This window comes from Thermobia domestica, chromosome 9, assembly GCF_964235325.1.
Source record: "Thermobia domestica chromosome 9, izTheDome1.hap1.1, whole genome shotgun sequence".
Lineage (NCBI taxonomy): Eukaryota > Metazoa > Arthropoda > Insecta > Zygentoma > Lepismatidae > Thermobia > Thermobia domestica.
This window is the reverse complement of record NC_137462.1, coordinates 125,205,588-125,266,535: the sequence shown is the minus strand read 5'-3', so window position 1 is coordinate 125,266,535 and position 60,948 is coordinate 125,205,588. Positions and strand designations below refer to the sequence as shown.

The following is a 60,948-nucleotide window of genomic DNA, read 5'->3' as shown; positions in this document are numbered from 1 at the left end:
AACAAACCATTCGAAAACACTTCTTAAATATGACAACTCCTCGCTGATCTGGTATCTAACGCGGGTCTGTTAGGTACTGCGGGTTCTGGGTTTGTAAGTGTATTATTGTTCGTTGAAGTTTAACATTAGTTTGCAGTACCAAGGCTATACAGAATGTGGACCTACAGTTTAAGGTGGAGTTCCAACTTCCGTAATGCGTTCTAATCATACAGAGAATCGAACACAGGACCACGTGTAACAAAGGCGAGTGCAAGCCATTGGACCAGAAGCGACGGCCATCATAAGTTTGATATGTAGTTAAAAGCATAATGTGAGAAGCAATAGTAAGTTCCATTCAACAATTCTACTTTCCCCATCTATTTGGTATCGTAAATATGAACTGAAGGTGAACAAGTAGAGCCTACAGATAGGCAACTGAATGAAACAGGGCAAAGACCGTAAGACAAAAAGATCTTCGTCAGTGTCTGACCTACAACTTCCTAGAAAGTAATACCAAAGAATAACATAAAGCTAATAATGTGTGTTACTTTTAAAACTGGATAAAGTACAAGGACGAGTTTTGGATATAAAAACAGTTCGTTAAGCTTGAGCTGTATACATTGTTACTCTACTTGAGGAACAGACACAAACAACCAACTAATCAACATGAAATTTTTGGTAAGATATATTTTCAAATAATAAGGGTGATTTTCGAAATTCCTGTGTATGTTTATTAAACTTTCGTCACTACAAATCTGGTATACTGACTACAACCGTAAAATAGTCAACTCTTATATTCCTTCCCTAAAAGTACAGTTAATTTATTCATCATGCTCTCTTACAAAAAGTTGAAAATCTTAACACATAATATTTACTTTTCACTAGAAAATACTACAAGAATTTTGAATATTGCACACGTTAACATATAAATAGTTTATTATTCATCCTACAATACCTTTTTTCCTACTTGCGCGAATTGTAAAGAGGAAACTTTATGTTAACATATATTTTATTTCCAGGCTCTTGTACTTTTCGCCTTGATGGCTGTTGCCTTCGCCCAAGAGACTGCTAGAGACAAGAGAGGAGTCTTGGGAGCCTATGGTATTGGCTATGGATACCCAGCTGTTGGATACGGATACAGTGGACTTGGATATGGATATGGACTTGGATATGGTCTTGGCTACGGATATGGATATTATGGTTAAAAGGTATTAAACTTAATATATGCATGCAATTCCCGCTATGAATTCCTTAGTTGGTAAAACTTAAAAATAATATTAATTATTGTTGCATGAGAGTCGAGAGTGGAGACAACAAGTACTGTATTCAAATTTGAGTCTAGATAAGAAATTTCACGAGTTTCTTGGGCAACATTAATTCACCTAAGTTTTAGATCTCGAACATTATGTTAGTATTATATGATTCATAGTTTAAAAACTGTAACTTCATAAAGTGATTACACGAACTCAATGAGAAGTACTTATGGTATAAAGATACGCAAATTAATTCTCAATACACTCGAATAATAAATATGATTTAAATGTTATTACATTACACCTATTTTAGACCTTTCGTTAGTGGAAATATTCCGAAAACTTCTAGACGACCTTTTTTTTTTTTTAAAAAAAAAAGGGCATAAATATTGTACGTAATTCATAAAATGAATTGAGACGAGAGAGGAGACTAGAAAATATTATTCCTAGTCTCGTCTCGTGAGCAACTCTGATAATTATATATCTATATTATGGTTGTGTTTGTATAGGTCCTGTGTAACATAGTCGTAAACGCTTTCGCCTTTGGTGCGGGCGGTCAAGGGTGCGATTCTCGGCGGGGACACTCGGTCGAATAAGTATAAATGCTTTCTGAAGCCAGTCATCGTGAGTGAGGTCATTTTTTTTCAATCACACCATTCCCTTCTTTCTTTAAAATGATCTGATCGCCAAGGTTCGTCACTTTTTATATGTATTTGGCTAACGTGGTTATAGATGCCGAAAGCCCAAAAATCTAATTCCTAAACCTAATTATATTCTAAATCTCCACGGTATAAATATATATTCCCACTGATACATTTCGTGTAATCCAGAAAAAAGTAATTATAACAGAAGAAAATGTAAAAACTTATTATTTATGGTAAACAACTAGTTTTCAAACCTATTCAAAGGGGATTTTTCATAATATCTTAAAAATGAATAATCAGATGTAATTATAGCAGATTTAAGATAACTAACCACCTAATTATATTTGTTAGAGACAAGTAGATAAGTAGTAGTGTATGAGACAAGTATGTTTTTCTGTTACCAATTATAAAATTTGGCAGTATCCTATACATATTTTACGCAAGATGCTTGCAGTATTTTTAATGAATTTACAATACTTTTTAATATTTGAAATATCATGAAACTATATACCTATATACTGATAAATATCTTTTCTTTTGTAGATACTTTAAAAGAGGACAACAACTATATTTGACACCAGATTCTCATTTCATCAAAGAACACCAGATATATCGTGGAAATTTACAGCCAAATCTACTGAGAAACAAACAGAATATGATTCTCTGTACTCCGGATTGTTGTTTCTTCTAAATTATGAATATGTTTGAACTTAATAAATATTTATAAAACGTATTTTTGATTGCTGTTTCTTACTTTCCTCAATCAAACACATTCTGAATTTTAGAGACGATTTTAATGATTAAGTACAATAACACACATTTGAACATATCTGTTTGAACCTCTTAACTTGAATTGATCAGGCAATAATAATGATTCAGTGCATTCTGGTTTTGCCGAAATCAAACCGATTTCCTTCAGTGATTCGATCTTTCCATTTAGTGAAGAAATTACTATAGAACGAACAGTTTAGAAAACATCATCTCATTCATATTTTTAAACATTAAAAGGCATAATGGTCCATTTGTACGCTAGTGTAAACTGAAATAATATATTTCCCAAAGATGTTCTCCTTTCCGACGAATGTATCATGTGTATAGACTTAACATCTGAAGGATTATTCCTATACCGTAAATACGAAGTACGACAATATGAATAGTGCATTTGCTCTATAGAGACAAATGTCACCCTTCAACTCCTCTGTTTTCTTAAATTTAAAGACGCTAAATTCTGGTTTCCAACCATCCACTTACTTAACAAATATTTGTTTTAAATTCTTTAGTTCTCACTAGATGTATACTAGTATTGTAAATAATTATATCACGCAAAAAATAGCTTATACTGAATAATAGGTGATTCTGAATGATATTAGTGATAGACAATTTACAGATATTTTATAGATTTCAAAGTTGAGGGATTAGAAAGAGGATATTAATATGAAGAAACAGGAAAGATATTAGTAACAGAAGGAAGAAAGAATAATGTTTCGCTATATTCATTAATTTGTAGCGAAAGGAAATGAAATTTCTAGATTTACGCTGCATCCTTATATATCCTGTAGACTAAAAGTAACATATGATGAATGAAAGTAAATAAAAACGGAAGAATTGGCAAAATGAGAATATCGAAGCTACCAGGTTGAATCACAAGAAAACCTACAGAGAACACATTGTCCATTATAAATTCACAGAACTGGGATCGAACCAAGGACCTAATGTAACAGAAATAGGCTATTTATTAATTTTCTCATAAATGGTTAAATTACACTGTTCAACAAATTTTGATCGAAAGTATGTAAATTCTTTGAAATTGCGATTTTTACATTCATTTAAGCATAATATGAAAGGAAATGATAATAGAAGAATTTTCTTAGCTCAGGTTGTAAAAAAAAAAAACGCCCTTGTACGACAGTAGTTGTATATATACAAATGTATTAATATTTATAGAACATTTAAGCAAAATCCTTGTAAAAACCTAGAATTCACTTTTTTTTATCTGTTTCACTGTGATGAGATAAGCTGGGGAGTTAAAAAGTACCCTAACCTATAGCTTTCTATATCCTTGTACTTCCTTTTTCAAAATTGCGCAAATACCAGTTTCACAGCGATACAGAAAATAAATTAACCGTGGTCAAGTTAAACATTAACAATTCCGTAATAAAAATCAGTATTAACATCAAAACATGAAAAATATGTACAAATACCTTTTTGTGCAAGATCTACACTGCAATGTAGACCAAAGTTTCAAGTGATCCCTTGTACAGGATTATGTTTATTTTATTTTGAGCGTCTTCGCTTGGCTTTCCTTTTGTAGATTACATCTGGAGCATCCCTTGCAATAGTCCAACAGTAGTCGGCCAATATGTTAGAACTCCACTTTTCCTCATATCTCTTCTCCATGGCTGCAATATCTTGATGGAAACGCTCACCATGTTCGTCACTTACTGCTCCACAATCTTCGGGAAAGAAGTCTAGATGTGAATTAAGAAAGTGGAGTTTCAGAGACATATTGCAACCAAGATTTTCGTAGCACAATAACAACTTTGCTACTAGTTGTTTGTAATTTGTTGCTCGGTGTCTTCCCAAGAACTGTGAACAAACACTCTTCAAGCTTCTCCACGCAGCTTTCTCCTCACATTGGAGAATTTCGTCGAACTTGTGATCTTTGAATAGTTGCCTAATCTGTGGCCCTATGAAAACACCCTCTTTAACTTTGGCATCACTTAATCGAGGGAATTGTCCTCTTAGGTACTTATAGGCCTCATCCTCTTGGTTCATGCTCTTAACAAAACTTTTCATAAGACCTAATTTAATATGTAGAGGGGGAAGCAAAATTCGGTTACGATCTACCAGTGGTTCATGCTGCACATTTTTCACTCCCGGCTGAAGAGTTTCTCTGGTACTCCAATCACTTTTGCGGTAATGAGATCCACGATCTCTACTGTCCCATTCACATATAAAGCAACAATACTTTGTATACCCTAACTGCATACCTAGCAACAGCGCTATTACTTTAAGGTCACCACAAATGAGCCACTGAAAATCGTAATATTTACTGGCTTGAAGTAAACGTTTCAAGTTTTCATAAGATTCCTTCATATGAACTGCGTAACCTACAGGAATTGAAGGAAGTTCATTTCCAATATGTAAAAGCACTGCCTTTAAACTCACCTTGGACGAATCTATAAAGATCCTCCACTCCGTAGGTTCGTAATTAATTTTAAGTACCCTCATGGGACCATTTACATCTGTACATGCCACAAGTGTGTCTTCCATAGTAAAAAATGAAGTGAACATCATCTCCCTATTCCGATACACTGAATATTTACTTTTTCCTGCAATAAATTCCATTGCTTTTCGAGAGGTCCAAGTCTCTGATTAGATCACTTAGTTCCTCTTGAGTAAGTCTATGTGGTTCACATGGTGGTTCTTCTACAACAAACGTAGGGTCCTTCGAAGTACTTGATTCAGGAGCTTCAACTTCTTGATCAGTCAGTTTTTTTTAAATTGTTCCAAGAATCATTTCTACTTTATATATAAAAAAACATAAGACAAATTCTCATTACAGGAAAAAAATCAAAACATTTTATTTCCAAAACTATAGAAACAAAGATTTTGAATTTATTTTATGTGTGTTATTCATCTGTGCTGAAGCAAGGAAGTCTTCAGGGAAAACAAACCAGGGAACAGAAAGACTAGGATTGATCCTTTCCACAACATGGAGAAGATTTCATGAAATAGTGATTAATAAAATTTTTAACTTGTAATAAATTTAAGAGTCAGGCTAACACAGCGACAAAATACAAATTTTCAGAGTCGTTGGTGATAACATAATGAAATATATATATATTCAGCATGAATATTCTAAACTTTTATGGAATAACATTTTTAACATTATGAATCATGCTGCCAACTCATTTCCTGGTGAAAAAGCGAGAAAGGAAATGGGAGTGCACAATCCGGTAACGCTGTGCTTAATATCTCGTTATCGCTTATGTTGTTTCTCATCTCAAAAAAGCTGCAATTTACTTCAAGTAAGTCACTTTAAAATTTAAGTAGCGTTCAAGTGTAGTCGTACTCTCTATTTACTCTCTTCCTACCTCTTCCAGTGACAAAGGAAATGAAATACCTTACGAATGAGTGGCGTGCAAACCATGGTCATTTCATTAAATCTGCAGAAAAGAAAGATGCGGTAGATTGCACTCCTAGTTATTACTAGTTTTTAAAACAATATAAGATATTTAATATGCATCTAAAAAAATGTCCTGAGCAATATCCTTGTACTGTTTATTTTGCATTCAATATTGCTATATTTTACATATTTCAATCACGGAAGAGCATTAAACATTGATTTCTTACCGCCACAGGATCTAATAAATTATATATATACACGTGTTAATATCAACAAATGAAAATTAAACAGGAAAAAAAAATCACTACAAAAAGTTTTCCAACATTTACATCCTCCTTTAATATATCTGAAACAGTGTGTGTCTTTCCGCAACAAACCACATGATTAAATTAGATAAAATTACTCACTATCACATATAAGATCTATGCGTCATGGTGCCTGGAGAGAAAACATAGGGTATAAAACTTCAGGAGGTAAAAACAGGACAACTCCTAAGCGAAAGGAGATCTTACAATTATTTACTCTAATTCTATCATATTAAAAATTTCATAAACAAGCTACTATGATATGCACGGTTAATATAACTCGATAAAGACACATTTTTTGTTATTTATAGAAAAATATATCTAACAAATAGTCCAGGTCATTAGGTAGTCTTGAATGTCTCGGAATAGTAGAAGTATATGAATTCTTTAATACGATCAAAGTATCATGTGCTACGTTATTCGTATCTTAGATTATGTTAAAAAAATGTTTCCGAACCTGGCGCACTTAAACTTCATTTTCTCAACTTACTGATCTTTGAATGCATGAGTATCACCACTTTAACTATTTGCTTTTCTTAAAAAATCAGCATTTTGTAGATACCAAATGCCTTGAATGTGTTGCCAGATAGACCAACTATCCTTTATACAACTTCTGATTGATTCGTTTCGTTGATTTAACGTTCTCTGTCAGCACAAAAGGCCACATGAAATAAAAGGCACTCGTCGACAAGCTAGGAGAGGTGCAGGTATTAAAAGATGTTCCTCCCTACCTTTTCGTTTAATTCGTATTGTAACGTCGGCGTCCCTTTACTGACGTCCCTTTACTGTGTTATGTGGATTGTCAATCTCCTGCAAACCTTTTAAAAAAATTACCATGTGGAGACTGTCGCTAGGGCCCTTCGCCGTCATTGTAACTACTCACTACAATGTGAATCACGAAAATAAGATAATTTTGTACGAGTAATGTATAATTCATTATTTTGTATTAACCGATTAAACCATATATAAATCTGGCGTTGATGTAATATTATAATACGAATTAAAGTATGGTCTTCCTTGTAGTAATTATCAGGATCGGATTTGAAACTTCTGTCGCCAATCAAAATCAATGTTTCCTGACAAATTTCTGTAATTTCCAGAACTGGACCATGAACAAGAAGTAACCAAGCAAAATTTGTTGTCCTCCAAAAATTGTCGCCCTAGGCCATTGTCCATGTTGACCTATGCGTGAATACGGCTTCGATCATTAGTATGAACATACATAAATCCTGGATGAGTAACAGAAAAGGTAAATTGTAAAATAACAATTTTGGATATTTACTTTATCGACAGTTCAAAATACAAGCTTCACATGCTTACAATGGTGGTCCCCAATACTAATATAAGATCCCTTTTTAACATACACGAAACTTTAAGCATGAAATCTAGTTCTGTAACTATTAACCATGGTTGACATTTAGAAGGAAAGGAGTCAGCAAACGCTAAAACATTTGGGTTGTCTCCTCGACAAATTGAAGTTTGGTCTGCATTCGATTTTCTTGTTCATATTTGGAGAAAGATCAGATAAAGTAGTTAGAGGCTAGTCTCGGTAGAAAATGAAATCCCTTTTGTAGTGGATTCCCAAAGGTAGCTACAACGCCTTCTGGTAAGAACTTGTTGGGATTCGGGAGATCTTTCTGAATTATTGAGAAGTTACACTCATTTTTCTTTATAATAGTGGGTTCATCATCGATTGCTCAAGTGATAGTAACGCTCGTAAGTTTCTTATAGGAATCTTCATTAGATACATTACTGAGAATGGAAATGTATTATCATGTTAAATAATTATAGTAACTTGAGGAAATGTTTGGCGTTGCTCGGATAAAATATAAAAAGCTCGAGCTATTTCACACAATAGTTCATGTATCTAGTTAAATTCGTTGGAGCTGTACTCGAGAATTTCGCCAAGCAAAAAAGAATCGGAAGTACTAAGCCGATAGCTAAATAAGCTACGGTCTCTCCTCCAAATTGTAGAAGTGTCCCAAAAAAACAATTCCGAAACACTTCTTAAGTATGTCCACTTCCCATTGATCTGGTGTCTAACGCACATGTCCTAGGTACTATGGGTTCTGGGTTTGTAAGTATATTATTGTTCGTTGAAGTTTAACATTCGTTTGCAGCACCAAGGTAATACGGAATGTAGACCTACAGTTTAAGGTGGAATCCCAACCACCGTAATGCGCTCTAATCCCAGAGGATCGAACACAGGACCACGTGTAGCAAAGGCGAGTGCAAGCCATTGGACCAGAAGCGAGGGCCATAATAAGTTTGATATGTAGTTAAAAGCATAATATGAGAAGCAATAGTAAGTTCCAACCAGCAAATCTACTTTCCCTACCTATTTGTGATCGTAAATATGAACTGAAGGTCAACACGCTGAGCCTGTAGGTAGGCAACTGCATGGAAGACAGGCCAAAGACCGTAAGACAAAAAGATCTTTGTCAATGTCTAACCTACAACTTCCTAGAAAGGAATACCAAAGAACTACGCAAAGCTAATAATGTGCGTTACTTTTAAAACTGGATAAAGTACAAGGACGAGTTTTGGATATAAAAACAGTTCATTGGGCTTGAGTTGTATACATTGTTACTCTCGCTGAGGAACAGACACACATCCTACTAATCAACATGAAATTCTTGGTAAGATATATTTTCAAATAAGGGTGATTTTCCAAATTCCTGTGTATGTTTATTAAACTTTCCTCAATACAAATTTGGTATACTGACTACAATTGTACAAGTAGTCACCTCTTATATTCCTTCCCTAAATATAGAGTTAATTTCTTCATCATGGTCTCTTGGAAAAAGTAGAAAATCTTAACACGTAATATTTACTTTTCATTAGAAAATGCTAAAAACAATTTCGAATATTGCAGTTAAAGATATAGTTATTAATGATTCACGTTAGCATAAATAAGTAGTTTACTATCCATCCTACAATACTTGTTTTTTTCTTACTTGCGCAAATTGTAACGAGGATACTTATTCTTAACATATATTCTATTTCCAGGCTCTTATACTTTTCGCCTTGTTGGCTGTTGCCTTCGCCCAAGAGACTGCTAGAGACAAGAGAGGAGTCTTGGGAGCCTATGGTATTGGCTATGGATACCCAGCTGTTGGATACGGATACAGTGGACTTGGATACGGATATGGACTTGGATATGGACTTGGATACGGTCTTGGTTACGGATATGGATATTACGGTTAAAAGGTATTAAGTTTAATATATGCATACAATTTCCACTATGAATTCCTTAGTTGGCAAAACGTAAAAGTAATATTAATTAGTCTTGAATGAGAGTCGAGAGTGGAGAGAAGAAGTACTATATTCAAATTTAAGACTAGATAAAAAATTTCACGAGCTTCGTTGGCAAAATTAATTCACCCTAGTTTTAGATCTGGAACATTATGTTAGTATTATATGATTCATAGTTTACAAACTGTAATTTCATAAAGTGATTGCAAGAACTCGGTGAGGAGCAATTGTCGTTTAACGATACGCAAACTAATATACAATACAGTCCAATAATAAAACCTTTCTTAGACCTCTCGTTAGCCGAAAGACTTCGAAAACTTCCAGACGAAAATAAAAAATTAAGGTCATAAATTTTGTACGTATATTTACAAAACGAATTGAAATAAATTCAAGATGAGACGAGAAAATATTATTCCGCGACTCGTCTCGTCTCGTGGGTAACACTTATAACAATATATCTATATTATGGTTGTATTTGTATTGGTGATGTTTAACGTAGTCGCTAAGGCGAGCGGTTCGGTTCAATTCTCTAAACATATACTTCCACTGATGTATTTCGTGTAATCCAGAAAAAGTGATTATGACAGAAGAAAGTGTAAAGGCTTATTATTTATGATCAACAACTAGTTTATAAACCTATTCAAAGATGATTTTTTTCTAATACCTTTAGAAATCAATAAACAAATATGATTGCAGAGCATTTAAGGTAATTAACTACCTAATTATATTTGATAATTGTAATTAAATTTGTTCATTTCTACAAGAAAATTGGCTAAAGAATGTATGAGACAAGTATACAATTATGTTACCAATTATAAAATTTAGCTGCATCCTGTATATGTTGTACCAAAGATGCATGCAGTACGTTTAATGAATTTACAACACTTATTAATAATTGAAATATCAAGAAAACATATACCTATATACTGATAAATATCTTTTCTTTTGCAGATACTTTTAAAGAGGACAACACATATATTTGACACCAGATTATCATTGCATCGATGAACAATAGACATATCGTGGAAATTTACAGCCAAATCTACTGATAAACAAAGAGGAGATGATTCTTTGTACTCCGGATTGTTGTTTCTTCTAAATTATGTACTGTTTCAACCGAATAAATATTTATATAACGTATTTTTTTGTTGCTGTTTCTCACTTTCCTCAATCAAACACTTCCTGAATATCCATATTTAGAGACGATTTTAATTATTGTGTACAATTATACACATCTGAACATATCTGTTTGAACCTGTTAATTTGAATTGATCTGGCAATAATACTGATTCAGTGCATTCTGGTTTTGCCGAAATCAAACCGATTTCCTTCAGAGATTCGATCTTTCCATTTAGTGAAGAACTTACTTTCGAACAAACAGTTTCGAAAACATCATCCTAGTTCATGTTTTTAAATATTAAAAGCCAGAATGGTCCATTTGTACGCTAGTGCAAACTGAAATAATATGTTTCGCAAAGATTTTCTCTTTTCCGACGTGTCTATTATGTGTATAGACTTAACAACTGAAGGATCATTCCTATACCGTAAATACGACGTATGGCAATATGAATAGTACATTTGCTTTATAGACACAAATGTCACCCTTCAATTCCTCTGTTTTCTAAAATTTAAAGACGCTACACTCTTGTTTCCAACCATTCATTACATAACAAATATTGTTTTAAATTTTTCTCACTAGTTCTCACTAGATGTGTATTAGTATTGCAAATAATTATATCACGCAATATATAGCCTATAGTGGATAATATGTGATTCTGAATGATATTTGTGATAGTCGATTCACAGATAATTTTATAGATTTGAAAATTGAGGTATTAGCCACACGATATTTATAGGAAGGAACAGGAAAGATGTTATTCACAGAAAGAAGAAAGAATAATGTTTCGCTATATTAATTTGTAGTGAAAGGAAATGAAACTTCTAGATTTACGCTGCATCCTTGTATGTTCTCTAGACTAAAAGTAACAGATGATGAATGAAAGTAAATAATAATGGAAGAACTGGTAAAATGAAAATGTAGAAGCTACCAGGTTGAATCACAAGAAAACCTACAGACAACACATTGTCCATTATAAATTCACAAAACTGGGATCGAACCAAGGACCTAATGCAACAGAAGTAAGTTATTTATTAATTTTCTTATAAATGATTGACTTATTTGCTCGTAAGAAAGGAAACGTAAACTAATTTCGATTAGATAAAATTATTCCTCATCAATAGAAATTACTAGCCTACGTATAAAGTGATATACACTTTCTTTACATGGCGTGTTGAGTGCAGAAAGGAATCAAATCCACTTTTTTTATTCATTTAGGACACATTTCAACCTTAAAATATCTATCTAAAATTCCACTCCGAGTTTAAAAGATTCATGTCACGATATTGTAACTGCATAATGAAAAAAAGTGTAAGCTATTCAATGTAAATAAGAGAACATCCTAAATATTAAGTCTCTTTCTCTCTCAACTTTGGTAATGTGACTCAATTCCTTTGTGCTCTTCATGTTGCACGTTTTTAATAGTTTACATTTTTTTTAGTAACATAATGTGAACACACTTTTGTTTCGAATCTCCTTTTACCATTGATTCATTGTCCAATTAAAAGTTCATGTTCGTTCTCAACATTGAGAACCTATAGCTAACAGTGGGAAACGAACCACTGGTATTCGTCTTTCATCCGAAACGTTGTGCCTTCTCCGGTGAATGACATCGAACCACGCACACATGATAGCCACAAGGGTACACATTTCTAAAATATAATAAAAGGCATGATTAGAGTATTTGCTTATTTATTTAGTTTTCTAATTTAGAAGTCAATTTGAAAATTACCTATAAGAGTTATCCAGTTTCGGTCTAAAAAATGCCAATGAGATTCGTACTGACAATTGTTACTGTGGCCACAGATCATCCAACTTAATGACAGATATCTGATCAACTGTAACTCTTCTTAGGTTGTAGCGTCAATTACAGAAAATATATTTAAAAATTGTCAATTTTAGTCATAATTTTTTTAAGATAAGAAAGAAATTCTCATTAGATGAAGAAAAGCAAAACTTCAATTTCCAAAAGTATATAATCGGTGGCTTTAAAATAATTTTCATTTGTTCGACTCATCTGTGTTGAAGCAAAATAATCGTCAGGGGAAACTAATTACGTAACAGAAAGAGTAGGAATAATCCTTTGCACAATATAGAGAAGAATTACGAAAGAAGATTTCATGAAATACTCATTAACAAGTGTGTAATCTGTTAAATAAATTTAACACGTGCTAACACAGCAACAAAACACAACATTTCATAGACGATGCTGATAACAGGCTGAAACTGACACTTGTTAACAGTTCTAATGAAATAAATTAAAAGACAATTACTTTGGTTTATATTAATATTTTCAGTATCTAATTGAATATTCTAAATTTTGTTGGAATAACATTTTTGACATTATAAATAACGCCGACAATTCAGTTTGATACCTATAACGGTGAAAGAGCAAGAAGGTAGACAGAAGTCAGAAATCCCGCAATCCTGCGCTAAGTATTGCTCACTGCTCATGTTGCTTCTTATCTAAAAAGTGGTGTAATTTGTTTTTGAGGTAAATCACTTTAGAATTCTAGTAATCACCAGATATCTATCTATTTACTGCCTTCCTACCTCTTCCAGTGACAAGAAAGAAAAAAACATATTACGAGTGAGTGGCATGTTACCCATTAAACCTACAGCTGGTTATTTCATAAAACCTACAGAAAAGAAGGATATGGTAGATTACACTCCTATTCGTTATTGATTTAAAACAATATACGATATTTAATATGCACACTAAAGAAAATGCTCAGAACAATATCCTTGTACTATTTACTTTGCTTTCAATATTGCTGTTGTTTACATAATTTGAAGCACGGAAGAACATTAAACATTCTTTTCTTACCGCCACAGGATCTAATAAATTATATGTATACATGTGTTAATGTCAACAAATGAAAATTAAACAGGAAATAAATACCTACAAAAACTTTTCCAACATTTACATCGCCCATTAATATATCCGAAACTGTGTATGTCTTTCCGCAACGAACCACATGATTAAATATCAACACATATGAAGGTCAATGTGTCATGTTGCTCGAAAAGAAAACATAGGTTATAGAACTTCACGAGGTGTAAAGAAGAACAACTCTTAAACGAAAGAAAATCTTTCAAGTGTTTACTGTAATTCTATCATATTGTTGTTCTATCATATTAAAGACTTCGTAAACGAGCTAGTACGGTATGCACGGTTAATCTAACAGCATGACACTTTTATGTTCTTTATAGAAAAATATATCTAAAAAAAAAGTTCAGCACATTAGGTAGTCATGCATGTCTCGGAATTGTAAAAGTGCATGAATTTCTTAATACGATCAAGGTATGTCAAGTACTACGTTATTCATACCTTAGGTCACTTGAAGAATTAAAGTTTTAACTCTTCGAAACCTGGCGCATTTAAATTTCATTTTCTCAACTTACTGATCATTCAGAGCATCAATATCAACAACTACGAATAGTATTTATGTATTTTCAAACGCTGTTTCGTACAATTACAAACTCAATACAAAATATTATTATTATTATTATTATTATTATTATTATTATTATTATTATTATTATTATTATTATTATTATTATTATTATTATTATTATTATTATTATTAAGTAATACTGTATTCAGAAAGCTAAATGCCTATTTCATGACCTTGATATTTCAAAGTTTCCCAATAACTCGTATATATTAAACATCTTTATTTTGACTAAGTTCCCCATTCCTTTCACTAAACGGCCATGCGCAATAGGATAATTTGGAAAGCATCACCGTTTAATAGATGTAAAACCCTATTAAATGATTTTTATTAGATATTTCATGTAATGGACAAAGTATTAGGCATGACAATTAGGACTTCACAAAACTGGGCGAAGTTTCGTGGTTTGTAATCAGACGAAAGAACTGTAACTATTTGCTTTTATTATTGAACAGCATTTTGTAGATACCAAATGCCTTGAACGTCTTGACAGGGTTCTACTATCGTTTCTACAACTTCGTTTTGGTTCGTTTCGTTGATTTAAAGTCCCCTATAAGCACGAAAGATGACATGAGACAGAAGTCACGAGCGATTCACGTATTAAAAGATTTTTTAGAAAGAAAGCTCGCTACCATACGTATGGCAGGAAGATTCGGTTTGTGAACATAAGGAAGCAGACTTAATACTTGTCAATGTTTCCACATTATATTCATTACATCAAATATAAACTTCATAGGTCTATTTATTTCTAAACACATCTCTGAATGCTGTTTCGTTTTAGTATTTTGCATATTATATTCTTTCAACATGACAAGCTCCCTCGTACCTAAGCCTTTGGCGTGGGAGACCCGAGTTCGATTACAGGCGGGAGCTCATGTGGTCCTATGTTAAACTGTAAGTCCACGTCTCATATATCTTCGCTGATGAGCGGGACGCAAAAATAAAATAAAAGAAAAGAAAATATATCACCATGAAAAGAGAAAGAGAGAAACAGAAATAGAGTAATGAATAGTAGTAGTCGATACCTTCAATTTCAGCGGCAGAACATACTGCATACAAATAGCGGCACTGTAAACTCAAGTTCAAGATAGGAAATTGATTTTCTCCGTGTTTTGTAACTAATGTACCTAGATTTATAAGATTCTTTTTCGACAAAACACCTTTAAAATGTATCCTAAATTTCCATGTGTAAGTGTGTGTCCGTGTCCGTGCAGGGAACAAAAAATCTTAAGAACTAGGTGATGGATCACCATTAACATAGCCTAGAATGCACAGTCAAAAGCTAGGAGTGGAGTACGTTGATGGAGATGATATTCAAAATTAAAGTGATAGAAATCAACCATTTCCAATTTTCACTTTGATCAATATTGAGAAAAAATAGTAATTGATAGAGAAGCGGTTTCCTGAAATCATTTAACCATCCAAAGAAAACTTTTCATTTCCATCCTTTACATTCTAGTAAAAGTAGAAGATGCTAGAAATCCGCTAGATATATAATTTCTGGTTTCTTGGTTAATCTACACAGACCAAAAGCAGTAATACTAGATAGTGAGATGTGTTTTTCATCTTTCTTTCTCTCTTTCATATCTTTTCCGCGAATCTACTTAGCGTTGTAAGAACATGAACCATATTCTCTACGTTTATTCAAACCGGAAGCAGCAAAAGTCAGCCATTTTTGATTTTAACGTTGGACACTATATAGCGAAAACAGTCGTTGATGACAAGAAGTGGTTTTCTGCAATGAATTATACATCCTAACAACATATTTCATTTCAATTCCAATCTTTCTACTAATCACAGAAGCGGTAGGAACCTGCTACAACTTTGCTTTCAATATTAATTCAGAAAATATCACACCACAGGAATGAAAATACTTCACGTGTTGTACACGCAACACTGCTACTTGTTTAATCCTAGGGGATGTTAATCAAATAAATAATTTGTAGAATTAAATACATTGGCAATGGAGATGCATTACAAAGGACAAACGTAGACATTTTACGTATAACACACCATGTGTATGGAGTCGTCCTTCTGACAACGTTCCTCAGGTACCATACCAGTCCGGCTATATATATACAGGCTTCAAGGATAATGGAACTATTATGGGATTTCCCTTAGGTTTCAACGGCATGTACCTGTTACGGGACTCTTTTTTTCGCTTCCAAATGTCATCGTATGATTATTCAGCAAATAGTCTAGAAGTCTCCCTATGGTATCCTGCAGGAAGTCCCGTTTTTAGGACATAAACGCACTTCCGAATATCCCTAACCACTGGCAAAAATGGCACCAAAACATCCCGAGACTAATGTGAATTGTTAAAATATTCCTGTATGCAAATTGCCGTCAAAAGCCTCCACTGTCACTACAACTCCTTACTAAAAAGAAGAAATCAAGTCATTCATGAAAATTGCATAATTTTATGCGAGTAATATATAATTTATTATGTCATACTACCCGATTAAACTATTTAAATTTTAGATGATGATGTAATATTATAAAACTATTTAAAGTATCGTTTTACTTGTAGTCATTAGCAGTACCGTATTTAACGGTTTTGTCGTCCTTAATATCAATATTTGCACCTAAAGTTCTTTAATTTCTACAACTGAAGCATGAAAAATATTACTAGTCACAGAAAATTTGCTGTACCCGAAACGCCGCCTCCCGTCATGTTCCATGTTGACCTATGCGTAAATACGGTCTTGGTCATTAATACGCATAAAGATAGATACATTCTGCGTAAAGAATAGAAAAGTTAACTCACAAATAACTTTTGATATGGTTTACTTTATCAACAGTTCAAATGGCGAACTTCACATGATGACAATGATAATCCCCACTACTAATAAAAGATATCTTTTTACGTTTACGAAACATTAGCTGCAGGATCTACCTTTGTTTCTACCACCCAGGGTTGACATTTAGAAGGAAATGAGGGAGAAAACGCTCAAACATTTGGGCTTGTCTTCTCGACAAACTGAGGTTTAATCTGCATGAGATTTTCTCGTTCCTTTTTAAAGAATCTTCGATATGGTATTTAGACCCTAATCTCGGAAATGGTCTGATGGTATTAAAGTGAAATACCTTTCGTAGTGGATTTCTAAAGGCAACTACGACGTCTATTTAGTAAGAACTTGTTAGATTTCGGAAAATGTTAATGAATCATTGAGAAGTTATACTCATTTTTCAGCAGCATGGTGGAATAACAATCGACTACTCAAGCGGTAATAATGTTCGTAAGATTCTTACAAGACTCTTAATTATATACATTGTCGAGAATGGAAATATATTATGCACTGAGCATCATGTTAAATGTTTATGCTAACTTCAAGAAATGCTTGGCATTGACGGTAAGCAGTTCATGTATCTAGTTAATTCGTTGGAGCCGCATTCGTGAAAATCGAAAAGCACAAAACAATTGAAAGTACTAAGCCGATAACTAAATAGGCTACAGTTTCCCTTCCTTATCTGGAAGTATGCCAATCAAACCAATTTGTATAGTGGATGAAAATACAAACAAGTATATATTCAGTTTCATTTGCGTATATAAGATATTTTAAACTATAAGATTCCAAAAATAAACAATTCCTGAAACATTCTTAAGTATGATCCCCTCTCCGCCGATCTAGTGTCTAACACATATGTCTTAGCTTCAGCGGGTTCCGAATTTGTAATTTAATTATTGTTCGTTGAAGTTGCATCACCGAGGCTATACGGAATCGGAACTATAGTTTAAGATCGGACCCTAACCATCGTAACGCATTCAAATTCTACAGGAAATCGAACACAGGACTATGTGCAACAAAGGCGTACGCGCGTGCTAGCCACTGGACAAGCAGCGAGGGTGAGTAGAAGTTTGATACGTAGTTAAAAGCATATGGTAAGCAAGAGTAAGTTCCTACCAGCAAATCTACTCTCTCCATATATTTCTGATTGTAAATATTAACTGAAGGTCAGCTAGAAGAACATGCAAGTAAACAGCTGAATGAAAGACAGGGCAAAGACCGTAAGACAAAAAGATCTTCGTCAATGACTGACCTACAACTTCCTAGAAAGGAGTAGCAAAGAATAACAAAAAGCTAATAATGTGCGTTACTTTTAAAACTGGATTAAGTACAAGGACGAGTTTTGTATATAAAAACAGTTCGTTGGACTTGAATTGTATACAACGTTACTCTCGCTGAGGAACACACACATCCTACTAAATAAAATGAAATTCTTGGTAAGATATATTTTCGATTAATAAGAACGATTTTCCAAATTCATATGTATGTTTATTAAACCTTCGTAACTAAAAATGTGGCATACTGACTGCAACTGTACAAATAGTTAACTTGTATAAATTTCTCTCCTAATTTAATTTCTTCGTCATTCTCTTACAAAAAGTAGAAAAATCTTAATGCATAATATTTTATTTTTGTAAGAAAGTGCCACATACAACTTCAGATATTACAGTGAAAAAATATAATTATTAAAGATTTACGTCAGTATAAATAAAAGTTTTGTGAGATGGGTAGCAAAAATTTTTTTTTATTATTATATGCGCGAAATTTTAAAGAGAAAACTTATTCGTGATACATATTTTATTTCCAGGCTCTTGTTCTTTTCGCCTTGTTGGCTGTTGCCTTCGCCCAAGAGACTGCTAGAGACAAGAGAGGAGTCTTGGGAGCCTATGGTATTGGCTATGGATACCCAGCTGTTGGATACGGATACAGTGGGCTTGGATACGGATATGGACTTGGATACGGTCTTGGTTACGGATATGGATATTACGGTTAAAAAGGTATTAAACTTAATATATTCATGCAATTCCCACTATGAATTCCTTAGTTGGTCAAACTTGAAAGTAAGAATAATTAGTATTGCACGAGAGTGGAGAGTCGACACGAGAAGTACTTTCTCAAGTTTGAGACTAGACTAGAAATTTCAAAGCTTCGTGAGCAAAACTAATTCACCCAAATTTTAAATTTCAAACACTATGTTAATATTATATGATTCATAGTTTAAAAACAGTAACTTCATAAAGTGACTGCACGAACTCGGTGAGGACCACTTATCGTTTAAAAGTTCACAAATCATTCCACAATGCATTCCAATAATAAATATGATTTAAATGTTGTTATGCTACACCTATCTTAGACCTCTCGTTAGCAGAGAAATCCCGATAACTTCCAAACGAATTTCTTTTAAAAAAAAACATAAGGGCATAAATTTTGTATGTAAATTTACAAAAGGAACTGAAAAAAATTAAGACAAAACGAGAAAATAGTATTCGTCGTAGTCTCGTCTCGTGAGCAACACTACTAATAACATAGACCGTATCTAAATTATAGTTGTATTTGAGCTCCCTCGTACCTAAGCGGTTAGCATACACACCTATGGAGACCCGAGTTCGATTCCCGGCAGAAGCTCATGTGTAAGAATTATATATGAAGCTGTACGACCACGCTTCATATAGTGCTGAAAGTGACGATCCTGAAAGTGACGCTAAACTCAATATCAAATCAAATAGTTGTATTTGTATAGATCCTGTGTAGCGTAGTCGCTAACGCTCTGGCCTTTGTTGCGGGCGGTCCCGGTTTGGATTGTCGTTGGGAAAATTGGATAAAAAAGTGTGAAAGCTTCCTCAAGCTAGCCATCTTGAGTGAAATCCTCGTGGGTTTTCTTCATTCACACCAGGAAAATATCAAGATGGTATGTAATATAATTGTTCCAGGACGTTTTTTTCCTCATTCCCTTATTTCATCCCAATACCATAGAACCGCCAAGGGACGCCGCCTCTCATATACGATGGGCTAACGTAGTCATAGATGCCGAAATCCTAGAAATCTAATTGTTAAACTTAATCGTTTGACTTACATTATAATCCTAAACAGAACTACACTCAAAATCTTTATGGTATGATTGTATACTTCCACTGAAATATTTAAAATAACGCAGAAAAAGTAATTATGATAGAAAAACAAAAAGGGGTTATTATTTATTGCCAGCAAATCCTATTGCTAGTTTTTAAACCTAAGTTCTTATTCAAAGATGAATTTTTGTAATACCTTAGAAATAAATAAACAAATATTATCGCAGCACTTTTTAGATAGTTAACCACGTAATTATATTTGATAACTGTAATGTCATTTATATATATAAGAGTCTTTTGTATATTAAATTTGTTCATTTGTATATACAAGAAAATTGGCTAAAGAATGTGTGTATAAGACAAGTAGACATTTCTGTTACCAATTATAAAATTTAACAGTATTCTATACATACTGTAGACAAGATGCTTCCAGTACTTTTAATGAATTAGCAATGCTTATAGATATTTGAAATATCTTGATAGTAAATACTTATTCTGATAAGTATGTTTTCTTTTGCAGATACTTTTAAACCGGACAACAAACACACTTGACACCAGATTACCATTACATCAATGAACAACAGACATATCGGGGAAATTTACAGCCAAATCTACTGATAAACAAAGTGTATATGATTCTTTGTACTCAGGATTGTATTTTATTCTAAATTATGAACGTGTTTGAACTTAATAAATATTTATAAATCATATTTTTAGTTATTATTTCTTACGTTCCTCGATCAAACACTAGTAAGTAATTAACTACGAGCAATCATGTATTACAGTGTTCATAATATCCATTTTCGGAGACAATTTTAATTACTATTTAATATATTGTACACATCTAAGCACATTAATTGGAAGATAAAATTTCCATAGAGGAAGAAAAGCAAAAATTTAAATTCTAAACCTATAAAAATGGAGATTTTAGAATTCATTTCATTGGTGTAATTCTTCTGTGTTGAAGCAAACAAGTCCTCAGTCGGGAAGCTAACCACGTAATAGGAAATCTTGGGATGATCCTTTGCACAATATGTAGAAGAATTACAAGAGAAAACTTATGAAATAGTGATTAATAAAATTTGTAACTTTTAATAAATTTAAGAGTCAGCCTAACACAGCGATAAAATACAAATTTTCATAGACGATAGTGATTAACAGGATGAAACTGACAATATGCTAACAGTTCTAATAGAATAAATGAAAAGACAATTAATTTGGTTTATATTTATATTTCTACTATGGACATTGAATATTCTAAATGTTATTGGAATAACATTTTTGATATTGTGTATATTGCTGTCAATTCATTTGCTATAACGCTTGGTGGTGAAAGAGCGGAAAGGGAAAGGGGAGTCTGCGATCGGCAACGCTATGCTAAATATCGCGTATCTTTGGTTACTGCTCATGTTGCTTCCCATCTGAAAAGATGTGTAATTTACTTCACTAGTGACTTAGGTTGTGGGTTACCGAGCCTACCGGCGGTAGCCCTAGAATATTATAAAATAAAGTAATTATAGTATAAATTAATTTATATTGATAATTTTATACTTTAGTATATTCTTTCAATGATACAAGTTTGAGAACTTTATGGATTTAGAAACATCCACTAGCTTCTTTGCACGCAGTCTGTTTCGTTTCTTAAGAGATCGACATGACAAGCTAGCAGAAGCCTCTTCTCTACTTACTCCAGCAAGAATCGTACTTATCAGCGCATTCCTCTCGCTCCATGCCTCCAACTCCTCCCACATCGTAGGAAAGGGCTGCCAGGTAACACAAGTTTCCTCTAGAGAAATCATTTTCTTGGGCGTAAGCGGAGGGTTAAAGGCAAGTTATATAAGTAATGACATTGCATTTTGCAGCACTCGGGGAATTATCCCGACATCTTGAGCCTCGTCTCGTAGCGGTTTGCGTCAACGCAACACAACGCAAATTTTCCGTTTTACAGTACCTTACGATAGTCGGCATAGTTGTTATATACAGTATATATACTTGTTTTATTATTTGCGTTACGTTGCGAAAACTCTTCTTCTTCATTGGGTAATCACCTATTTCAATGTTCTTTATTACTAGCACAACTTCCACTTACTCTAGTGCGTAGTGTTATAAATTATCCAAAGCAAAATGTAGGGTCATTTCATGCAGCAAATGAAGGTAAAAATGTGCGATTGTTTTTCCGTAATAGCTAATAAGATAATAAAAGTTTTTCTAGTGTAAAGGAAATCGTTTTTATTTACTTGATAAAAGGAAAATGTGTTGTAAGTTTTTCTCTTGTTTTGAAGGTTGTATAATAAAGTATAAACTAAACGCCTATAATAATAATAATAATAATAATAATAATAATAATAATAATAATAATAATAATAATAATAATAGTCAATAACTTCATCCATAAACATGAAAGTCGGGATATTTTAAAGTCGCGACAGAGCCACTTCGGAAGTTGGTCATTTTCTCCGAAGTTGGGATTGTCTCGACAAAAATCGGAACGGTGGTGAATGATATACGAGCTATGGTACCTCTTGTAGTAAAATGAAAGTTATAAATAAATTAAAGGAACAAAGTATCTGTTTTTGTCTTTGTCATGCAATAGAGTGGTTACAGAAGCAACCTTAAACGTGAATGAAAGACTGTGAAGGTTAATTTTCAAATAAAATCTGAAAATCATTTTTTTCGAGTATAGCGAAGTGTGTAAAATAAATAAAAAGTAAAAAAATACCAGAACAAAATAAATAAAATGTGGTGCAGAATAGTGTCAGAGGAGGCGATTGATTTTGTAGTTTGCGTTTTGAAGTAGGGTTCTGTTTAAGTGTAAACACTGAAACCACGTTAATAAATTGTTCACTTGTGTTGTGACATTGTGGGGGAAAGAATGGGAGAGTGAGTTTCAAGGTGGTTTCTATTGACAATTACTGTATTATAGAAAGTTTATTAAATATACAGTTGTTCATAGCTATAACGAAAAACTGGAAATTGTGAAAATGACAAGACCAACTCCTGAGTTAAATTTATCTAAGGATGTAAAAGAAGAAACCGTGAGTACACACGTCATTTTACATTATATTCGTATGATAAGTTTAATTGGTTGTGTGGTTGTATTTGTTATTCAGCAATGTAAATAGGTAAGTACTTGATTTGTAGCAATATTATTTGCAAATTAATACGTAATTTATGCATTATTGTTATTCTTGTTTGTTTGATAGAAGTGTCCCTTTGCAGCACCGAGGCTACATGAGACATGGACAGACAGGCTAGATGGAATCTGATACATCGTAATGTGTTCAACACTTTCCTACCGAGAATTCAATTCGGGACCATGTGCAGCAAGGGCACGCGCGTAGCGACTAGACCAGTAGTTAGAACGTAGGCATAACTAGGCTCCAAGCAATTACTAATTACTCCAAAGAGGGAGAGCTCGCACTATTATCATTATTATTATTATTACAAATTGTTTATATTATTAGTATTAGTATTATTATTAATGTACAGGTGTTATAAAGGATAGCGGTAGCCCAAGCTATCAAAACAGTATACGCCACTATATTTCAGGTAAGTCACTTTAACATTTAAGTAGCCTCCAAATTTATACTTATTTACTGCCTTTCTACCTCTTCCACTGACAGAAAAAGAAACAAATTCGTTTCGAATGAGTGGCGTGTTAGCCAGGTTCATTTCATTAAACCTACAGAAAAGAAAGATGTGGTAGAGTACACTCCAAGTGTTTACTGATTTAAATCAATAAAGGATATTTAATACGCAAACTAAAACAAAATCCAGAGAACAATATCTTTGTACTATTTATTTTGCATTTAATATTGTTACATTTTACATAATTCAAGCACGATAGAACATTAAACATTCTCTACTTACCGCCACAGGATCTAATAAATTATATGTGTACACGTGTTAGTGTCAACAAATGAAAATTAAACAGGAAATAAATACCTACAAAAACTTTTCCAACATTTACATCGCCCATTAATATATCCGAAACTGTGTGTGCCCTTCCGCAATGGACCACATGATTAAATGATAAATTACTCACCATTACATATTAAGGTCATTGCTTCATGTTTTTCGAAAAACACACACACACACACACACACACACACACACACGGCATACAAGTTCAGGAGGTGTAAAGAAAGACGACTAAAACAAAAGAAATCTTAACTCTAATTCTATCATATTAATGATTTCGAAAATGACCTATTATGCTGCCAAAATGTCTTGAGCCGTGGCAAAAATGCAAACTAATACTCACACTGTCACCAATGATGCCAGGTCCTCAAGTTAAAATTTCCCTCAGAACTGCTAAAAATTCCCTTTTAAAGATAAAATTTCCCTAATTATAGTTATATATATATATATATAATTGTTTAAAGAGAGCATTATTGTATATCTATGAATTATTATACCTATGTACTCTGCTCATATTTCCTCAACATATGTATGCTTTTGATATTCTGGTATTACTTCAATGTTATCTTTATAGTGACATAGTCAAACCAGGCCGCAGAAGGCTTGTGAAGAAAAAAGTTTGTCACTTTGTGTATGGGATTCTGTGAACAATGCCACCGTCTTTCATCATACTGCCACAGTACTTAATAACATAATGTTTGTTAAAAAGTTAAATTTCCCTACATTTTATCTCATATTCGTAAAATCTCCCTTTTTCCCTCCTTAAAAAATTCTTTACTGAATTTCCCTACGCCGCGGGAAACTTCCCTCAAACTAGCATCACTGAACCTCACACACCCACGCGTTGAGCCAATAATGGTTTAGTTGTTGATAAGCGAGAGAAAACGAGTGGAATTCCTTCAGCCGACAGCAGCGCTTGGAACGAAAGACTAGGGATCAAGTCAATGTGGCATATTTATACTATGATATGCACGGTTAATCTAACCCCATAAAGACACTTTGTTGTTATTTATACAAATATATATGTAAAAAAAGAGTACAGTTCATTAGCTAATGATGGATGTCTCGGAATAGTAAAAGTGCATGAATTTCTTTATACGATCAAGGTATGTCATTCCTACGTTATCATATCTTAGATTACGTGAAAAATTGAAGTTTTAACTCTTCCGAACCTGGCACGTTTAAATTTAATTTTCCCAATTTGCTGATCTTTCAGTGCACCAGTATAAGCAATTAGTAGCAAATTTATGTTGTTTTTTTTTTAAAGACAGTTTTGTTAACTGCAAACTCGATTCAAAACTATTATTATTATTATTATTATTATTATTATTATTATTATTATTATTATTATTATTATTATTATTATTATTATTATTATTATTAAATAATACTTAGTGTATTCACAAAGTTAAATTCTGGAATTTGTAATAATAACAATTTCACTTACATTAGACAGTTTCTTCCTTTTACTAAACGGCAATGTACAAGAGGATAATTTAGTAAAAGTGCGACTATTTAATAGATGTAAAATAGTATTTAATAAAATAGGAATACTTGATATTAAGATATTTCATGTAACGAACGAACAAAGTATAAAACCTGACAATTGGAACTTCACAAACTACGGTAAGATTCGTAATATATGACGAGAAAAAAAAAAAAAACTGTGTCTATTATTTTTATTGAACAGCATTTTATAGATACCAAAATTCTTGAATGTATTGACAGGTTTCTACTATCCTTTCTAAAACTTCTTATTGATTCGTTTCGTTAATTTAAAGTCCTCTATCAGCACACAGGGTGACATGAGACAGAAAACACTTGTCGACGATACAAGAAGATAGGGGCGATGACGATATTAAATGATGTTCTTCCCTATGATAAAGAGAGCTCCCTACTATACAAGTATGACAGAAGATTCGATTTCTTAACAAAGGGAAGCAGATTTAATACTGTTATTATTTCCATATTATATTCATTATATCAAATTTAAATTTCATAGATCTACTTATTTCTAAATATGTATCTAAGTTGTATTTGTTATAGCATTTCGCATATTACATTCTTTCAATATGAAAACCTACCTCGTGACTAAGCAGTTAGGCTACGCGTCTTTTACCTGAGAGATCCAGTTTCGATTCCCGGCGGAAGCTCATATGGTTCTGATGGCACGTTAAACTGTAGGTCCATGTGTCATGTAGCCACGTTGTTAAACGGGACGCTAAGATGAAATCAAATCAAATTCGTTGATACCTTCAATTTCAGCGGTATAACATAAAGTATACAAAGTAAAGAGTGGTGCCGTAGTCTCAATTGCAAGATAAACAATTTTGCAATGCTCTGTGTTTTGTGACTAATGTCCCTTGATTTATACAGTTTGGTTGGCCAAATCGCCTTTATAAATTTATCCTGTATTTCCATGTGTGTGTTTCCCTATCCTTGCTGGGAACAAAAAAAATCTCCAAAACTACTTGATGGATTAGCATCAATATAGCCCAGGATGTGGAGTCAAAAGTTAAAAGTCGAGTACGTTGCTGGAGGTGATATTCACAATTAAAGTGATAGAAATCAAAAACTTTCGATTTTCACATTAATCATTATAGAGCAAAAACAGAAATAGATACTAAGAAGCGGGTTTCTGCAATGAATTGGACATCTCAAGAATACATTTCATCTCAACTCCAATCTTTCTACTAAAACAGAAGCGGTAGAAACCTACTTCAACTCTGGTTTCAAAATTAATTGAGAAAATATCACCACATGAACCAAAGAGCTTCACGTGTACACGTGACACTGTTACTTGTACAAACCTAGGGGGTCTAAATCAAATATGTAATTTGAATAACTAAATATATATTGAAAATGAAGATTCATTACAAATGCTGAAATTTAAAAAAATCCACATAACATACCATGTCTATGAAGCCGTCCTTCAAACGACGTGTCACACACTGTTAAAAAAATCATTTAAACACTTTTAAAACAGTTTTTGAGAAGAAAGTTAATAAAAGAGTATTTAGTAAGTATTTTTCGCATATCCAAAAGCGTTAATTCTTAAAAGCAGTGTCTAGAGTGACATATTTAACAAAATTCTCGGCAAACACTTCGAAAAAAAAGTAACGTTACATTCTGGAAACATATTTGGGACATACTTGGAAAAAACAGTATTTAAAAGAGGGTGAATATGTGTCATCCGAAGGAGTTTAAAGAGAGTATGCAATGTGTAAAGCTTCCTAACTGTGTCTAAAAGTCGTTCCAAATATTTTGTAGTGCAACTTCCATATCTGTCCAGCGACATAAGCTTCAAGGATAATTGAAAGTATTACGAGATTTCCTTTGGATTTCAACGTCATGTGCCTGTTACAAGACATTTTTTATTTCTAAATTGTCTTATGACTCCTCAGCAAATAACCTAGGAACGTCCCATGGGCATCTCGTAGAAAATCTCGTTTTCAGGAGTGATGCGCACATCCATTTATCCACAACAATACCACTACCGCAAATGAAACGCTACATGAACACCCCGGTATCCTGAGACTGACATCCCTTTTGACGTTCGAGTTATCTTCGTGTTCTGCGAATTGTCAATTTTTCCCCCAAACGCTAAAATCCCTGTGTGCCGATTGGCATTAAACTCCTCATTACATAGCAATGAAAAAAAAAAAAAACATTGCAATCATGAAAACCGCATAATTTTGCGCGAGCAATGTGTAATTCATTATTTCATACTACCCAGTTAAACCATACAAAAATAAGACGTTAAAGTAATATTAGAATACGGATTAAAGTATGGTCTTGTAGTATATATATCAGGACTGTATTTAACAGTTCTGTCTCCCCTCAATAGCAAAGTTTGCAGTCAAATTTCTACAATTTCCAGAACTGGGACGTTAAAAAAAAGTAACCACCCAAAATTCGTTGTTCCCCAAAAATTGTCGCTCCGAGTCATGGTCCTTGTTGGTCTATGCATAAATATAGGTTTGTTCATTAGTATAAGCATAGATAAATTCTAGGTGAACCATGGAAAATTTAACTTACCAAATAATAATTGTGGATATTAACTATTTACTTTATAGACAGTTCAAAAGACAAACTTCACGTGCTGATAATAGTGATCTCGACTACTAGTAAAAGATCCCCTCTTCACATTTACTAAAATTTAGGCGTGGAATCTTGCTTTGTTTCTATTACTTAGGATTGACGTTTAGAAGGAAAGGAGGAACCAAATGCTCAAACATTTGGGTTTCTCTTCTCGACAAACTTAAGTTTAATCTGCATGCGATTTTCTTGTTCCTATTTAGAAAATCATGTGACAAAGTAGTTAGGGGCTAATCTCGGTAGAGGTTTGAGGGTATTGAAGTGAAATCCCTTTCATAGTGGATTCCCAAAGGAAGTTACGACGTATTTTAGTAGAAACTTGTTAGGTTTCGAAAGATATTTTGAATCATTGAAAGAGTAGGTTCATTTGTCAGAAGTATAGTAGGATCACCATCGACTGCCCAAGTGATAATAAAGTTCTTATAAGAAACTACATTAGACACATTACCAACAATGTAAAGGTGTGATGCAAGTAAGTATTATGTTAAATGTTTATACCAACTTGAAAAAATGCTCGGTGTTGCTCGGATAAAATAAAAGAACCTCCAGTTCTTTCACACAGCAGTTCATATATCTATTTCAATTCGTTGGAATCGTATTCCACAAAATTGTCAAGCATTAAAAAAATCAGAGGTACTAAGCCGACAGCTAAATAGGCTACGGTCTCTCTTTCCTACCTAGAAATATGCCAAACCAACCAACTTTTGCGTAACGAATGAAGGTACAAACAAGCATATAGTTATTCTTCCACGAAATAACACTTCCCCACTGATCTGGGTCAAACGCATATGACTTGGGTTCTACTTCTTCTGGACTTCTAAGTTTATTATTCTTCGTTGAAGTTTTACGTTCCTTTGCAGCATCGAGGTTAAACAGAATGTGGATCTACATTTTAAGATGGAATCTGAACCGCTGTAATGCGTTCAAATTCCACAGGAAATCGAACACAGAACCACTGCAACAAAGGAGTGCGCGCCTGCTAGCCACTAGACCAGCCGCGAGGGCCATCATAAATTTGATATGTAGTTAAGAGCATAATATGGTAACCAACAGTAAGTTTCTACCAGCAATATACTTTCCCTACGTATTTGTGATCGTGAATATTAAGTGAAGGTCAACACGCAGAACCTGTAGGTAGGCAACTGCATGGAAGACAGGCCAAAGACCGTAAGACAAAAAGATCTTAGTCAATGATTGACCTACAACTTCCTAGAAAGGAATACCAAAGAATAACATAAAGCTAATAATGTGCGTTACTTTTAAAACTGGATAAAGTACAAGGACGAGTTTTGGATATAAAAGCAGTTCATTGGGCTTGAGTTGTATACATTGTTTACTCTTGCAGAGGAACACACACATCCTACTAATCAACATGAAATTCTTGGTAAGATATATTTTCAATTAATATGTTCATTAATCGTTCGTCTGTAGAAATGTGGCATACTTACTACAACTGTACAAGTATCCAACTCGTAAATATTCTTCTCCTAAAAGTACATTTAATTTTTTCGTCATGCTCTCACAAAAAATAGGAAATCTTAACATGTAATACTTACTTTTCGTTAGAAAGTGCTACATACTGTACAATTTCAACCATTACAGTAAAAAATATAATTATTAAAAATTGACGTTATAATAAATAAATAGTTTACTATTCACCTTACAATACTTTTCTTATTAATATTTGCGCTAATTTTAAAGATCAAACTTATTCCTAATACATATTTTATTTCCAGGCTCTCGTTCTTTTCGCCCTTTTGGCTGTTGCTTTCGCCCAAGAGACTGCTAGAGACAAGAGAGGAGTCTTGGGAGCCTATGGTATTGGCTATGGATACCCAGCTGTTGGATACGGATACAGTGGGCTTGGATACGGATATGGACTTGGATATGGTCTTGGCTACGGATATGGATATTACGGTTAAAAGGTATTAAACTTAATATATTCATGCAATTCCTACTATGAATTCCCTAATTGGTCAAACTTTAAAGTAAGATAACTAGTAGGCCTATTGCACGAGAGTAGAGAGTCAAAACAAGAAGTACTTTCTCAAATTTGATGCTAGATAAGAAATTTCACCAACTTCGTGAGCAAAACTAATTCACCTAAGTTTTATATCTCAAACATTATGTTAGTATAATATGATTCATAGTTTAAAAACTGTAACTTCATAAAGTGATTGCACGAACTGGATTAGAAGTACTTATGGTTTAATGATACGCAAATTAATACTCAATACACTCGAATAATAAATTTGATTTAAATGTTATTATATTACAACTATTTTAAACCTTTCGTTAGTGGAGATATTCCGAAAACTTCTAGACGATTTTTTTTTAAATAAGGGTATAAAATTTCGTACGCAAATTCACAAAACGAGTTGATAAAATTCAAGAGGAGACAAGAAAATATTCCTAGTCTCGTCTTGTAGGCTACACTAATAATAATAATACATAAATTACAGTTTTATTTATCTAGTTGTTGTATAGCATAGTAGCTAACGTTGTCGCCTTTATGCGAACGGTCCAGGGTTCGATTCTTAGCGGGACACTTGGTCGAGAAAGTGTAGAAGCTTTCTCAAGCCAATCATGCTGAGTTAATTTTTTTTCATTCACGCCAGAAAAATGTCGGGATAGTTTAACTTAAATGTCTCATGCCGTTTCCTTCTACCTTCCTTTATTCCTCACAAGTGCTCCGGATAGCGTAATGGCCGAGGGACATTCCTCTCATATGCGAGAGGCTAACGTGGCCATAAATGCCGAAAGCCAGAAATCTAATTCCTAAATTAATCATTCGAGTTACATTATAAGCCTAAGTAGAATCATATTCTAAATCTCTATGGAATAAGTGTATACTTTCACTGTGGTGATTATGATAAAAGAAAGAGTAAAGGTTTATTATTTATGATTAGTAGCTAGTCTTTCAAATCTATTCAAAGATAACTTTTTGTAATACTCAGAAATGAATAAACAAATATTATCACAGTATTTTTAGGTAATTAATAACCTAATAATATTTGCAAATAGTTCGACCTAACTATAACCAATATATTTGCTAATTGCAAATAGTTGGTTCATTCGAACAAAGAAATTAGCTAAGGAATGTGTGTATGAGATAAGTATATATTTTTTTACCAACTCCAAAATTTAACAGTGTCCTATGCATGTTGTAGACGAAATGCTGCAGTACTGTTAATGAAAAAAATCTTTCAGTTTTACGTCCCTCGGTTATGGAGGCTAAAGGAAATGGTGATGAGAAATGAATGTAATGCTGAAATGAATAAAGTAGGAAGAAACGGGAGAACCCCAAGAAAACCCATGAACACGGTGTTTGTCCACCACAAATTCCACTTGGTGCGAGCTGGAATCGATCCAGGAACACAACGCATCAGAAGTGAATGCTCTACCACTGAGCTACCGCGGCCCGGGAACTTTTAATGCATTAACAATGCTTATAAATATATGAAATATCTTGATAATAAACATGTATCTTGATAAGTATGTTTTCTTTTGCAGATACTTTTAAACAGGACAACAAATCATATTTGACACCAGATTCTCATTGCATCAATGAACAGCAGACATATCGTGAAAGTTTACAGCCAAATCTAATGATAAACAAAGTGTATACGATTCTTTGTATTCAGGATTGCATTTTCTTCTAAATTATGAACTTGTTTCAACTTAATAAATATTTATGAAACATATTTTTTACGTACTGTTTCTTACTTTCCTAATTAAAACACTAGTAAATAATTAACTACGAGTAACCATGTATTACAGTGTTCCTAATATCCATTTTCGGAGAAGATTTTAATTACTATGTACAATTGTATACATCTGAACATATTAATTGGAAGATAAAGTTCCATAGTGTATAGTGGTGTAATGTCATAATGAAAAGATTAGTAAGGGATATTCTACTATCAAGATCACTATAAAGATACATTTTTAGCACCATAAAACTTTTTTTTATCGAATTTCTTAAATCTAAGCATTATGATTTACTCTCATAAATGGGTCATTTTGTACTACTGAGTGAAATATTTCGATTTTAATATATTGTTTTTCATTTTGGGTTAATATTACTGTAGAAATTACAGTAATGTAGTATTACTGTACATCTCACAAAGCACTCTTCAATTACCTTAAGTGAAACCTGAGGCAATAGTTAAACGGAAAAACATACTTAACTCTGTCTGTGTGCCTGAAAGTGCAGCTTTCTCCCATACGTCAGTCTGAATGGTGTTAGATTGCCTGTGGAATTATAACACCCACGGCAATGTTAGGAATTTAAACTCTGATTCCCAACATTTTTCGTATTTTTCATAAAATAGTTACAAAACAACAAAGAGTAAACAATATAGTATTTACAAATCAATAGTAATTAAATTGACCTGTCATATTCCTCATTTAGTGGATACTTTTCAGTTTGTAGCAGAAAACTATGATGTCAAAAACTTTGTATAATCAGCGACAAAAGTTCTTTTCGTTTGATGATTTGTTTCATAAATAACTTCAGAATGGAAGCGCAATTTGAGTACAGTTTTCAGTAAATTAGAAAGAATGTTATATTCTGTGCGTTCCAACCATACCGTCGTTATTTCCAAAATAAATTTTACCAAACAGAAAGAAGTTTAGTCGCTGACAGTATCAATTCGTTTGGTCTATACAAAACACCTAAAAAAAAAACAAATATTTATTTATTTAATAGCTTCCTGTAAACATACCTCATTTTCTCACTTTTTAATATTCTTTACTGATTTAAGTTATTTCACTAAAAATCAAGGTAGTTAAAAACCAGTGAAAAAGACCCTTAAAATACTGTTTAAACAAGCGGCGATGTGAGTGAAATTTTCACGAATAAAAGCAACAATACTAGTTACTTTCTCATTGTTTGCTAAAGCTTAATGTCTCTTTTTTTTAGCATCGAGGCTATGTAAGACATGGACCTACAGTTCCACATGGAATCCGAACCACCGATTATGTTCATTGCCCTTCCACGGAGAATTTAACCCTAAAAGCCCAGCACAAAAAGCTTGCTCATTAGCCTCGAGATCAGCCGAGAGGCAGAAGAGATACTGATTTTTAATGTCATTTCAGGATAACTATTCTGAGATATTAAGCTTATTGTCCAAATAAATAAATAAAAATTAGTGAGGGTTGAAAATGATATACATAATCATTTCATTAAGTATAAACTTGGGAATCGCGATTTCGGTATTTCTTCTGGTTAAGATTTCAAAGTATTAAGTCATTCCGTTGGTGAAGAAGTTCATACAATTTTCATATATACTAATCACATAGTTGCATGCAAGAGTCCATTCTTGAAAGGGTGTTTAACCCTTAACCAGGCGCGCTCTTTTATTCATCGTTACTAGGCACGTGGGGATAAATTTTACCCCGATGTTATTTTACTTTAGCGATTAAAGTAAAGTGTGTTATTCAGATTTATTGACAAACAAATTTATGGTATTACATAGACTATTACAAGTTACTTAAAATATATACATTAATATATAAAATATGGGATAAAATGAAATTAAAAAAAAAAAACAAATTGCGTGGTATTTTTTCTGTTTCTTCGTTCACACCTTGGACTAAATTTTACGCTCGCACAACCAGTTACGGGTTAAAATAACGTTCGTTCGTTCAATATAAATTTATGGACTTTATCTTAACAATTTTGCCGTTCATGAACTTCAACTTCACGTTTTTAATCACTATACATTGAACGATTTTCTTTCTTAATCAATAGCACGTTTCCTGTTTAAAAATTACCCCATAATATGCATAAAATTAGATACAAATATCAAGTGGATAATGAATAAAGTTTGCTGCATATTTGTTAATGCATGAAATGCATACATTTAACATGCTTCATTTGATAGATCAATGCATTTATTTTATTTTATTTATTTTATTTATTTTACTATTCCTAAACTCTGTCGTGGTGTGATAATACCCAGACATGAGAAATCTTAGAGAAAAATATTTTGCATAAATTACAACTAAAATTGCATAAACAGTCACATAACACAAATAAACAATACTTACTCGAGTCGATCTATAATGAATGATACCACCTGTTTGTTATTGGATGATGTTATAACTGAATTACTGGATACCATGATACGTACAATTGAAGCCTGAAGCGCAGCCAAAGGGCTAACTCCGAGCTAACTCCAAATAACTTCACTAAGAACTAACTCCGGTGAGATACCTTTTAACTACCAATACCATCTGTCGTAAAATGTCATCGATGACTTACTGGATACGTAGGGCTGTACTTTTACGCGCTGCCAAATGGGACTCTACCAAGTATTAACTCGAGCATCAGGAATGACCCTTCTGTGTACTGGTATGTAGTAATTGTCACAAGATTCACTTCTCGGGAATATAATTGTTTTTTTTTTTTTTTTTTTTTTTAACTTTTATCATCATCGCGAACAAATATCGCAATATTAAAAAAAGGCAAACAAACCAGTATGAAATGCAAACTTAGTCAACATTATTTTCATTATGTAATACGAAAGAACATATTAAAGATAAGTTACTTTCTTAAGCAACCGACGGAGAGCTTATCTATTTTGACAATTCATTAAAAAGGAAGCTTGTATGATGAAAGGTAAAAATAACAAGAATAAAAGTGAATTGGTTATAAACAGTGAATATGAACAAACCAGTCCAAAAAGGTGAGGATATTCTGAAGTCTTAAAAACAAAACTAAGATATTGCATCTTTTCTGCACTCTTCCGTCTCCATCCCCGTTTGGAACCAAGAGGCTTGAAATATAGTCCAAGTGGTATTTGAAGTAATTGTCCACTTTTCCTGGTTGAAAACCATAATCGATTAAAAGTAATTTAGAATAATCAAAAGAATTAGCATTGAGGAAAAAAGAAAGAAATGTGTGTGTAAAGGAATACAGAAGTAAAATTGGGAGATGACGAATCACTTGAAAGGATGTTTGTTACACCCCCAAGTGTGCACATGTAAGTAAATATTACACCACTAATAGGAAGGTTAGTGAGAACGTCATATCGCAAATAAAAAGTATATGCAACTCACGGGGATTATTACGTACATCAATCTCGGAAAAAATAAGATTGGTCATAAAAGAATGGCACAACATATGCACTAAACATAAAATGACAGAACATATGGTTAAAACAAACATACGTATTAAAACAGATCATACAACAAGGACATACAATAGTATAAAAGTTCCCATGTTTATTTTCTCACGTAGCCTTTTTTTCAAACAAGAACATACGTCGAGGATTTTGCGATCATGATTATGAGATTTTTGGTAAGTCTCGCTTGTACTGTGATGATTGATTATTATTCCTAAACCTGATTTAGATCTATATATTAAAAGTTAATCGGGTTACAAATTTGTGTTTATCAGCTAAAATAATCAGTCGCATTGAACCCGTGTGTATGTAAACAAATGTGAACTCAATACCCTATCTACCAGGCAAACGATGTCAAACATGGAAGCGTAGATCTTCGCGTTTAGCTCCTTTCCCAAGTCTTCTGTAATTCAATATCGATTGGCATTCTATTATTCTACTGGCATTTTCAAAGCAAATTAGGATGTTCGAATGCTAATTTGGTAGAACCTTTAACCCTTCCTAAGCTTGGAGAATTCCAAAGTAGATCATTCGCATAAACAAGCAAAACAAATACTCTCTAAAGAAACCAATTATTGTTGGATTGGCCTAAATTTTCTCTTGAGACAGCACTAATGTTTTTCGTGAAATGGTGCAATCCAATTTTTTTCAAGTACAAAAATTCAATTTGGTTAGGTCTGCGTTCGGAAGCTAATACAGAGAAGATAGAGGTACAATTTTCATGAAATGGAACTATTCAGCACACATTCGGCAAGCAAAGATCTATCTTTCAGACATTTGCTCGTAATGCCTAAAAATTAGCGCTCTTGCATTTGGTGCAGAAGGCTTGGATTCGATTTCCAGTAGGATTAAATGTGTACGTTTTAAATTGTATATCCAATTTTAATTTAGATTTGGTGCTGAGAAGAAGCATTAAATACAATCAATCCATGACATATTTTCCGTAACAAAATAACGGATATAAATAAAAACGGCCATGAAAATAATACTACTAGTGATAATCCATCATTTGCTTTATCCATTCGTTCTGTTTGAAAAAATCTGGAAATTATTTATTCTTCTAGTTAAAATCTCTAATATTTCCCCTTTCAACAGTAATTTCTCCTCACTTTATCTTTCACGGTTTTATTGGTACCATTGTTTCCCTCAATCTGTCGGCTCGCTATACGCTATAGGTTAAAATTTTGACTAATTAAAAGTTTGAATGTGTACAATTAACTTTTTCCTTTCTAGTTCTCCCAGACAAGTTGCAGTTACATAAATATTAATGATCAAATCTAAAAATGTTTGTCGCCTGTTAACAGTAGTCACTTCACATTTTGCCAGGGGAAGACGAGATGCAAGATTGCCCACCGATATAAGAGTTCCATATTTTTTATTAATATATTTGTATACAATGTATTAAGGAGCATGTGCTTCTCAAGCTCAGGGAGAGGCAATTACCCTCAGTCCTCCCAGAATGACGCCCCTGCCCATTAATGCTACCGTACTTCATGTGGGTGAAGTGTTGAAGCTTGTTAAATATTGCACTGTCCTTATGGCAAATGGTAACAACTGTCTCTATATATTTTGTTTATTTTGCTTACAGTTAGTTACCTAGTTATTTTGTGCTTGACATGAAATAAACACGTGTGGATTTTACGTAAGTATTTACAACGTTATTTACGTTTAATAGGTCTTGTCTTAATCATAAACAGCAAATCACACTCATGTCCACCATTATTTATTTACAAATAAAGCCAGGCAGGTAGGTAGGCAGCAAACTCAATGAGCGTTAATTGTTAGGGATTAGCGTTACAGATTAAGATGATATTGTAATACAAAAGGATTTACGATTTATCAAATCTCTTCCGTTACTTTCTTGCAGAGGTTGAAAATATTAATAATAGTGAATATATATAATGATTATTTTCAACTTCTTCATGAAAATGACAGAATGCAATTGATGAGTTATAAATCTTTCTGTAATACAATATCATATCAATCTGTCACTAATGCTAATGCCTAATAGTTAACGGTTTGCCTACATTTGCTGCCTATCTGCGTGTCTGCCTTTATTTGAAAATAAATAATGATTATGCCGAACATGAACGTGCAAGAGCCGTATTAAACAGAGATAGAGAGATAGATGGGCAGATATAGATACAGATATACAATAAAATATTGATTATATGCTGAATAAGGAAGCGCAGCAACTGCGAATAATACACAAAATTGTCTAAAAAATCACAGAATACGAAAATTCTTTTGAACAATGTTAATGAACAGTAAATGCCCTACTCATACAATTATGACTTAATAAACAGTAGTTTTATGTACTTAGAAGATTGTTGGTTCATTTTGTTCACAAAAAGGTTAATTATTCTTGTCTTTTGTGTTAAAACACATCTTCTTTATTTGCGATTGAAGTTTTTTTTAAACATTTTGTTTAATAAAAGTAAGAAAGAGATAAAGATAAAAAGAAAGAAAAATTAAAAGGAAGAAAATACGGATAATCGAGAGTAAACTGCGGAAATCCGAACTCAAATCTTACCGGTTACGAAGATTCAAAAATAACTATTAAATCTGTATTTATAGAAGTATAATTGCTCAGTTCTGTAATCATAGACACATTACATTTTGCTATCAAATCTTTTATTAGCATTTTATTATTCTCTGGTTTTGTGCGGGAAATTGTGACGCAATATCGCATAAAAAACAACGTACATACACAATACCTGAAAGACATTCTAACCATAATTATTTATGCTAAAATATATGAATAGTATATATCATTAGTATTTTGTTTCTAGAAAAATGTGACAGATAATAATTGAATATTTTGGAACTTACTGCGTATACCTGTCTTTAAAAACTAAAGCATATGAATTTCCATTGTTAATACAACTGACCCCTTACACAACAAAGGAATTATAAGTAATCATTTAGCCATGAAACGATACCTGAACTTTAATATTTAGGTCAAATGATTATTTTTTATCTAAAAAATATAAAAAAGCGAAATACTGGAATATAATTATGGAAAGATATTTACTTAATGTTTTTTTTTTTTTTTTAAGGCTTTTATTCTCCTCGCACTATTGGCTATTGCATTCGCTCAGGATACTTTTAGGAACAAGAGACACTATGGTTATGGTTACGGCTATAGATACCCAAGTTATGGTTACGGCTCTAGATACCCAAGTTATGGCTATGGATTTGGTGGTGGATATCCGTATGGTATTGGTTATGGATTTGGACGTTAAAAGGTATATTCATAATCATTATTCATTTTCTCCTCTCTCTCTCTCTCTCTCTCTCTATATATATATATATATATATATATATATATATATATATATATATATATATATATATATATACAGGAGAGAAACATTATACGACGTTCTTACAGAACTTGGAATACCGAGAAAGCTAATTAGATTAATTAAGATATGTTTAAGTGAATCCCAAAGTAAAGTCCGGGTAGGAAAATTTTTGTCCACGAGCTTCCACGTCGAAAATGGCCTGAAACAAGGAGATGCGTTGTCGCCATTATTATTTAACTTTGTGCTGGAATACGCCATAAGGAAAATCAAAGATAGCAACCAGGGCCTAGAGTTGAACGGCATTCACCAAGTTATGGCATATGCTGATGATGTAAATTTAATAGGGGATGATAGGAGAACAGTAGAAATAAATGCAGAGATCTTATTAAACGCTTGCAGGGACATGGGTTTAGAAGTAAATGCAGAGAAAACTAAATACATGGAAGTGCATCGCGACCGTAATACGGCAAATTGTGGAGGCGTTAAAATATTAAATAATACTTTTGATAAAGTGGATACTTTCAAATATTTAGGATCAATATTAACAGACGAAAATCATATTCACGAAGAAATTAAATGTCGACTAAAAGCAGGGAATTCGTGTTACTATTCGGTTCAAAATCTCTTGTCGTCGCGAATTCTGTCGAGGAATTTGAAGCTTAAAATATATAAAACGATAATCATGCCTGTTGTTCTGTATGGTTGTGAAACATGGTCGCTTACTCTGAGGGAAGAACATAGACTGAAAGTATTTGAGAACAGGATCCTGAGAAGAATATTCGGACACAAGAGGAACGAGAATGGGGAATGGCGGAAGCTTCATAACGAGGAACTACATAGTTTATACGGTTTACCCAACAATGTTAGGGTCGTCAAGTCTAGGAGGCTTAGGTGGGCAGGTCATGTAGCTAGAATGGAAGAAAGTAGAAACGCTTTCAAAGTCTTGACTGGTAGACCCATAGGAAAACGACCATTAGGAAGACCTAGGCGCAGATGGGAGGATAATATTAAGATGGATCTCGCAGAGATAGGAATACAAAGTAGAAACTGGATCCAATTAGCTAAGGATAGAAGTCAGTGGAGAGCTTTTGTGAACGCGGCACTGAACCTCCGGGTTCCATAGGCCATAGAGTTAGTTAGTTAGAGTTATATATACATATATATATATACGAGGGCAAGTCAAGAAAGACTTGGACTGATTTTTTTCCCGGCAGTTCTGTTAACGCTGGAGCTTCATAGTTTGGCATACAAGTAGGGTGGGTCTTGCTGTGCATATATATAAAATGTTGTTAAGGAATCATTGCATGTTTGGTAACCACGACTTTTTATTGCAGGTGATGTTCTGCGCCGCCTCTAGAAGTCGCCTGTAGAAGAAAAGGAGTCATTACGAGATGAACAATTTGCAGCTATACGGTTCTGCTATCGCCTGGGGAAAAGTGCAACAGAAACTCTAGGAATGTTGAGATCTTCTCTAACAATGACTGCTGCCGTGTTAATGTTCACCTCAGTAACAGCTGACGCTGATACACCTGGTAGACCAGCTTTCGTGATTGTCATTCGGCCCTCTTTAAACTCTTTGAACCACCAGAACACGGTACTTCGTGGCAGAGCGTCATCTTTGTAGGCTGCTCTCAACATTCCTAGAGTTTCTGTTGCACTTTTCCCCAGGCGATAGCAGAACCGTATAGCTGCAAATTGTTCATCTCGTAATGACTCCATTTCTTCTACAGGCGACTTCTAGAGGCGGCGCAGAACATCACCTGCAATAAAAAGTCGTGGTTACCAAACATGCAATGATTCCTTAACAACATTTTATATATATGCACAGCAAGACCCACCCTACTTGTATGCCAAACTATGAAGCTCCAGCGTTAACAGAACTGCCGGGAAAAGAATCAGTCCAAGTCTTTCTTGACTTGCCCTCGTATATATATATAAGATAGGCTTAGAGAAACATAAAGAAATGTCATATTTTCTAACTTTCGAGTAAACTGCGAAAGAAGGTTCAACATTCCCACGCGATTTAACGCAATGACACACACCAACATACTTACCCTGCCATCTCAATTACATTGGAAGATAACATATATATATATATAGTGTCCGTAAAGTCCGTTGTCACCTCGTGTATCTTCGAAACGACTACAAATATGAGAAAACGCAAAAACACGCCCATCATTATTTTAAGGGACTTGAATTTTGAGCTATGAAAGGTCCACCCAAAATACCTCCATATAGGGGTATGTGCGATCAACTTGAAAATTTTAAATAGCAAAGGGGATCGAGTCTCAAGGAAAGGTCTCAACAAGAAAAATATTTTGCCGAAACTTTCAAATCCCTATGTTGATCCCATCTAAAATGGCGGGTTCACATTTCGTGTCCATAAAGTCTTTTGCCAAATTGTGTATCTTCGAAACGACTAAGAATATGATAAAACGGAAAAAACACCTAAATCAATATTTTAAGGGGCTTGAATTTTGATTTATAAAAGGTCCACCCCAGACACTGCCAGATAGGGGTATGAGGGGTCGTTTTTTTTTGCATTTTATCATATTCGCAGTCGATTTGAAGATACACGGAGTGGCAACGGACTTTATGGACACGAAATCTGAACCCCCGCCATTTTGGATGCGGACTACATAGGGACTTGAAACTTTCGGCAAAATATTTCTCTTGTCGAGTCCTTTCCAACGATACATTACACGACCCACTTTGATATTTAAAATTTTCAAATTTACCTCACGTACCCCTATATAGGTGTGTCTGCGGTGGACCTTTTATAGCTCAGAATCCAAGCCCCTTAAAATAATGATGGACGTGTTTTTGCGTCAATTCGAAGATACACGGGGTGGCAACGGAACTTATGGACACTCTGTATGTGTATATATATACACAGGGTGTTAATTTATTATGTAGCCAAAATCCACTGGTGAAAACCTCATACCTAAACAATAAAAGAAGTCTATATGAACATAAGGTGAAAAAAGTGTTGTTTCAGTTACGAGATGCTGAAATCGAGAAAATTGTTATTTTAAGGCTGCCTAGGTCGAAAAAACTATGAGAGATATCAACGGCTGTTAAAGAAATATTAGAGGAAATAGTACGCTGTCTATCTAAATAACCATGTTTCAGAGTTGGGACGTATCGGCGCATCGGATTTTATAGAGGGAGCTGTGGTATAGGTTCCGCTCTTCCTCCGCTCTCTCTTAAATCATATGCGCCCGCCCCGGTATAACCCAACTAACATACATGGCAACATAAGAAATGAACCCTGTGTGTATATATAGGATCGGAGAAACATAACGAAATGTCATATTTTCTAACTTTCGAGTAAACTGGAGGAAAAGGTTTAACATTCCCATGCGTTTTAACGCAATGACACATACCAACAAGCTTGGGCTGCCATCTGTAGATACATTTCCGAAATTAAATAACCTACATACTCTTCTATGGTTCAACCCAAACCTATCTCACCTAGTAACTCAATTTCATTTGAAAATAACACACATATATATTAACAAAAGCCAATATCATACGCATATCTTACGTAGTACAAATTACGGGTGTTTCATTATTTTGATAACCTTCTTTATATTTATAGATATTTTTTACTCTAATAAAAGGGTAATGCATTGAAAAAGCTAAAATGAAATCTTTCAGTTGGAAGTTCCACGAATATGCGATTTAGACTAAGGGGCGCGATGATTAAAGCAAGTGAATGGTGACTGAAGAATTGGTGAATTGAGAAAGTGGGAGGAAACGGGAGTATCCCCGAGAAATCCCACGGACACTATCTTGTCCACCATAAACTTATTTGCCGGGAATCGAACCATGGACCCAACATACCAGATGTAAGCGGTCAACCACTGACCCATCGTACCACCCTTGGTTTCGTTGAGAACGAGACTAATCTTAATTTAAAGAAATAAAATTTATAAAAGTGTTAAGGCTGTTGGCTGACCTCAAACGTTATTTTTTTAGAAAGTAGTGAATATCTTAAAACCAATGAAGGATATGAAAATGCAAGAATTAAATCAGATAATATCTGCAATCTATTACATTAACTAGTAATTGTTTGTCATAGCCTCTCGTATAATGTAGAGCCACCTGTGATGTACTGAACGAGGATAGCAATGTTTGTACCGCACTCGCCTTGTGGTGTGGAATTCTTGAATTGAATCAAAACCATGAAACATTTAAAATAAATTCTGTTTTGTCTCAGCCCACAAGGCAATCAGCCAGCAGTTTTTTTTTTTTTTTTTTTTTTTTTTTTTTTTTTTTTTTACTTGTATCGTATTTCTCGTTACTGCGCCTCTATAGTTTTACGACTTCGAAACAAGAATCTCAATTCCATATTCAATCATTCATTTTTTCACCTCCTTTGTTCAAGGTTGTTTACAAAACAAGAATTGAGGCTGTCTCGTTTCGAAACGGTGTCTATAAGATCATGTCTCGTCTCGGAAAGTGTGAAATGAAATGAAATCTGTGAGTTTTACGTCCCACGGTTATGCCAGTTAGGCTAAAGGAGACGGTGATTATGAGAAATGAATGAAATGGTGGAATGAAGAAAGTGGGAGGAAACGGGAGAACCCCGAGAAAACCCACGCACACGGTGTTTGTCCACCACAAAGTTCACTTGGCGGGGGCTGGGATCGAACCCGGGACCCCAAGCACCAGAGGTGAACGCTCTACCACTGAGCCACCGCGGCCCCGTCTCGGAAAGTGTATCTGTTTCTACTTGATATCTTGTCTCGTCATGAAAATTGTATCCCGTCTCATCTCCTCGACAACTCTATCTTTGTCATTTCATACAACATAAAAATTATGGATTTAAGGCAACTGTCCCCTCATAGAAAAATGAGATAAAAACGTAACGTCCTTAACCCTAAAATGAATTTTGATGCCAATTGGCATCATAGTGAATCAATAACAATAATAATGATATTCTTAAAATGTGTACAACAGCGAATAGCGCACGCCGATGCCAAGTGGCACCAATGGAGTTAAGCTTTCTACCACACAGTTTTCGTCTAGTGGCATAGGTCGGACAGAGTGTGTCAGAGAGAGTCAAAAAGCATATAGAAAGCACAAAACGTGCACGTTTGTTACTTGTAATTTTTTTTCACAAAACCTTTGATTTGGTCTTTTAACATTAAAAAAAATAATTGTTTCACAATCCATACCACATGGTTTCTGCTGATATTGACACTAAACTCTGTTTTCACAAGTGTAGTACAACCATCCTGTAACTTGATACCCCCAAAAGTAAAAACATTAAAAAATCATATTATTGAATATTATTTACATTTATCTACGTAATTCATAAAGAAAGAAAGAAGAAAAATTAATTCGTGCAATAAAGGGTTAAAATCAATCAATTCCTACAATAACATTTCTCTTAAAGTGGTTTAACTCATTCAAAAATATTAGTAACTATTTTGTATCATTTTTTTATTAACATGCTACTATCTACAAGAAGAATCGCTAACCAATAATGCTATTAACACTTCTTCTCTAGTTACCATAGGTCTGTTTGAATTTTACATTACAGCTTAATGTTAATAACATCATTAATGTTAAAGCTATGCTGTTTCTTCGGTAATTACATTTACCGGTAGAAATGTACTAATGCGTTTAATAATTTTTATATATCAAGAACAGCGCTGTAAGCTAATACTAACTGTAGCCTCACAGAAATTCTACTTCGGAACTTCGCACACCATATCCAACACATCTAACAACTGACTGAACTATTTGGAAATTTAATTAGCATGTCCCTACTGTGTTTTTCGTTGAAAAATTCGAAGAAAAATACGCAAACGAGGAAAGGATAAGCGCAGGTAGTAACAGGCGGTGAGAACATATTAAACTTTGCATGCAGCAGGCTGCAGAAGAAGTAGTAGGTTATCGCAAATACAAAACGGTTAGGAACCATGGGTTACAGAACAGATGTTGCAGAAAATGAGGGAAAGGAAGACGTGGAAACAGGTTGATACAGAAGAGGGAAGAAATATGTACAGAAAGTTAATCAACAAGTTACGAAGGAAAACAAATAGAGCAAGGGAAGAGTTTACGAAAGAAAATGCAAGGACATAAAAGAATTAGAAAGAGTTGTCAAATATGAGGAAATGTGCAGGGAGGTGAAATTTATGGCACTTCGAAGAAAACAAAGAGGTATTACGATATTACAACTGCAGTAGAAAATAAGAATGAAAAGGTAGTCAGAGAAGTGAAGTCTTCATAAGATGGAAGGAATATATTGAGGACTTATATGAGGATAGGGATGAACTGTTTGGCCTAGATGAAGTACGCGAGGATGATAAAGAGTTTTGTATTTTTCGGGATGAATCTGAAAAAGTCATATATCTGAGATTGGGAATGGAAAGGCAACCGGGGTAGATAATATAAAAAAGAATTTATTAAGAATATGGGAGACAGGGAGAAGAGAGAATTATTCAGACTATGCAATGAAACAGGAGAGTGGCCAAAAGACTTTATGAAGACGATCATGATATCGATGACTAAGAAATCGGACCCAGAGAGATGTGAAGATTATGGTGCTAATAGTCTAATATCGCATGCGGCAAAAATTTTGCTTCGAATACTGAACAGAAGGTTGTACGGGAAAATAAATTAAAATGTTCAAGAGGAATAGTTCGGGTTCAGGAGAGGTAAGGGTACAAGGGATGCAATTGAATTATTAAGGGTGATCAATGAAAAGTTTATAGAAAAAGGGATAGAAGTGTGTGTTGTATTTATTGATCCAGAAAAGGCTTTTGACTGCATAAAATGTAAATTGTCGTTGAGAGTTTTAAACAAGCTTGAGTTGGAATGGAAAGATCGAAGACTCATTAGAAACTTATATATGAACCAACAAGTAGGTGTAAGGATAGGGGAGGGGAACTGACAGAGGAGAGTGCAGTTGTAAGTGGAGTTCGACAAGGATGCTCTCTCGCCAACATTATTTAATATCTAAGGTAGGTGGAGGTAAATACGCCAAGCTAAAGAATTTTGGACTTTTCAAGGGCTTGATTTTCATGGATCACAAAGAACAACACATGTGCGTTGCAAAGTAGCTATTCCCGCGTGTAGAAAAAAATGTAGCAATAATGCCACTCACTTCTGTTTTGTACCCAAGGTAAAAGAAAAAAATGTAACAAAGAGGTATATTTACCAACACGTGCAGGTTGTTACGCCAAGTCTAGGATACTACTAGAAACCTATAATTAATTTTGCAATTGCTTGTATCGTCTTTGTTATACGAACTCAAATATTACTATACAACATGGCTGAAGCAAAGTAATAGAAAACTAAAGTTTAAGATGAAGATAAAAAGATAATATTTAAAAACGATTATCTCCAAAGTTAAAATGAAATTTCAAACTGAAAAGTTTTGGTCCGTAAGAAGATAAATGAACAATGTCATTGTGCTGTGACTTAAAAAAAAAAAAAAAAAAAAAAAAACTACACTGATATTACATGGAACATGTGGGACAAATGCAAACATCTTTGTCTTCCTGGAGTCAGTTCTGCACAAGCCCTAGCGTATTTCGCTGCATTATGCTTGGTATTGATTTCATAGCTATGGAATCACAAATACTAAAGTTACACTTACAAAATAAAGTGTTCCTAGAAGGACACGAAATAAGGCGTATATTGCTGTAAACAATCGGTAATGTTCTGAGTTAGCATGATACTAATAACAGATTCTTACCTTTATTGAAATAATAACGTTCTTCCACGGAACCTTCCCAAAGCGAACAACACTGCACGGCGTGGCGGCCTCAGCACTGTCTCCCGGAGTATTCGTCAAATCGGACTTGATCAAGCCCATGGCCCATATTGCAGGTGCATTCTAGCGGATTTCGTCGAAAACGTCCCAGCATTGAATACTTGGCGTATTTAGCTGCACTTGCATATATAAATTCAGTTATCTAGCGAAAATAGTGAAAAGATTTACATAATCAAGAAGGCGTTACGGTAGGAAGTATGGAATGATTAGATGTAGACAGTTTTTTGATGAAATGGCACTTGTGGTGGAATCTTAAAAGGAAATCAATAAGATATTAGAAAACTTGAAGAAGGGCTGTGAAGAATGTAGGATAAAAATAAATGTTAGAAAGACAAAAGCCATGGTGATTGGAGCGAAGCGGTCGGTGTCAAATATAGAAATAGAATGGGAGAAAATAGAACAAGCGACTAGCTTTCGATATTGGATAGTATTATTAGTGATGATATGAAGTGTGAACGTGAAATGAAAGCTGGGATAGGAATGGCGAAAGAAGTCTTTAGGAGGAAGGAAAAACTATTTTGTGGGGCCTTCAATAAAGAGTTGAGAGAAAGATTCAAAAAATGCGTCGTATGAAGTATTGTGCTGTATGGGGCAGAAACATGGACATTACGCAAAAATGATGAAAAACGATTGGAAGATTTCAAAAGGTAGGTGTGAAGAAGAATGGAAAGAATTAGCTGGGTCGAGTGGAAAACGAGTGAGAGGGTCTTAGAAATGGTGGAGGAGAAAAGAACAATTTTAGATATTATTAAGAAAAGGAATAAAAAATTATTGGGACACTGGGTAAGAAAGGACTTCATCATGTGGGACGTGCTAGAGGGTATGGTGGGAAGAAAAACACGAAGGGGACGAAGGAGGCTATAGTTGATGGACGATATCAAAATAGAAAAATCGTACATGAGGACGAAGAGGTTAGCGGAAGACCGTGGAGCATGGAAATTTCTTTATTGCTACAAGTGACCTGCCAATAACGGAAGAATGCCTATGATGATGGTTAGGATATAGTGCTTATGAACATTATTTAAAAATGACAGAGAAAATATATAACATCATATTCGTTTCTCTTGTATGTTTGACTAAGTAAAATGCTCTTAATTATATTAAAATGTGTTTTTCTTTTGTTTCAGAACTCTTACGTTTGTCTTATAAGAAATCTTCAGTTCCATTATTCAAGACTGTGAAGTTAGAAACCCGAAATTCTGCAGGAAAATAAACTTAAATATCCATGATTCAATATAATGGCATAAGCAATTACTAAAATGTCTTATTTGTCTGTATCCCTAAATTGTAAATTTTCCAATCTTCAAGTGCGGAAATTAAGGAATTGTATGTGATTGAATCTAATAAAGAACCTATACATTTACTACTTCGATTATATCATTTCCACGTTGCATTTCTTTTTACCCTACTGCGTTACCTGAATTACCTGAATTACCATGCCTGAATCTGCAACATGCATTACCTACATGGGTTAATTTTGCTCCTCTGTTTTCAAGAAATGATTATATTATATCCATTGTATTTGAGTTAACGTCTTGAAGTAAACTAACAACAGAAACTGAAATGCAGAATATGACTTCAAAAGGGGATATACTGCACTTACCCGCTATTAAAATATTTGATGGGCGTCATAAATTGACAAGATATTCTATGCATGTCACGCTAATGCAATTGACTGTTCAAAAATGTGGTCAAACCGTGAACATCAGTGAGTTCAAAAGTTGTATCATTTCTACTATAAACAAATAAAAAAATAAATATTACTCAAGAAAGAAGGAAACAAATAATATGACTAATATTAGAAACAGTGCATGTATGTTTGTATGTAAGCTTTAATATTTGTATGAGAATCAAGAGTAATATATTTGTGAGTGTCTGAACTGAAAAGTATGAATGTTAAACAAATCTGTCGTTTTTTACATTTTATTTTTCACCAACCCCCCTCCCCCTTCTTTCACACCTTCCCCCGTCTGCCTATGAAGATGAACTTGGACTTAAACGATATTGGGAGCATCATTGTTCATTTCAGCGACCCCGAAAACTAAGGATTACACACTAATATCAGTCGTTTTGCACTATTTTTGCATGTCAATTCTAACTCCCACCCCTTGAAGTGTCTCATTCCAACAATACTTTTTCCAAGTTGAACATCATTTGTCTATCATGTTGGTTAAAATTGCTCCAGCGTTTCGAAGTTACGCTGGAATATATATTCATACACATTCATCCAAATGTATATAGATGTGTGGGCAACGCCTTTGGCGTTTTCTTTTATATTCCTAATTCAGTTGACATGCTCACTCATTCCTGAACTTAGGATTAAATGGCATCACGATTGCAACTTAATAATTTGACAAAAACAAACTAAGGACTAGACAGTAATCTCAGTCATTTAGACATTTTATTTTTAACCCCTTCTTATCTCCATGTCTATGAGGAATGCACTTGGACTTTAACATTATCGAGAGTATAATTAATAATCTCAGTGACACTGAGAGCTAAGGATTTGATATTAATATCGGTCATTTTTGATTATTTTTACATGTCAATCTCAATCCACCACCCTAGAGATGCTAATTGAGGTTAAATTTAGACTTATATGCTATAGTGTCACCAATCAATTGAAGGACCCTGAAAACTACGAATTCGATACTAATATTAGTAGCCTTTGATTAATTTTTTCAGGTCTCAATCTCCTCCCCACAAAAAAGGCTCAACTTGGATTTAAACAGCACGGGAAGTGGCGCTATTTATCTCAATGACTCCGAAAACTATGGACTCTATACTAATATCGATCGTTTTCTATCATTTTATGTTACCCCGTTCCACTCTCCCTAGGTGCGCTATTGGATTTTACCCCTATTTGATGCTGAACTTGAATCTAAAGGTAATCGGAAATGCCTCCAACCAACTTGGGGACTCCAAAAACTATGAATTCGATACTAATATTGGTCGTTCTTTATTATTATTATTATTATTATTATTATTATTATTATTATTATTATTATTATTATTATTATTATTATTATTATTATTATTTGTATCTCTGTTAATCTCACTCCCCCTACGAGAGTTAAAGGGATCCTGCACCCACTCAGGACTGAACTTGGATGGCATCAGGACTACCACCAATTAACTCACTGACGCGTCATGACGCTGCAAACTAATGGTTCGACACTAATATCAGTCATTTTCATATATTTATACACGTCACAATTTCAGCCCCCTTCCGTGTGCTAATAGGAGTTGAACTTGAACTTAAATGACATCACGAGTGTCACTATTTGTCTAAGCAACACCAAAAACTATGTATGTGACACTAATATCGGTCGTTATCGATCATTTATATATATGTTCCCCTCCTCTCCCTCTAGGAGTGCAAAAGGGATTTTACCCACACTGGCGGGCTGAACTTGAGCTTTAAGGACATCGAAACTGTCACCAATCAACTTAGAGAATCCGAAAACTATGGATTCGACATTAATATGATACTTTTCAATTATTTTTGTCATCCCCTTTAGGACTACTAACGGGGGCTATATTTGGATTTAAACGATATAATTAGTGTCACCGTTCATTTCAAGTGACTCCGAAAACTCCAGATTCGACATTAATGTCGGCTGTTTTCGATCATTTTTATATGTATCAACCTCTTCCTTACCCTAATTGTGCAAGGGGAGTCTTATTCTCATCACGGGGTTTGAACTTGGACTTAAAGGGCATCGAAACAGTCACCAATCAGCTCATGGACCACGATAACTACAGATTTGACAACAATAGTGGTCTTTCTTATCATTTTTATGTCTGCTTTATAACGACTCTATAGAAAAGCGTCGTCAACCTGGTCCGTCTGGCAAAATATAAGTTACGAAGCGATAATAACTTTTCTTTATGCAAGAATCAACTCAGATATTCAAAGATCATTAGCCTCACCTTTATTGCTTGATATGTCTTAAATATTCCTTTTTAAAACCGCGAAATACATAAATTCACTTGACTAGGTCAACACATAACATGTACATAGCCACAACTATCCCATAATAATCTCTTACATATATTAAAAACATTCTTCTTTTCTGTTAATTTAAAATGAACATTCTACTAAGTATATTACATATTTATGAGCACTTTTTGCCCACGGTACAGGTAAATATTATACAAACTAAAGTATTTCGTTATAGGAAATGTCGCCCGACAAAGGGACTGAATATAAAAGTCATGAGTAGGCTTGGCTTTTATATTCAAGAACCACTGGTCTGATTAGATTAATGTTCGTACATTACATATGTTCTTTATATTTTGATCACACCTCGTATATATCTTCATTATTTTTTGGTTAACCCTCATATATATATATAAAATATTAGTTATTATCGTTCACATAAATACATTTACAATAAATCTTTGATTTCATTAATATTTCTCTTTTATTACATTATTATTTATTCTTTATCATTAAAAACATCGTCGCTTAGAAATATAATTAACGAGGGTGAAACACAAATTATCAAGATTACTAGTTTCGATCATTATTACAAACGATGATGTGACAAATAATATTTATTCTTTTCGGGCGCATTGTATAACAAATAAGTTAGATGTTGCAATTGTAATGTATACATAGTAGCACTAAGATGTAATAAATAAAGAAGAATTTCATTCAAGGTAGTTATTGAATAATTGATTTTATAGAATGGATCTTATTCTTAACATAATCTTTGACAATTAAACACAAATCAATCTGATATAAAGTAATTTTTTTTGCCTTTAATTAATTATAAATTGAATTATGATTCTTCACATTAATAAGAAAGAATAAAAATTAAACATAACCTACGTTTGAATAATCAAATGGAAGTAAATAAATTTATTTTACAGAAACAAAAGACACCTTTTTGTTATTAAATAAACACATTTTTCATTATTATTGTTATTTTTCATTCTTATTTATTTGATCAAGAATGTTGGGTGCTACTAACTCTTTAACTAGATGCATCCATTTTTCCTTTGTATACGGAGTAGGCTTCCAAACCTTTAACTCATCTATATTGCGAAGTCCAATTGACCTCCCCGTTTTAGCGTTTAACAGTTCGAAGACTTTAGGATTTATCTCCTTAAAACATAAATAAGGACCTGAGAAAATGTCACAAAATTTGTAGATTTTCTTTAACAACATATTACTCTGCGGATGTTGTTTAACGAAAACTAAATCGTTGACCTTGATCCGATATTTTCCTTCTTGTAACGACTCTACTTGCGAATTACGTTTCAAAAACTTGTTGTGTCTTCGGATCTTAACCATGTTCACTAAATTGGATGAGTCTATAATTGTCGAATCTTCTAATTTGACATCAAAATGTTGTTCCACAGGGAAAATTACATCAGAGCCATTATGCACCTTAGCAGGAGACACACCTAAAGTGTCTGATATAGAATGGTTCAAAAGGTACGTAATTTGGTTGACATGCTTAATCCATTCAGCATGTTTATCTTTACAAAAGTGCCGAAACAACATACCGAAATTGCGATGTACATTTTCTACTACGGAGCTACTTGGGTGGTACGGAGTCACAAAATGAATTTTAATGTTGGCCTTATTCATGGCTTTGAGAAACACATCACTTTTGAATTGTGAGCCGTTATCGCATAATATATGCTCGATAGGGCCACAATGGGGAATATATACATTTAGAATTTTATTCACTATAGCAGCGGAGGTTGCTTTGCGCAAGGGGTAAGCTACCACATATCGTGAAAAGATATCCATTGTTGTTAACAAATAAACTTCTCCAGTAGCTGCTCTGGGTAACGGTCCATATAAATCAATCGATAGAAATGAATGTGGTCTCTCCGGTGTTATTGAAAGCATTGGTTTTTGTATAGCCTGATAATTATGCTTAATTTGCATACACTCGATACAGTCATTGATATAATTTTTGACCTGAGCTCGCATTCCTTTCCAATAAAAAGATTTATTAATCAAGGCACATACCTTTACATACCCAAAATGTCCAAAATCGTCATGGTAGGCCTTTAAGATGCGTGCTGTTAACGTAGGTGGAATACAAATTTTGTTCCTAGATTTGAACTTAAAATCCTTAATGAGTAAGATTCCGTTATTTAATTTAAATCTGGAATTCCAGTGCTTGGGACAACTACATCCATCGCCACATGAAGATAAATGTTCCATGATTTGTTGGTATTCATGATACTTTATTTGATGTTCTCTTAAATCTTCTATTGAAATGGTAGCTATTTCATCTTGTAAGATCTTAAATTCATTAATAGACAAAATATGTTGCTCTTCTCCAGGAAACAGGCGTGATAAAGTATCTACGGGTCCATTATCCACTCCTTTAATGTGTTGCACTTCGAAATCATAAGCTTGCAGATCTAACGACCAGCGAAGTAATCTGTTATTATACCCCTGTACGCTATTAAGATATCGCAATGAATTATGGTCAGTAAGTACTATGAAATGACATCCGCTCAGATAGGGAGCGAATTTTTGTATAGCAAAACGTACAGCCAAAAGTTCAATTTCTGTTGTAGTGTATCCCTTTTCAGCTTTCTTTAAAGTACGGCTAGCGCAATGTATAACAGCTGGTTCCTGCATAGTTGGGTTAGGCTGCCAGAGTACTGCAGAGATTCCAAGTTGGGAACCATCACATTGTACGTAAAAAGGAACGTCGTATCTGGGGTGATTCAAATGGATATTTCGTTTTACGCACTCCTTCAATTTATTAAAACTGTGTTCCTGGATCGGACCCCATTGCCATGGTATACCCTTCTTTATGATCATAAATAAAGGCTGGGCTATCTCAGCAAATCGCGGGATGGCTTTGCGAAACCAATTGAAGAGTCCTAATATTTGTCGTGTCTGTTTCACATTTACTGGAGCAGGCAGATCTTCTATGGCTTGAACTTTAGATTGACTGAATTGCAAACCAGAGGCATCAATTTGGTACCCAAGAAATTCTATAGAATTCTGCAAAAACTTGGATTTCTGTAAATTGATAGTAAGGCCTGAACTTTCCAATCTGTCTAAAACTATATCTAAATACTTCAAATATTCATGTGGATTTTTCCCCATGATTAAGATATCATCAGCATACGTTATCACGTTGCTACGCAAGTCTTGACCTAGAACTTTGTTCAAGCAGGATGCTAATGCTGCACTACCATTGATAAGCCCAAAGACTACACGATTGTATTCATACAGGTGACCTTCAAAACTAAATGCTGAAAATGGTTTTGAATCTTCGTGTAACTCGACCTGATTATACGCCATTACTAGGTCTAAATTTCCGAATACGGCGTTCCCTTGTAAAGAAGCTAGTATTTCTTCTACTGGAGGATACCTCACTTGTTCCAGATCAATGTGACCGTTAGTTCGCCTCAAATCTAATACCACACGTAGAGAACCATTTTTCTTTGGAACAACATGTAATGGATTAAGGTGGACGCTCCTCGAGGGCCTAATGATCCCATCTCTTAACATATCTGCTATTTGTTGACGTACATTCTCTCTGTATCTATATGGAATTATATAGGGCTTGGTTACTATAGGTTTATCAGTTTTAACTTTAAAAGAATAAACAAAATCCTTGCAGCATCCAGGACGTTCTGAAAAGACCTTTCTATGTTTATATAAAATGTTCTTAAAGTCTGCTATTACGGTATTATCAGCAAAATCAAGGCTGCTTTCGAGAGATTTAACATGTTCAGAAAATACTACATCATCCTTTACATTCATCAAATTTTGTGTCTTTTCCAATCGTTGATCATTTAATTTATCACCTTTTTCACTAATAGAAACATTATTCACTATAGGAGACAGATCATTATATTGGCAAGCGCTATTATCTAATTTTGGAAGCAGTTTTTGAACAATTTTCTGAGGTATACCCGGTATCGTCAAAGTTTGGTTTTTAAAATCAAGCATGACTCGTAATTGAGATAGTAAATCTAAGCCCATAATTAAGTTCTCGTTAAGATCTTTGATAACCAGAATAGGGATTGATATTTCGAAATCTTGGATAGATATTGACACACGGGTAATTCCTGCTACTCTCTTTTTATGTTTACCGGTAAAATCAACTATAATAATGTTCTCAGCCTTTTGTAGCTTAGGATTCGAATAATTACTAGTGATTACTTTCCACCATGAATACGATAATAGAGAGGCGTTTGCTCCCGTATCGAGTAAAGCTTCGGTACTTAATCCATTGACTTTAATAGGTATTTTAGCAGTACTATATGATTTTAAAAATACAAAATTTTCTTCGATATTAAAACCATCATTGACAGTATCGTCTTCAAACCAACAACGATTTACAACAGGTATAAATTGATATTGACACCTGTTAATTGCTATTTCCGAATAGTTATTCACAGAAACGTCATAGGAAAGATCATTTTCATAATTAGCATGAACCGGTAAATTGGAAGATAAATGTTCATAGAAATTATCGCTTAAATTTTTAGATAAATGCTCATGAGAACCTACAGCTGACATGGGTTTAACCCCTACCATATCAGCCGCAATTAGTTTAAATTCATACTCGAGTAGGGTTCCAATAGGGTACACTGTACAGCACAATCATGATTATGTCCTGTATTATTGTTTTGTACAGAAATTACTTCAATACCTGGATCTTGATGTGAAGTGCCATCTCTTATCCTTCCATTACTTCTATCCACGTAGTTCGCTGCGTTGGTGGAATTTCTCCATACATTTCGTCTATTTTTAAACCTATTTTGACTATATGGTCTAACATAGGAATTATTACGATTAATTAGGTTAGGCGGATTCCCTACATAACCTTGTCTATTTTGTTCATTTTGATTGCTAGAGTATACTCGTCTTAGGTTCGGTTCATTATTATTCACACTTCGGATATTCAAATTCCGAACAGGGACCAAATGATCTGAATTATTCTTATTTTTACCCATTCCTGATTGTGTTAGATTCATAGCATGGTATTGAGTTTCGTAGCATTGTACAAGCATTAATAAATGACTGAAACTCATACACTGTGTGGAAAATAAGATCTGCTGTAATTTAAATGGAAGCAAATTGCGAATCGATGCAATTATTCTTGATTCCGATTGCAAGGGATTAACAACCTTTAATTCATTATAGACATTTATAACAAACTCTACAATAGATTTGTGCAATCGAGGATTGAAATGTTGATTTCTAAGAGTGGCATCTCTGTTTGCCAGCAAAAAGTCATTTTCGTAATTCGCGATCAATGCCGCTTTAAATTCCTCATATGTACTAATGTGATCACGTATTGCCTTAAACCATAAGGAACAAGGTGGGAGTAATACATGGGGTATTAATTTCATGTATTGTGATCGGTCGATAGACATTATATTACATTCGTCTTGGAATTTCTCTAAGAAAGAACTAGCATTTTCATTGCACTTACCACTAAATTTACTCATGGCTTTGATTTCGCTCATCTTGACACTTAACTTTACCTTTCTTTTCTCACTCCTTGTTCTTGTGGTGTGATTGTTCCAGCCCGTAGCGTGCTGTGTCATGATACCATTTATATTTCGTTCATCAGTGATCTTCGGACAATTTTCCTCTAATATAATATCCTCCTCAGATTCCGGCGAAGGCGTATTTATATCCGGTGATTGGGGAAACTCGAAGCGATCACTGCCCAGATTATTGCGATAAATGTTATCTCTAGCCTGTAACGTTTTAATTTCTTCCTGCATAGTAGCCAACTGGATCTTTTGATGTTTAACGGAAGATTCTATTAACGTTAAATCCTTTTTTACAGCACAGATTTCATGATTTTGATGATCGTGCTTTTCTTGACACTCATCGGCTAACCTTTTTAACTTCTCTTCAAACTGCGAGGATATGTCGTTCATCACCTGGACGATTGTTTGTTTCGTATCGTCTGATTTCAGTTCTATCCGTTCTATTCGTTTACTTAATTCTTCATACTGCTTGCTAGCTTCGTTGAATTTCAATTCTATCTTCTGTTCCATGGTCTGGTTAGCTTCATAGAACTTCTTTTCCATGTTTGTGTTAGATTCATTGAGCTTCTGTTCCATGGTTTGTTTTATCTCAGTCGTCATTTGCATAATTTGTCGCTGCACAGCTAACAAAAGTCGATCCTCAGATGACAAACTTGGTGTTGCACTAATTTCACCTGGATTACGGGTATTAGATTCCTGTTGCACTATTTCACTATCCATTTTTCTTTTGATGACCTTACCGCTTCGTAATACGGTTAAGTTCGTATTCATAAATGGTAATATCCAAGTAAATTCAGCCCTACTTTCCTTCTTCGGGAACTGAATTTTCAAAAGATCCCGGGTTTGGTAAACCAAATTTTTATAACGACTCTATAGAAAAGCGTCGTCAACCTGGTCCGTCTGGCAAAATATAAGTTACGAAGCGATAATAACTTTTCTTTATGCAAGAATCAACTCAGATATTCAAAGATCATTAGCCTCACCTTTATTGCTTGATATGTCTTAAATATTCCTTTTTAAAACCGCGAAATACATAAATTCACTTGACTAGGTCAACACATAACATGTACATAGCCACAACTATCCCATAATAATCTCTTACATATATTAAAAACATTCTTCTTTTCTGTTAATTTAAAATGAACATTCTACTAAGTATATTACATATTTATGAGCACTTTTTGCCCACGGTACAGGTAAATATTATACAAACTAAAGTATTTCGTTATAGCTTCTCCCACTTACCTATGAGAGATCAAAAAATCTTGCCTTCACTAGGGCTGAACATAGACTTAAATCGCATTGGGACTGCCACCAATTAACTTAGCGACGTTGAAAATTAATGATTCGATACTAATATCGGTCTTTTCAGTATTTTTACATGACACCATTATACCCCTGAATGATAATTAGGGCTTAAATCGGACTCGGGAGGGTCACTATTTAATAGACCCCGAAAACTGTTGTTTTCGGTCATATTGTATGTCTTTAACCTCCCCTCCGCTTAGGAGTGCTAAGGGGGTCTTACCCCATGAGAGCTGAATTTTCCCATATATGAACATACAACCAATTAGTAACCTACACCGTATGTTAATTTTTACAGCGTATATATTCATACTTCTAGTACCGCTATATGCAATATGTAATTTAGGTTTCTCCATTTTATGTCAGATTGTATGCCTACATAGACTTTTTTTTTGTTTGTTTCCTCTCTTCTGTATTATTTTCAATTTTTGTTTTGAGGTGTTTAACTATTGTTTTACTTAAGTAGTGTATTGTTTTTTATGTGGTTCAATACTTTTCTTTTGTAATTGTTAATATTTTCTATGTATTGGTGCTTTCTTTTTTTAAATAATGTATGCACGTGGTTAAGTGCTCGGAGAAGGCTGCAGAGCCTTAACTTCGCCAAGTAAAAGAAGGCATAAATAAATAAATAAATAAATAAATTTGGACTTAAACGATACCAAACTGTTACCAACCAGCTTAAGGACCCTGAAAATTATGGATTGATATCAGCGACGGTCCTTTCGATCATTTTTATATGTCTCCCTCCTCCCACTTTCCCTAGATGTAAAAGGAGAGTCTTACCATCACTAAAGGGCTAAACTTGAACTTAAAGGTCCTTGAAACTGTCCCCATGGCTTCCGAAAGCTATAGATTTGACACTAATATTAGTTGTAAGCTCCTTCGTGTCTAAGCGGGTAGCGTACGCGCCTTTGGCGTGGGAGACCCAAGTTCGATTCCCAGTGGGAGCTCATGAGGTTCGTTTTCCAAGTTAATTAGCAGGTTCACGTCACATATAACCTCGTTGCTGAACGGGACGTTAAACTCAAAATCAACCAATCAATCAACTAATATTGGTCGTTTTCGTTCATTTTTATATCTCTTCACTTTCCCTCCTCCCTGGATGTGCTAGAAGGGTTTTACCTCGACAGTACTATTTCCGAGAATGCAAGTAATACGTGTACCAAGTTTGATTAACATTGCTTCAAGCATTCCAGAGTTATGGTGGAACATACACACACATACATCCATTTAAATATATCTATAAAGATAGAGATTAATCTGTAGCTTCCACATGATTAATATTACATCAATATTTGTTCTCTAGAATCAATTGTACGAGTAATTATGAAGATGCTCCATGAAGTGGGCTAATGTTCATTATACTGAAGAAGTGAATTTCTCCGTTTAAAGAATGATAATAAAGGAAATACTAGAATACGGAAGGTGGAGTGGGAGCGCACCCCAAGAAGAATTCCGAAAATATGTGCACACATGTAACTGTCCACTCCAAGCTCACCTGATATAGGGTCGACCTTCCACCACATTAATCCCTGAAATCACTGTTCATACAGTTTGTATTTCTGGATATAATTAATATAATGGAGTCATATTATTTTACTAACTTTTATGATGAATTTCTTATTCCATTAACATGACACTAATTTTCTTTGTATACCCATGCTATTGAAAAAGAGTGCTAAATTCTAAAACAAGTAACTGAACTCAAAAATGTTATATATACTCAAGAATAAGTACAGAATCACTGACGAGGCAGTTCTTCGGTGATAAGTGGTCAGCACATCGCTTTCCATTAGATTAGTTTTCGAGACCGAAGTTTTCTAATCACTTAATTGATCCTACAATGCTGCGAAAAACTATGATTTTCTTTCTTCATTACTAATCGAACTCGAGATCGAGTAGACCAAAGGTGTTTGCATAAACCTTCGCAGTTACAAAAAAAAAAAAAAAAAAAAAAAAAAAAAATGAAATGAAATCTTTAAGTTTTACGTCCCACGGTTATGCCGGTTAGGCTAAAGGAGACGGTGATAATGAGTGATGAATGAAATGGTGGAATGAAGAAAGTGGGAGGAAACGGGAGAACCCCGAGAAAACCCACGCACACCTTCACAGTTACATGGATTGTTAGAGATACACACGTAACACTACTAATGTGTAACCCCAGTGCATAAAAATATGTACCTCAGTTACAATAACTTTTTTCTTTAACAAATAACGAAGTGAAATTAATAAAATTTCAAACCTAGTGATACAATTGAGCCAGAATGGAATGCAGGCAGTAATACAGTAACATGCCACGAGTCATACAAGATTCCAAAATTTAAAACTAAGTTCTAAGATCTTTCTATGCAAATAAGCATGCAAGTACAGTAAGATTGGTTTATTTTCATTTCTACCATGGACCAAATTCTCATCAAAATATCAAGGATAATCCAGATTCACTATCAAATCAATTATACATGAAATACTGGACTATTCATTTGAGAAACCGGAAACATATTGCTTTTTAATAGCACATTTTGCTTTTTTTAATAACAAATATCTATATAAATCCTGATTCTTTGTCTGTGTAGGAATCGGAAAGAACAGAAAGTGAAAGGTCTTGACAAACGTCATAGAGTTGTTCTCCCAATTGGACGAAGGTCTCTGTGATAATGACCTACACAAGGGTGCTCCGAAACAAGGAAATATGTGAAGGGAACAAAAAAAATATATATACATATTAATGATGCATTCTACGTAAAACGAGAGTAAGTAGAAGGTTGAAATTTGTGTATAAAAAGGCAGGGATATGCGAAATTCAAACATCGTCACTGTTGACAACAGAACAGCAGTATCACAATCTCAAGCAAAATGAAATTCTTGGTAAGTTTGTTTGGTATAATATTAGCTTTCAGATCAGGTCTTAATTTTTCAATACGGTTTCACTTATCGATCAGTAACAGTTTCACCTAAATCCTTTACGCCTCTAAAGAAAAACAAATTTAATTTGTTGGCTATATAATGTTTAATATTGTCACAAAGGGCCGCGGTGGCTCAGTGGTAGAGAGTTTACCTCTGGTGCTTGGGGTCCAGGGTTCGATCCCACCATTTCATTCATTACTCATCACCACCGTCTCCTTTAGCCTAACCGGCATATGCGTGGGACGTAAAACTCAATGGTTTCATTTTTCAACATATTCACCCAAGGTGTCTAAAAGCATCAACTACACGTTTCGCATACAATGAATTTTGTATATTATTTCTCTATCCAATGCATGGAACTCATACTTTCTGCCCGTTATTTACGAGTTTTTCTTATTTGATTTATTTAGCTTTTGAATAAGAATGAATTGCAGAAAAAGATGTAACTAACAAACGAACGATACAGCCATCTGCAGAAAACTCTGACCAAGTCTGGGGTATAGAAAAATAAAAAATTCGGGATACATGAATTTTTTTTAAAAAATGATATTTTCTATTATTTTTATTTCTTTGCTGTGAGACTAGCATTTTCAAATTCAGTTAAGCAAAAGATGATAAATGTTTAACTATTAGGTGTAAGACAGGAACTGAGAAAGAGCATTGCAGTTGCACAGAACACGATTCTGATTCGAAGGGTCCTGGCATCAATCCCAAGCCAGATGAGCTTGTGATGGATAGCACCATAATGTTCAGTCGTGTCCTTCAATACTGTCATTTCATCATTTATTTTCACGTATCATATGTCTCCTTTAGCTTACAGATTTTCCTCGCGGCTAGGCTATGTAGTTAACGCACACATCTTTGGCGTTGGAGACCTGGTTCGATTCAGGGTGGGAGCTTATGTGGTTTGGATCGCATGTTAAGCTGGAGGTTCATATCTCATGTAGCCTCTCTGCTGAAAGGGACGTTAAACTTCAAATCAACCAAACAAT

At 34.1% G+C, this 60,948-nt stretch overlaps 5 long non-coding RNA genes across 6 annotated transcripts in view; all 5 read left to right on the top strand.

The window, feature by feature from the left end:
- The first annotated feature begins 598 nt into the window (after positions 1 to 598).
- On the top strand, positions 599 to 2,609 carry LOC145694094 (uncharacterized). Its single transcript, XR_014132925.1, has 3 exons — positions 599 to 657; positions 999 to 1,187; positions 2,420 to 2,609. It is a non-coding gene; the product is annotated as an uncharacterized LOC145694094 (long non-coding RNA).
- A 6,236-nt stretch (positions 2,610 to 8,845) lies between these two features.
- Positions 8,846 to 10,705, top strand: LOC145694991 (uncharacterized). Its single transcript, XR_014133094.1, has 3 exons — positions 8,846 to 8,949; positions 9,320 to 9,520; positions 10,517 to 10,705. It is a non-coding gene; the product is annotated as an uncharacterized LOC145694991 (long non-coding RNA).
- Positions 10,706 to 18,299: 7,594 nt separating this feature from the next.
- Positions 18,300 to 31,717, top strand: LOC145694993 (uncharacterized). Of its 2 annotated transcripts, none has more exons than XR_014133096.1 (3): positions 18,300 to 18,362; positions 18,734 to 18,921; positions 31,526 to 31,717. It is a non-coding gene; the product is annotated as an uncharacterized LOC145694993 (long non-coding RNA). The 2 variants fall into 2 exon arrangements; XR_014133097.1 differs by lacking the exon at positions 31,526 to 31,717 and adding an exon at positions 20,515 to 20,698 and having other exon boundaries at positions 18,734 to 18,923.
- Positions 29,300 to 31,717, top strand: LOC145694992 (uncharacterized). The gene is made up of 3 exons (XR_014133095.1): positions 29,300 to 29,397; positions 29,750 to 29,938; positions 31,527 to 31,717. It is a non-coding gene; the product is annotated as an uncharacterized LOC145694992 (long non-coding RNA).
- A 28,080-nt stretch (positions 31,718 to 59,797) lies between these two features.
- The window catches only part of LOC145694093 (uncharacterized), a 2,410-nt gene continuing 1,259 nt past the window's right edge, over positions 59,798 to 60,948 (top strand). Inside the window, exon 1 of the long non-coding RNA XR_014132924.1 lies at positions 59,798 to 59,917. This is a non-coding gene — a long non-coding RNA (uncharacterized LOC145694093). The remainder of the gene's footprint in view (positions 59,918 to 60,948) is intronic.